The sequence below is a fragment of the Zingiber officinale genome, chromosome 1B (genome assembly GCF_018446385.1).
Source record: "Zingiber officinale cultivar Zhangliang chromosome 1B, Zo_v1.1, whole genome shotgun sequence".
NCBI classification, from domain to species: domain Eukaryota; kingdom Viridiplantae; phylum Streptophyta; class Magnoliopsida; order Zingiberales; family Zingiberaceae; genus Zingiber; species Zingiber officinale.
In genome coordinates this window covers 89,820,856-89,892,944 of record NC_055986.1, presented here as the reverse complement: position 1 = coordinate 89,892,944, position 72,089 = coordinate 89,820,856, and the positions used below count along the sequence as shown (strand labels likewise).

The following is a 72,089-nucleotide window of genomic DNA, read 5'->3' as shown; positions in this document are numbered from 1 at the left end:
AGTTTAATCAATTCAAATTTAAAAACTAATAAAAACTTAAACATTAATAATAATCTATTAAAGAAAGACAATTCAATTAACTTAATAAAATTAAAATTGAAAGAAAATTTAAATATTAAATACACTCCTTTAAAGAAGGAAAATTTGACTAATTTAATTAATTCAAAATTAAAAACTTAAATTTAAATTACAAATTACAAATCTTAAAAGGAAAATCAATAATTTAGGGGAGGCTCCAAAATAGCTGATACCTCCAAAAATAACCTACCCAACAAGGTAATTAGGATTAGAGTAAAAAGGGACAAAGTATAATTTGACCTACAGTACTGGTGAAGTTCTGGATGATAGTACGTTAGGAAAACTCTGTTTATGGATGTCTAGGAAGATATGACTTCGATCTGGTGCATTTGGCTTAGTGGAACTAACCGAAGCTACCCCTTACGGATCATAACTAGTTAGACCATGGTTTTATAATAAGTCCAGTGGATAGTACTATTTGAAAAATCTCAAAGGCATGGTTACTCTAATGATGTCCAAGTGACTCACTATAGCCAGAAGTTTATCTAAAGAAAGTCTGTTTGCTAAGCCCAAAGCTAAACCTGAATCTAACATAAAGTTAAATCAAACCCTGTAACTGAATCTAACTCATCTAATAAAAATATAGGATTCCCAGATTGAAAATTTAGATCAGGTGAGATGACTAAGGACAAAAAGTAATTAAATAAAATTCAATTCAATTCAATTCAATTGAATTTAATCGAATCAAATCAACTCAAATCAAATCAAATTAAACTAAATGTAAATTAAATTAAACTAAAATAAAAAATTAATTAATTAAATAAAATAAATTAAAATTATATTAAATTTAAATTAGATTAAATAAATTAAATTAAATCAAAGATAAAATAAATTAAATTAAAATTATACTAAATTTAAATTAGATTAAATAAATTAAATTAAAATTATATTAAATTTAAATATTATTAAATAAATTAAATTCATTTCAATTCAATTAAATTTCTATTTAAATTAAATTAATAAAATTAAATTAAATTAATTAAATTTAATCAATTAAATTAAAATTATATTAATTTTAAATTATATTAAAAAAATTAAATTAAATTAAACTAGAACTAAAATTAAATTAATTAAATTAAAATAAAAATTAAAATAAAATTAAATTCAAATTAAATAAAATAAATTAAATTAAATTAAAATTATAAAAAAATTAAATTAAATAAAAATAAATATTAAATTTTAATTAAATTGAATAAATTAAATTAGCATTATATTAAATAAATTAAAATAAAACTAAATTAAATTAAATTAAATTAAAATTAAAATTAAAATTAAAATTAAATTAAAGAAAAATTAAAATTAAAATAAATTTAAATTAAATCAATTAAATTAAATATAAAATTAAATTAGATTAAACTAAACAAAATAAAATAAATGTAAAACTAAATTAAAAAATTCAATTTCAAATTATTTTAAAAATTATTTTTTAAAAAAATAATTTAATTTAAAACTTATTTTAAAAATTAATTTCACCTAAAAATTACTTTAAAAATTAATTTAATTTTAAAAAGTATTGCGACCAAAAAATTATTTTAACAATTTTTTTAACCTAAAAATTAGTTTAGCCAAAAAATTATTTTAAAAATTATTTAGACTTAAAATTTTTTAAACCGAAACATTATTATTTTAACCTAAAAATTATTTTAAAATTTAACTATTTTAGCCTAAAATATATTTTTAAAATTATTTTAACTTAAAAGTTATATTAAAAAATTATGTTAGCATAAAAATTTATTGTAAAAATTATTTTAACATAAAAATTATTTTAACATAAAAAATTATGTTAACATAAAAATTAATTTAAATATTATTTAACTTAAATATTATTCTAAAAATTATGTTAGCAAAAAAAATTATTTTTAAAATTATTTTAACATAAAAATTATTTTAAAAATTATTTTAACTTACCAATTATTCTAAAAATTATGTTAGCATAAAATTTTAATTTAAAAATTGTTTAAGAATTAAATTTATTTTAAAAATTACTTTAAATTAAAACATTATTTTAAAAATTATTTTAACTCAAAAATCTAGTTTTAACATTATTTTTAATTTAACAATCTATTTTAAAAATTATTTTTAACTTAAAAATCTATTTTAAAAATTATTTCAAAATTAACTTAAAAAATCTATTTTAAAAATTATTTTAAAATTAATTAAAAATATTTTATTTCAATTATTTTAAAATAAACTTAAAAATCACTTTTAAAAATTATTCAAAATTATCTTAAAAATCTATTTTTAAAATTATTTTAAATTTGACTTAAAAATCTATCTTAAAACATATTTTAAACCCAAAGATTATTTTAAAATAAAAAATAATATTTTATGTTAAATAAATTATTTTAACTTAAAAATTATTTTAAAAAAACAATATCCTAAAATTATTTTAAATTGAATAATATTTTAAAATTTCTTAATTTAAAAATTATTTTAAAATTATTTTAACTTAAAAATTTATTTTAAAATTAACATAAAAATATTTTTTTAAAATTATTTTAAAAATTTTATTTTAACTTATGAATAATTTTAAAACTTTTTTTAACTTAAAAAATTATTATAAAAATTAATTTAACTTTAAATTTATTTTAAAAATTTATTTAACTTAAGAATTAAAATATTAGGGTTAAAAATATTAACATTAAAATTTAACTTTAAAATATAACTTTAAATTTAAAATTAAAAATTTAAACTTGAAACTAAAGCTTGAATTAAAACTTAAACTTAAAATTAAAGATTAAATTAAAACTTAAACTTAAAACTTAAAACTTAAAACTTAAACTTAAAACTTAAAACTTAAAACTTAAAACTTAAAACTTAAAAATTAAAAATTAAGCTTAAAATTAAATTTAAACTTAAACTTAAATTTAACTTAAAATTTAAATTAAAATTAAATTAATTTAAATTTGGTAAACTTAGATTAAAATAAATTAAATTATCTTAAATTAACTTAAAATTGAAATTAAACTACAAATTAAATTAAACTTAAAACTTAATTTAAAACTAAACTTATATTAAAATTAAAATTAAAATTAAATTATTTCTAATCTATGTTACTTAACTTAAATTTCAACTTAATTTAATAATCTGAAATTAACATCTTATTTAATTTACTTAATTTATAATCTTAATCTTAACCTAACCTACTTATCTCCTATTTAAAATATCTTCCCACTTCCATTCTGGGATCTGGATAGGCTGTAGAACTCCTCCTGGTCTCTGATGTTCTGCCTTGACTCTCTGGCAAGTCAGACAGGTACTAACATATCTAGCGATATCTCTTTTCATCCCGGGCCACCAAAAACATTTCTTTAGATCTTGGTACATCTTGGTGGAACCCGGATGCATCGCATAAGGAGTCCTGTGAGCCTCGTGTAAGATCTTCCTCCGTAGTTCCTCCTGATCTGGAACACAGAGTCTGTCACCAAGATACAACACCCCACTATCGGACACTCTGAATTCTCTACTTTCTGATTCTGCTAACCCTTGCTTGATTTTCTGAATTTCAGGATCCTGCTCTTGAGCTGTCTGAATGTCACCAAGCAGGTTAGATGCTAATGTCATAGTAGAGAGCTGTCCCACTATAAGTTCGAGACCAAAATCTGTAATCTCTTTCTGTAGGGGCGGTGACATGGCTGCTAGGGATAGTAAGGTAGCATCGGACTTTCTGCTAAGTGCGTCTGCTACCTTATTAGCTTTTCCTGGGTGGTAGAGGATGTCTATGTCGTAGTCTTTAACCAGCTCTAGTCATCTATGCTGTCGCATATTCAGATCCTTCTGAGTGAAGAAGTACTTCAGACTCTGATGATCTGTATACACTCTGCACTGAGCTCCATACAAGTAATGTCTCCAAATTTTGAGAGCAAAACTACTGCTGCAAGCTCAAGGTCATGAGTAGGGTAATTCTTCTCATATTCCTTGAGTTGTCTGGAGGCATAGGCAATCACCTTACCTTCTTGCATCAGTACTGCTCCTAGTCCCAATTTAGAGGCATCACTGTAAATGTCAAAGCTATCTGTGTTTTCTGGTAGAGTCAAAATAGGTGCACTGGTCAATCTCCTTTTTAACTCGCTGAAGCTGTTCTCACAGTCCTCTGACCACTGAAATTTTTTGTTCTTTCTGGTAAGAGCTGTCAGTGGGGAGGCTATTCTGGAGAAGTCCTCTACAAACTTTCTGTAATAACCTGCTAGTCCCAAAAAGCTCCTGATCTCACTAGCGTTCTTGGGTCTTTTCCATTTACTCACAGCTTCTATTTTACTGGGGTCTACCATGATATCATCCTTTGAGATGATGTGACCCAGGAAGGACACCTGATCTAACCAAAATTCATATTTCGTGAACTTGCCGTACAACTGGTTCTGCTGCAGGGTCTGCAATACTATTCTCAGGTGCTCTGCGTGTTCTTCCTGAGTTCCTGAATAGATAAGGATGTCATCGATAAACATGATCACAAATCTATCTAGGTAGTCCCTGAATACTCTATTCATGAGGTCCATGAAAGTAGCTGGAGCATTTGTCACGCCAAAGGGCATGACTACGAACTCGTAGTGTCCGTATCTAATCCTGAATGCTGTCTTAGGTATATCTCCTTCTTTAACTTTCACCTGATGATAACCTGATCTGAGGTCTATCTTAGAGAACACTGCTACTCCCTTTAGCTTATCGAACAGGTCATCTATTTTGGGAAAAGGATACCTGTTCTTGATGGTGACTTGATTCAATGCTCGGCAATCTATACGCAGGCGCATGCTCCCGTCCTTCTTCTTCACAAACAATACAGGCGCTCCCCATGGTGAGTGACTAGGACGTATGAAGCTCTTGTCAAGCAGCTCCTGTAGTTGCTCACGAAGTTCCTTTAGTTCTGCTGGAGTCATGCGGTAAGGCGCTTTGGAGATAGGATTCGTACCGGGAATGAGTTCTATCTCAAATTCAATCTCCATGTCTGGTGTTAGGCCTGGTAACTCTTCAGGGAAGACTGCTGGGAAGTCACATACGACTCGGACCTCTGTTAGCTGTTGGTCCTTGTCCTGACTGGCATTGACTACATGTGCTAAAAATCCCGTACATCCTGAATCTAACAATTTCTGTGCCTTCAGAGCTGAGAGAAATTTCTTCGCTTTTCTCTTTGGTTCTCCACTATACTCAAATTGTACTCTTGCTTCGGGTTGGAATATGATATTATGTTTACGGCACTCGATAGAGGCACCGTATCTGATTAAGAAGTCCATTCCAAATATGACATCATAATCAGTCATATCTAGCACTATCAGATCACAAAAGAGTTCTCTGTCTGCTACAATGACTGGCACTGCTCTGAGCCAGTGCGTGGATGCCATAATTTCTCCTGAAGGTAGTGTTGTCAAAAACTGACCACGGAGTACCTCTGGAGGTATTGCTAACTTTTCGGAAAATGCCCTAGATACATAAGAATGGGTTGCCCCAGTATCGAATAAGACAGTTGCACTTTGCTGTAAAATACTAATCTGACCTGTAACAACTGTCGAGGCATTCGCTACGTCCTCTCTGGTTAAGGAGTAGATCCTTGCATTTGTCATAGAGGGAGGGGCTTCTAGTCTGCCCTGGCTGATATGTGGACCATCTAAAACGGCCTGCATCTGATGTAGCTGTGCTGGCCAGCCTCCATACTATATCGACTGTGGTTGAGGAAGACTTGTCTTGTTCGGGCATTGCTTAGCCATATGCCGTTCCTGTCCACATTCAAAGCATCCTCATGTGCCCTTACGACAAACTCCTGGGTGAAATTTCCCACAAGTAGCACATTTGGGATAACTAGGCTGTTTGTTGGTTGGTCCTCCATTTGGGTAACTCCCTGGTTTGCGTTTGTTGCTGGAGTTCCCTTTCCAATTAGAGCCGTGGGAGCTGTGGCCCTGGTGTTTCTGAGTACCTGAGCCTCCCTGACCCTTGGACTCTGAGAGGACTTGCTTCTACTGTCTGATATTGTTCTGGTAGTGCTCGGTGGTCAGAGCACTGCTGACTAGTTCTTCGGTGGTTTGCGGCCTATGAACGCCGCCAGCCACGTTCATTGTTATTTCCGGCCTCAGCATCTTGAGCATCAACCGGACTCGTTCTTTTTCTGTGTTGACTAGTTCGGGGCATAGACGAGCCAGTCTATTGAATTTCTTCATGGCTTCCTCAACTGATAGGTTGCCCTGACGAAACTCAGTGAACTCGTCATAGTGACGGTTTGTGACCCGCATGTGAAAGAACTCCTCGAAGAATTCTTTCTCGAAGTCAGCCCATGTCATCTGGTTCACTGGGCGCTTCGCTCTAATTCTCTCCCACAACATACGTGTATCTCCTGTCAAGCAGAAGGAGGTGCACTTCACCTTTTCGTACTCTAGCCAGTCCAGAAGCTCCATCGTACTCTCCAGTGTTTTGAACCAGGCTTAAGCATCCCATGGTTCACTGGTGCCTGAGAAGTTCTCGGGCTTGACTGTCTGCCACTGGATCAGATAGGCTTCTCTCTTTGCCTCTGCTGCTGGGGCTACTGGTGCTGTAGGCTAGACTGCTGGGGCTCAGTAGCTGGTGCCCTTCTAGCTGGGCGTCCTCGTGCCATTTCTAAAGGAACAAGGGACATACATAACTAAAGCATCATGTGTATATAACTACTATCACTATCATGTTAGTTACTATCACAACTAAGCATACTTTAGTGATCTTCAAACATGAAAGCAAAAAACATAACAAAGTGAGAGGTATTCTTACTTGGAAGCTGCAGGTTCAATGCTAATGTGTGTGTGTGGAAGTATGGAATTTTGCTCTGATACCACTCTGTAACGACCCGCCTTCTACTGGCTAGGCTGTAAGGCCGGACCGTCACATTATACTATGCTAAGCTATCTCCATGACCATCACTAAGTCTAGGTGCGGAAAACTGGATTAATTTAAAACTTTACTAAACTAATACTATTTCTTTATTCTACATGTGCTAAGGGATGCAATCTAAGGTATACATGGCATATCCTGCATCCCCTATGGTCAAGGAGCTGAACTACAAGGTCTCTTGGTCGAAACCCAGCTTCCCAATCGATCCAGATTGAACTCAATCGATTGCAAGCTGTTGAATCGATCCGTGGATCGATTCCGATGTCTACTGTGCTCGGGTTAATATTCTGGATCGATCGGCTGATCGATCCAGACTGGCCAATCGATCCATTGATCGATTCCAGAGCTCTCTGTTCGAGAGAGCGATTTCCCCAATCGATCGAACGATCGATCCCCAAACTCCCTGTTCGCAACAAAATGCGACTGGATCGATCGACTGATCGATCCAGGAGCTTACTGTTCGCGACAGAATGCGATTGGATCGATCGGCTGATCGATCCAGAGGCTTACTGTTCGCGGAACCAGGCTCCCAATCGATCCACTGATCGATTGAGGGCCCCCAATCGATCCCCTGATCGATTGGGGTTTCTGATTTTGCAACAAACTCTAATTTCAGCACTGTTTCACGCCAAACTCACATACACAAGTTCTAAAATAACTGGAAAACATTCTAATAGCAAACAACTAGCATTCTAAACATGGTTGCTAACAAGCTAAGTAGATTTTCTATAGTTGCATGCATTTAGATAACCAAATAGGCAAAGGGTAACATAATAAGAAGCACTAAGTTCTTGAATATTCTAGTTCTTCCAAGGTCTTTATTCCAGGTTCCACCCACACACATCTTCATTGCATTGACCTCCAGCCTCCGCTAATCCATCTTTCCTTTACCTTTATCTGCAGTATAAGGAAAGAAGTATCTGTAAGCTTTACGCTTAGTAATAAGAAACCATCTACCTCACTAAAACATGCATACGATGCAATTTATGTTTTTAAAACATGCTATTTGAAATATATGTTGAACAGGTAAAAGCATAGCATGGCATACAAACAAACTGGTCATGACAACAAGTGCTAACATAAGCTATCATATTGTATCAATAGAAAACTAAACCGATACAAAAACTGAGCTAAAACTAAAACTACATTAGAACTGAATTTAAACTGTATACACAACTGATTTGTGAGTTTTGAAAACTATTTACCATAAATAGATTAAAATAATAATCATGTTGCTGATGGGCCCGGCATCTGTACGTGCTATGCGCGCATCCCTAACTAGACCCGGGTTTGCAAGTCCCGAATTTAGTAAGGTTACTAGGTTATCTGAACCTAGGGACGACTGTGGGAGCCCAACCCAATGGATATCTAATCCAGTACGGTGCCACTGCTAAAATAAAATACTGATTATAGCTGAGTTCTTCTTATATTGTTATTTCTAGGTTATCTGAACCTAGAGCTAGATTATCTGAACCTAGAGGCGACTGTGGGAGGCCACCCATTGGACCGTAGTCCCATATAAGCTATACTAAAGCTAAACATACTGAATGAATGCTTCTATCGCATTTAGCTAAGCTAGTAAAATGCTTAAGTTGCATTTTAACCGTGCTAGTAATTTAATCGAACACTTGGTATGCGCTAATTCGCATCCTTTGTGCCGAAAATCTACATACTACTAAACTGAAGCATAAAATTCACACGGAAGCTACTTATACTGTAGGTGAGGGGTTTCTTACATCCTGCGCTAGATTTCCTTACGATCTGATCGCTAGATTTCCGGTGGAGACGATCTTCTAGACGATTTTCTCGCGTCCACGCGTTCTTCTTGCGGAGAGAAACGTCCTCGTGTCGGAGTCGTCGCCGAAAGGTGCTCCTGGAACCCTTGAGACGGAACCCTAGCCCTTGGGGCTTGGTGCGCCGAGAGAAAGAAGAGGAGAAGGGGGTGGCGTGACTAGGGTGAGGAGAAGAGGTAAGTCACGGTAAAATTAAAACTCCTCACTTAATTCCCTATTTATATTAAGGAGTTAATTCACCCAACTCTAACTTAAATAAAATTGTTCCCCTTTCCTTTCAGCACGGCCCTATTGAGTTCACTTGGTTACTAGAGTTCACTACAAGGCGTTGGACCCAATAGGTCTCGGGTTCAATTCCCATGTAGGTTATTTTACGATTCTATTTATTTTTGCTACTTCTGCTACTCTAAAAATTCTGTAAAAATATCCTAAAAATCCAAAAAAAATACTAGGATATTTATAAAAGTATTTCGAGAATTTTCGGGCGTTACAATCCCCCATACCTTATAAAAAGTTCATCCTCGAACTTAGGATAACTCTGGGTACTTCTGTCTCATACTAGCTTCTGTCTCCCAAGTTTCCTCTTCTGCTGTGTGATTTTGTCAAATAACTTTTACTAATGGTACCTCCTTGTTCTGTAATTTCTTAACTGCTCGGTCTATTATCTGAATAAACCGACTGTCATAGTTGAGGTCTTCGCGGACTGGTACCGACTGGGGCTCAATCACCTAGGTGGCATCTGGGATATGCTTCTTCAGCATGGAGACATGAAATACATTATGGATGCCTGACATCTCCTGTGGTAGCTCTAGCTCATATGCTACCTTGCCAACTCTTCTAGTGATAAGGTATGGTCCCACATATCTGGGACTTAGTTTGCCCTTCTTCCCAAAACGCATTACTCCCGTCATGGGAGCCACTCGGAGAAATACTGTATCTCCAACTGAAAACTCTAAGGGTCTGCGCCGTGTATCAGCATAGCTTTTCTGGCGGCTCTGCGCTGTCTCTATCCTCTGGCGGATCTGCTGTATAGCTGCTGTGGTATCTGCTACTAGATCTGTCTGACGTTCTAGTTCTTTCTGTTCACCACTCTCATACCAGCTGATTGGAGATCTACACCTCCGCCCATAGAGAGCCTCGTAAGGTGTCATACCGATAGTGGCCTGATAGCTGTTGTTGTATGCAAATTATGCAAAACTCAGATATTTGCACCAACTTCCCTTGAAGTATAGGGCACATGCTCGGAGCATATCTTCGAGTACCTGATTTACTCGCTCCGTTTGACCATCTGTCTGAGGATGGAAAGTTGTGCTAAATTTCAACTTAGTGCCCAATGCTGACTGTACACACTCCCAAAAGTGTGATGTGAATCTACTGTCTCTGTCTGAAATAATGGTTCGTGGGACTCCATGTAGTCTAACGATCTCCTTGAGATACAACTGAGCTAGCTGTTCCATAGAGTAGGTTATCCTGATAGCTAAGAAGTTGGCTGATTTATTCAATCTGTCGATTATTACCCAGATGGTATCAAAACCATTCGTAGTTCTAGGTAGTCCCACTATGAAATCCATAGAAATGTCTTCCCACTTCCACTCTGGGATATGGATAGGCTGTAGAACTCCTCCTGGTCTCTGATGTTCTACCTTGACTCTCTGGCAAGTCAGACAGGTACTAACATATCTAGCGATGTCTCTTTTCATTCCGGGCCACCAAAAACGTTTCTTTAGATCTTGGTACATCTTGGTGGAACCTGGATACATCGCATAAGGAGTCCTGTGAGCCTCGTCTAAGATCTTCCTCCGTAGTTCCTCCTGATCTGGAACACAGAGTCTGTCACCAAAATACAACACCCTACTATCGGACACTCTGAATTCTCTTATTTCTGATTCTGCTAACCCTTGCTTGATTTTCTGAATTTCAGGATCCTGCTCCTGAGCTGTCTGAATGTCACCAAGCAGGTTAGATGCTAATGTCATAGTAGAGAGCTGTCCCACTATAAGTTCGAGACCAAAATCTGTAATCTCTTTCTGTAGGGGCGGTGACATGGCTGCTAGGGATAGTAAGGTAGCATCGGACTTTCTGCTAAGTGCGTCTACTACCTTATTAGCTTTTCCTGGGTGATAGAGGATGTCTATGTCGTAGTCTTTAACCAGTTCTAGCCATCTACGCTGTCGCATATTCAGATCCTTCTGAGTGAAAAAGTACTTCAGACTCTGATGATCTGTATACACTCTGCACTGAGCTCCATACAAGTAATGTCTCCAAATTTTGAGAGCGAACACTACTGCTGCAAGCTCAAGGTCATGAGTAGGGTAATTCTTCTCATATTCCTTGAGTTGTCTGGAGGCATAGGCAATCACCTTACCTTCTTGCATCAGTACTGCTCCTAGTCCCAATTTAGAGGCATCACTGTAAATGTCAAAGCTATCTGTGTTTTTTGGTAGAGTCAAAATAGGTGCACTGGTCAATCTCCTTTTTAACTCGCTGAAGCTGTTCTCACAGTCCTCTGACCACTGAAATTTTTTGATCTTTCTGGTAAGAGCTGTCAGTGGGGAGGCTATTCTGGAGAAGTCCTCTACAAACTTTCTGTAATAACCTGCTAGTCCCAAAAAGCTCCTGATCTCACTAGCGTTCTTGGGTCTTTTCCATTTACTCACAGCTTCTATTTTACTGGGGTCTACCATGATACCATCCATTGAGATGATGTGACCCAGGAAGGACACCTGATCTAACCAAAATTCACATTTCGTGAACTTGGCGTACAGCTGGTTCTGCTGCAGGGTCTGCAATACTATTCTCAGGTGCTCTGCGTGTTCTTCCTGAGTTCCTGAATAGATAAGGATGTCATCGATAAACATGATCACAAATCTATCTAGGTAGTCCCTGAATACTCTGTTCATGAGGTCCATGAAAGTAGCTGGAGCATTTGTCACGCCAAAGGGCATGACTACGAACTCGTAGTGTCCGTATCTAGTCCTGAATGTTGTCTTGGGTATATCTCCTTCTTTAACTTTCACCTGATGATAACCTGATCTGAGGTCTATCTTAGAGAGCACTGCTACTCCCTTTAGCTTATGGAACAGGTCATCTATTCTGGGAAAAGGATACCTGTTCTTGATGGTGACTTGGTTCAATGCTCGGTAATCTATACGCAGACGCATGCTCCCGTCCTTCTTCTTCACAAACAATACAGGTGCTCCCCATGGTGAGTGACTAGGACGTATGAAGCCCTTGTCAAGCAGCTCCTGTAGTTGCTCACGAAGTTCCTTTAGTTCTGCTGGAGCCATGCGGTAAGGCGCTTTGGAGATAAGATTCATACCGAGAATGAGTTCTATCTCAAATTCAATCTCCCTGTCTGGTGTTAGGCCTGGTAACTCTTCAGGGAAGACTGCTGGGTAGTCACATACGACTCGGACCTCTGCTAGCTGTTGGTCCTTGTCCTGACTGGCATTGACTACATGCGCTAAAAATCTCGTACATCCTGAATCTAACAATTTCTGTGCCTTCAGAGCTGAGAGAAATTTCTTCGCTTTTCTCTTTGGTTCTCCACTATACTAAAATTGTACTCTTGCTTCGGGTTAGAATATGACATTATGTTTACGGCACTCGATAGAGGCACCGTATCTGATTAGGAAGTCCATTCCAAATATGACATCATAATCAGTCATATCTAGCACTATCAGATCACAAAAGAGTTCTCTGTCTGCTACAATGACTGGCACTGCTCTGAGCCAGTGTGAAGATGCCATAATTTCTCGTGAAGGTAGTGTTGTCAAAAACTGACCACGGAGTACCTCTGGAGGTATTTCTAACTTTTCAGAAAATGCCCTAGATACATAAGAATGGGTTGCCCCAGTATCGAATAAGACAGTTGCACTTTGCTGTAAAATACTAATCTGACCTGTAACAACTATCGAGGCTTTCGCTACGTCCTCTCTGGTTAAGGAGTAGATCCTTGAATTCGTCATAGCGGGAGGGGCTTCTAGTCTGCCCTGGCTGATATGTGGACCATCTAAAACGGCCTGCATCTGATGCAGCTGTGCTGGCTGGCCTCCATACTGTATCGGCTGTGGTTGAGGAAGACTTGTCTTGTTCGGGCATTGCTTAGCCATATGCCCTTCCTGTCCACATTCAAAGCATCCTCGTGTGCCCTTACGACAAACTCCTGGGTGAAATTTCCCACAAGTAGCACATTTGGGATAACTAGAATTTGTTTGTTGGTGGTCCTCCTTTGGGTAACTCCACGGTTTGCGTTTGTTCCGGAGTTCCCTTTCAATTAGAGCCGTTGGGTGTGGCCTGGTGTTTACAGTACAGTCTCACGACCCTTGGACTGCAGGAGGACTTGCTTCTCTTGTCGATATTGTTGGTAGTGCTCGGTGGTGAGAGCACTAGTTCTTCGGTGGTTTGCGGCCTATGAACGCCAGCCACGTTCATTGCTATTTCCGGCCTCGGCATCTTGAGTATCAACGGACTCGTTCTTTTGTCTTGACTAGTTCGGGCATAGGCGAGCGATCTATTGAATTTCTTCACGGCTTCCTCAACTGATAGGTTGCCATGACGAACTCGGTGAACTCGTCATAGTAACGGTTTGTCACCCGCATGTGAAAGAACTCCTTGAAGAATTCTTTCTCAAGTCATGTGCATCTCCTCGTCGGGGCGCACTTCACCTTTCATGCTCGGCCCGAGTTCCATCGTACTCTCGATGTTTTGAACCGGCTTGAGCATCCCATGGTTCCTTGGTGCATGAGAAGTTCTCGAGCTTGACTCTTGGATCAGATAGGCTTCTCTCTTTACCTCTGCTGCTGGGGCTGCTGGAAGACTTCTGGAGTTGCTATATTTGGTTCCGGGGTGACGGTGGGAGTATTCTATTGATTAGCCTTTAAGGTGGCTATCTCTTGTTGCTGTACTGAGCCATTACTGCTGTAAGGTCTGGGGGAGGCACTAAACTGCCTGCCTCATGCTGGGGCTCAGTAGCTGGTGCCCTTCTAGCTGGGCGTCCTCGTGCCATTTCTAAAGGAACAAGGGACATACATAACTAAAGCATCATGTGTATATAACTACTATCACTATCATGTTAGTTACTATCACAACTAAGCATACTTTAGTGATCCTTAAACATGAAAGCAATAAACATAACAAAGTGAGAGGTATTCTTACTTGGAAGCTGCAAGTTCAATGCTGATGTGTGTGTGTGGAAGTATGGAACTTTGCTCTGATACCACTCTGTAACGACCCGCCTTCTACTGGCTAGGCTGTAAGGACGGACCGTCATATTATGCTGTGCTAAGCTATCTCCATGACCATCACTAAGTCTAGGTGCGAAAAACTAGATTAATTTAAAATTTTGCTAAACTAATACCATTTCTTTATTCTACATGTGCTAAGGGATGCAATCTAAGGTATACATGGCATATCCTGCATCTCCTATTGTCAAGGAGCTAAACTACAAGGTCTCTTGGTCGAAACCCAGCTTCCCAATCGATCCAGATTGAACTCAATCGATTGCAAGCTGTTGAATCGATCTGTGGATCGATTCCGATGGCTACTGTGCATGGGTTAATATTCTGGATCGATCGGCTGATCGATCCAGACTGGCCAATCGATCCATTGATCGATTCCAGAGCTCTCTGTTCGGGGGAGCGATTTTCCCGATCGATCGAACGATCGATCCCCAAACTCCCTGTTCGCAACAGAATGCGACTGGATCGATCGGCTGATCGATCCAGAGGCTTACTGTTCGCGGAACCAGGCTCCCAATCGATCCACTGATCGATTGAGGGCCCCCAATCGATCCCCTAATCGATTGGGGTTTCTGATTTCAGCACTGTTTCATGCCAAACTCACATACACAAGTTCTAAAATAACTGGAAAACATTCTAATAGCAAACAACTAACATTCTAAACATGGTTGCTAACAAGCTAAGCAGATTTTCTATAGTTTCATGCATTTAGATAACCAAATAGGCAAAGGGTAACATAATAAGAAGCACTAAGTTCTTGAATATTCTAGTTCTTCCAAGGTCTTTATTCCAGGTTCCACCCACACACATCTTCATTGCATTGACCTCCAGCCTCCACTAATCCATCTTTCCTTTACCTTTATCTGCAGTATAAGGAAAGAAGTATCTGTAAGCTTTACGCTTAGTAATAAGAAACCATCTACCTCACTAAAACATGCATACGATGCAATTTATGTTTTTAAAACATGCTATTTGAAATATATGTTGAACAGGTAAAAGCATAGCTTGGCATACAAACAAACTGGTCATGACAACAAGTGCTAACATAAGCTATCATATTGTATCAATAGAAAACTAAACCGATACAAAAACTGAGCTAAAACTAAAACTACATTAGAACTGAATTTAAACTGTATACACAACTGATTTGTGAGTTTTGAAAATTATTTACCATAAATAGATTAAAATAATAATCATGTTGCTGATGGGCCCGGCATCTGTACGTGCTATGCGCGCATCCCTAACTAGACCCGGGTTTGCAAGTCCCGAATTTAGTAAGGTTACTAGGTTATCTGAACCTAGGGACGACTGTGGGAGCCCAACCCAATGGATATCTAATCCAGTACAGTGCCACTGCTAAAATAAAATACTGATTATAGCTGAGTTCTTCTTATATTGTTATTTCTAGGTTATCTGAACCTAGAGCTAGGTTATCTGAACCTAGAGGCGACTGTGGGAGCCCACCCATTGGACCGTAGTCCCATATAAGCTGTACTAAAGCTAAACATACTGAATGAATGCTTCTATCGCATTTGCTAAGCTAGTAAAATGCTTAAGTTGCATTTTAACCGTGCTAGTAATTTAATCGAACACTTGGTATGCGCTAATTCGCATCCTTTGTGCCGAAAATCTACATACTACTAAACTGAAGCATAAAATTCACACGGAAGCTACTTATACTGTAGGTGAGGGGTTTCTTACATCCTGCGCTAGATTTCCTTACGATCTGATCGCTAGATTTCCGGTGGAGACGATCTTCTCGACTATTTTCTCGCGTCCACGCGTTCTTCTTGCGGAGAGAAACGTCCTCGTGTCGGAGTCATCGCCGGAAGGTGCTCCTGGAACCCTTGAGACGGAACCCTAGCCCTTGGGGCTTGGTGCGCCGAGAGAAAGAAGAGGAGAAGGGGGCGGCGTGACTAGGGTGAGGAGAAGAGGTAAGTCACGGTAAAATTAAAACTCCTCACTTAATTCCCTTTTTATATTAAGGAGTTAATTCACCCAACTCTAACTTAAATAAAACTGTTCCCCTTTCCTTTCAGCACGGCCCTGCTGGGTTCACTTGGTTACTAGAGTTCACCACAAGGCGTAGGACCCAATAGGTCTCGGGTTCAATTCCCGTGTAGGTTATTTTACGATTCTATTTATTTTTGCTACTTTTGCTACTCTAAAAATTCTGTAAAAATATCTTAAAATTCCAAAAAAATACTAGGATATTTATAAAAGTATTTCGAGAATTTTCGAGCGTTACAAGTTAAGGGGTAGTAAGGACCTTAAAAATATGTTGCACATTTTAACATACTCAAATCCTACTATAAATTAATGGGGAGTGATAAATTAAGGGGGAGTAATAAATTAAAGGGGAGTAATAAGTTCAGGGGAGTATCAATTTTTTTATTAACTTAGAAAATTATTTCCTTAAGTTTTCTTTTGGAATTTTTTTTATTCCTTATCAAATTTCTTTTTGGAATTTTTTTGAAAATCCTACCTCACTTTTGACAAAAAATACTTTGAAAATCTTATTTTAATTTTTTTTGGCAAATATTTTTAGAAGCCTTATTTCAAAAATAATGCCAGGTTCAAATGGAGGATTAATTCAAATTATTTTCATACTTTGTAAAACTATTTGTAACAAAATTATTTTCTCTTTTGAAAATTATTTTTGAAAAGTGTTTGTCGTTTCCTAAAAAATTCTTTAAATCTGCTTTAATTTCATAAACTTATTTTTTTAAATGTTAGGTTCGGGGGAGGATTAATTGTTTTTATACTTATTATTTTCTCTTCTTTGAAAATATTTTTGCAAAATTACTTTTGATAAGTATTTTTCATTTCCTTAAAAATACTTTAGCAAAATTGTTTTGAAAATTGACTTTCAAAAACTTATTTTTGAAAATGACTTTCATAAACTTATTTTTGAAAATTGGCTTTTATAAGCTTATGTTTGAAATTTTGTTTAATTTTTCAAAACTTGTTTTTGAAAGGTACTCTGAAAATTACCTTAATTTTGCAAACTTATTTAAATTTACAAAGTTAGTAGGTTTTTATTTCTAATAAAAAGTTAGCTATTTTCAAAAATCTAGTTATTTTGAAAAAGTTAAAGGATGTTGAAAACTATTTCTGATCTCAAAGATCATATTTTTTAAACAACTTTTTTAAAATTTTCCTTTAACTTATTTTTCTAAGTTAACTCCCCTCGGTCAACCTAAAAATTTTATATTATCAGAATTCTCTATTATTAATTTTATTTTCGAATTTATTTTCTATTATCAACCTGAAAACTATCTATGCTTACCATTTTTAAATGAATGTCAAAGGGGGAGGGTTAGGTGGTTTAAGTTAGTTAGTAACAAAATATCAAACATAAAACAAGGCTAACTTAAAAACCATGTCTTATACTTGCTTGTGTTTTTTGTATAATTTTTTCACTAACTTAACCCAAGTTGTCATTGTATCAAAAAGGGGGAGATTGTTGGTGTGGTTAGCACTAACGGTCTAAATCAGGTTTTGATGAATGACAAAGTAAGGTTAAGTTAGTTTCAATGTGATCTAACACTTTGACAAAGTGTGCAGGAGAAGTCCAGCTAGGTTGACGGGCTGACCTAATAGTTGGCACGAAGTCCAAACTGGTCGACGGGCTGAACGGATGTCTGGCACGAAGCTCAGCTAGGTCGACAGGCTGACCTGATAGCTGGCACAAAGTCTAGACTGGTCGATGGGCTGACCGAATGTCTGGCACAAATTCCAGCTAGATCAATGGGTCGACCGGGTAGCTGGCATGAAGTCCAGACGGGTCGACGGGCTGATCGGACGTCTGATAGGTAAGTTAAGGTAAGTCACTAGAGAGGAGTGACTTGGTGAGGATGCGTTCCCAGTTCGAGGGAACGATAGGCGTCGATCCAACTTAGAACCTGTCACGCCCCAGAGGAGTCCTTGTCAGAGAAAAATCTGACAGCATCTCCCCTGTAGAAGTGACAATCTGAATCATATATACATCAACAAACAAAATACATCAGCCCACACGGCTGAAATATACACAATCACGTAGTTATAAATATTAAACAGCTCACACTACTGTACTAAAAATATAATCACACAGTTATATATACTAAACAACCCACACGATTGCGCTAAAAACAAACGGGAAACCCATACAACCAAAACAACACAATGCATGGCGGCACGGCTTAAACACCAATACAACACCAAAACAATGAAATAGTCATATGGCTAAACAACAATACAATGCTAATCAATAAAGAATATATAAAAAGAAATCAAGAGTGAGGTAAACCGTCTTCTGAGGTGACGTGGGACCGGCAGTCAGGATACTCCAAGTGACACGACATATCTATGTGTTAACCTTTATGTTGGAGCAATCTGGGTATCCTAAGTTTTGATGTTTGGGTAAAGATTTAAGTTAGGTTTATTATTGTATTTGATATACATTGTGAGTGTGCAGGATACAGGTACAACAAGGAAAATCCAAGTGTGATCTTGGCAAAGGAGGAAAGCCCAAGGATGAGTCTTGGCGGTGTAAGTCCAAGCATGTAGTTTTGGCAACGTAAGTCCAAGTGTGACTTGGCAATGGATGAAGTCCCAGAGGCGCGACCTCTTAGCAAAGGAAGACCCGACAATAATGACAAGGCCGATGGAAGCTCCAGAAGGTAAGACGTGAAGGATGGGGAGACATTCGAGAGACGCAAGGTTGATGGAGGAGGTTAGAAGGCTAGGTCTAGGTTGGTCGGGCGAGGACGAGTGCTGAGTGAATGTACTCGGGGGTTAAATCCTAGGATTAAGGTTTACTGTAGCAGTATTGTAGAGTTACAGTAGCGTTACTATAGCGTACTGTAGCAATCGACTGGTGGTTTCATCAGTCGACTGGTGCAGTCGACTGGGAGCAAACAGAGGGCCGGTATCGAGTCGTTGGATTGTAACGGTCAAATTTCCACAAAGGGCAGTCGACTGATGGTTTTGGCAGTCAACTGGTAGGTGGGATTTTCCAACCCATGGCCTATATAACTAAGACTTGGGAGCTTGGTTGAGGTTGATGAAATAGAGGTGGTAAACCCCTATTAGTAGTCTACCTGTGCCCTAGCGTCTCAAATGTTCTTGTGAGAGTTGTGGTGAGATTTTTCCACCCACAAGGAGCTACGTGAGCTAGTCGGAGTTTGCCGGGGACTCATCCACCGACGGATCGGGATCGTCCACCTTAAGGGCAGTCATGGAGTAGGAGGCCTAATCTCCAAACCACGTTAAATGATCGTGTAGCTTGGTTTGCATTTCTTGTTTGTATTTAGATTAGCTTTCTACGTGTTTGTTTGTATTTCCGCTGCGTAACTAACAAGTGTAGGAAGAAGCGACGATTTGGGTGAGACGCTATTCACCCCCCCCCCCTTCTAGCGGACACGAAGGTCCCAACACTTTATACGTAGATCATGTCAAACCAATCCCATGTCGAGACGCTTGCCTCGAATCAAAGTCAAAGATACATTGTTATCACTAGTGGCTCATAGCTAGATACAGTGCATGATCAGAGAAGATGGTCGGAGCTCTAGATCACTGGTGAACAGTACCGCCAGAACCAATTCTGATGTGGTCGCTAGTGGCTCACAATCGGTGCTATGGTGACTAGAACAGTTCCCGACATGGCTCAGCTAGCAATGGTGGTAGCAGGCTAGTAGAGGTGGCTGCAATGGCCGGAGCAAAGGTGACAACTACTGGTCAAGCTCAACCCAGCTGATGGGCATCGATGCACATGGGAACACAACCTTTGTTGCGTCGTCGATCTGCCCTCACGAAAAAGGAAGTGGCACCAAGTGATTAGGACGGCGGCACCAGTGATCAGTGGCACAGTGAGATTGCGAGAGATTAGTGACAGATCTGAAGAGAAAGAGGGGATCAACAGCGGGTAGGAAGAGAGGGCACAGACGGGTGGAGAAGTTACTAGGTGATGGTCGACTACTGGACTGGTCCGACGAAGGAATAGTGGCATTGGTGTTCAGAGTCAAAACTCGGCGAAACAGTGGTGGCGTGAGCAAGTCGTGGACAGCTGGCCACCACTCCTATCGCGGTTGCTTCCCATGCCGATTGTCATGGGGGCTGCGGCGGAGGGGGGGTCTAGCCCTAGTGGTCATCGGCGTCGTCGCCCAGCGATCGACGATCGAGTGGCGGCAGTGGAGACACGAGATGGAAGCGGCAGCATTTAAGGGTGGCTAGGGCGCGGGTGAGGATGAGAAGAAGAGGAATCGGGAGGAGAGGAAGAGTTTAGGTCTCGGCCAGGAGAAGATGAATCGGGGGAAAAAAGAGAAGTTGGCATGAGGGAGAGAAGAAGATAAAAACAAATAAATAAATAAAGCTTTTATAATCCTAACTTAGGTTTAATTAATTAAACCCTAAGTTGACTCCTCAATTAACTCCTACTAAATGGATATTCCAAACAGACTTTTCCCGAGCCTATAAATTCATCCCCTTAAACTCGTCATACGAGCTCCGAAAAATTCTTGGAAAATTTTTAAAAATTTTTAAAAAGTTATTTGTCTATTAAACCTTATTATTTTATTGTCATATTTTACAGAACTATTTCAGGAATCTAAGTTGAGATCATGACTAGATTCCGGTCTTGGTGAGACGAAATTTAATTACTACTCTTTTACGATAATTATGCTAACTTTTATTTTGCAAGGTAGTTTAGCTTTTATTTTGCCTCGAACTAATGCTCTCTTGCAGGAAAAGGACTTTCTGGAGAAAGGTGATCTAGCGCTCGGAAGGGATCCGAGCGCCCGGAAGGCAAAATCTATCTCATCACAGATTTTGAGCTCGCTGATTGGCCGGGCCTACGTCATGGTCCGGGCACCCGGAAGGGATCCGAGCACCCGGAGCATGCCTATAAAAGAAGGTCTCCACGGAGTATAAAAAAACAATGTCTTCCAATGACTGCTCTACTGCGTTGTGCTCCTGCGACGCTGCGAAGCCTCTCCGACAACTTGCGGCTCAAGTCTCCTTTTTCAATTATTGTCGGTATTTTATTTTAAGAATTCTTGTACTTACATCTGTAATCACTTTTTCGAACTGCATGTGAATTGCCCAACGAAAACACTCGACGAGTGCGGGCCTTGGAGTAGGAGTCGACGAAGGCTCCGAACCAAGTAAAAATAATCTGTGTTAGCGTTGTGTTTTGTTTTTATTTTTACACTGCTTACTCTAACTCGACAATGAATTTTAAACCACTACTCACCCCTCCCCCCTCTAGCGAGCTCTACAATCTAACAAGTCAGACTCATCTTCAGGTTCAAGTTTGGTTCTTGACTTGTCTTTGGAGGAACCTGCAAAAAGGGCAATTCCTTTCTCGAACTATTTTAAGTTAGTATATTTATGGAGTTCGAGTTCACAAAATAGTTCATCTAGCTTTAATTTTGAAAGATTCTTTGAAATCTTGTAAGCATCCATGATGGATGCCCACAGTGCATTTCGAGGAAACGCATTAAGGGCATACTTTATCAGGTCACGGTTCTCCGTCTGGTAGCTAATGTTGTGAAGTCCGTTGAGGATGTCCTTTATCCTCGCGTGGAGTTGATTCACAGTTTGTCCTTCCTGCATTTTTATATTAAATAGTTTATTCAGATAGAGGTCTCTTTTGGTTACCTTCGCATCACTGGTTCCCTCGTTCAATTCAATGAGCTTGTCCCACAGTTCCTTCGCATTTTCATGTGGGTCGGCATGGTTCAGTTCTTCTTTCATTAGCCCGCACTGGAGGGTGTTGAGAGCCTTGAAATCTATTTGAGCTTTCTTCTTCCGAATTCCATTATTTCGGGTCCATCGGAATTCTCGCATTATCAACTAGAGCCTTGTAGCCTCTGGTAATGCTGAACCACTTATCAAAGTTGGTCTTCAGATAAACCTCCATTCACTTCTTCTAGTACGGGAAGTCGTCACCATTGAAGAGGGGAGGAAGGGCAGTGTTTTATCCCTCGTTTTGGGTCATTGCTCTTGCACACAATAAAGAAAAACAAAGATGGTCCCAAGACTTTTGATCTTGGATTAGTAGTGTCGGATAAAAATCAAAATATTAAGACTGAATCGGTGTTGCACCAATTTAGATTGGTTTGCTATGAGAAAATGTTTCTAAAGTGGTAATTGTACCAATTTAGATTTTGTCAAAAAACTTAAAACCGAAAATAAGAAAACAAAAAATTTTCACCTCCATTGCCTGATTGGTGGTTGCACAAAATTAGAGTGGTACCTGCTCTGATATCACTTGTTGGATCGAAAAGAGCGCTAGAGGGGGGATGAATAGCGATCGTTGAAAAAATTGTTATCGAGTCAAAGTACACAGCGGAAAATAATAACGAAAACTACGTTAACACACCAACTTTTACTTAGTTCAGAGCCTTCGTCGACTCCTACTCCAAGGCCCGCACGTGAGCATGCTTTCATTGGGTAATCCACTAATAGTTCGCAAAAGAGTTGCAAAATAAGTACAAGAACTATAGAATAAAGTTACCGATGACAAGGAAAATAAAAACTGAGTCACAGGTTGTCGGAGAAGCTTCCCAGCATCGCAGGAGCGTCTTTGGAGTAGTGCGCAAGAAAGTAGTTGTAGAGAGAAGTTGTGTATTGTGCTCCTGGTGGAAGGCTACTTATATAGGCAGTTCCGGGTGCTTGGATCTCTTCCGAGTGCCTGGACTATGACGTCAGCCATCCAATCAACGTGCTCCAAGCTGGCGACAAGATAAGCTTCGAGCATTCCGAGCACCCGGACCAGTTCCAGGCGTCCGAACCACTCCGAGCACCCGGAAGGGATCCGAGCTCCCGGACCTCCTTTTCCGCAAACTGTTTTCATGCAAGAAAAGGTTAGTCTGAGGCAAACACAAATTATAGTACCCTACAAAACAGAGTTAGCACAACAACAAGTAGAGTAATAATTAGATTCTATCTCCTTGAGACTAGAATCTAATCAAGATCTCAACTTAGATTTCCAAAATAGATCTAAGTTGGATTGACGCTTACTGTTCCCTCAAACGGGAAACGCGTCCTCACCAAGTCACTCTCCTCTAGTGACTTACCTTAACTTACCACTTTGTCAGGCATCTAGTCAGCCCATCGACCTATCTGGACTTCATGCCAGCTATCCAGTCGGCCCGTTGACCAAGCTGAATTTCATGCCAGATATCCGGTCAGCCCGTCGACCTATCTAAACTTCATACCAGCTATCCAGTCAGCCCGTCGATCTAACTGAATTTCTTGCTAGATATCCGGTCAGCCCGTCGACCTATCTGGACTTCTCCTACACACTTAGTTAAATCATTAAATCATATTAAATCTAACTTAACTTACTTTATCATTCATCAAAACCTGAGTTAAACCGTTAGTGCACCCTGCACCAACAAGATAGACTTACAAATATAGGCTAGGTTGCTTATTTGTATTTGTATGGTTGTTTTGTAGGAACCTGGAGCCGAAAGTAAAACAGAGAGTAAATAAACGCAAATGGGTGAACCGGACTTGACTCAGGTCGAACCAGACCCAAACTAGTTTAGTAAACCAAACTAGTGGTTTGGTAAACTGACTTGGATCGGTCCAAATTACTGAGTTGTGAAATGTTGACATAGAAGATAATGCGATAAAAAATCTTATTCATATTTGTAATTTGGATGAGGATAAGGATAAGCCAGATGATGTGGATAGGGATAAGACTTGATTCATATATGAGTTCATCCAGCTATGGCTTCATCCAAATAAGAGTTGATCCAGATAAGGATGTGATCAAACTCTATATAAGGAGACAAGGGCTCTACATTCAAGATAACTTCTTCAATTCTACTCTCCATCTCTAAGCTCAGAAAGTTACGTTGCGAAGCTCTGTGACCGGGGAAGCTCCAAGGGGGTGCGCTACGCTCAGGACTTCTGGATTGACCGCCATCTTTTGTTTGGTTTGTTTATTACAAGTTGTACTTAATTTATTATTATTTATACTTGTATCACAAACTGTAAGACGGGTTTCTTCACCTCAAAAAATTTCGGTAAGGAGACCACTAGTGTACGGACGCCTCCCGTGATTAGGCCTTGGATTTACTGACCCTGGGTGGTTATGAACCCAGGGTGGATGTAAATCTCGTGAGTATTCTTTTCTTTAAGTTTTTATTATATTTCGTTGCAACTAACACTTTGATAGAAAGAACGAATGAAATTAAAGTGAAAAGCAACAAGTCGATATTCACCCCCCCCCCCCCTCTCTATCGACGCTACCGATCCTACAGTCAGGCAACAGGAATCATCTCATTCAACCACGCAATAGTCCAATCAGTCAGACTCCTACCTCCTTCGACTAGACTTGAAGGGGAGACTGATGATATGGGAGGTAATCAAAGGTGGCCACATGGCACCAAAGGTCAATAGTTCTGCGGAGGTGATGGTCAAAGTCAATAAAGAGTCATTTCCTGATTCAGCAATGCCCTGACTCCAAGAGGGGTCCCTTGCTTCACACAGTCTCGACTTCGAAGGGACCCCCAACTCTAAAGGGACCCCCAACCCCAAAGGAACCCCTATTTTGAAGGGGTCCCCCCTGTTAGGATCGATGGATGCGGCTAGAGAGGGGGGGTGTGAATAGTCGCCCCAAATCGTTCGTTTCTTTCTACAAATCAAGGTTAGCGCAGCGAAAATAAACAATAGAAACGACAACGGAGAATAGCAAACCTCAAACTCATCGATGTAACGAGGTTCGGAGATGAAACTCCTACTCCTCGGCGTGTCCGTAAGGTGGACGAAGCCTATCAATCCGTCGGTGGATGAGTCCCCGGAAAACCGGCTAATAAGAACACTCCTTCTGGGTGGAGAAACCTCGCCACAGAAACTTCTTGCAACAGCAAGAAAGGTGTACAAAAATACAGCACAAAACAGAAGACAATATGAATGTACAAAACAAAGCTTGCCTACTGTTCTTGTTGACTGGAATCCGAAGCAGCAACTTCAGGAAACTCACAGCAGCAGCTGATCAGTCGAGGAAAGCTCACCCGAAGCTTCAAGAAGGAGAGAGCTCAGCAAAGCTCAAATCACAGCAGTGAAGAAGAAGAAGCAGAAGCTTCGGAGAGAAGTAAGACTGTAGAAAGCCCTCGACCTGATCAGAAGACAGAAGACTAGCCGTTGTGAGCCAATGGCTAGGGCTAGACCGATCAGAACATCTCCTGATCAGTCCAGGAAGACCCTGATCGGTCCTGGGGACCGATCAGAGGTTCCTCTGATCGGTCCAGGGACCGATCAGCATGCATGTCCCTTCCTTTTCTCCCGAACTTCTTGCCTTCTGATCGTTGTTTCCTGATCGGTCTGGAGACCGATCAGATAACACTCAGCAGGCTACTGTTTGGTTACTGATCGGTCACCAGACCGATCCAGATACCCAGTGTATCACTGGATCGATCCACTGATCGATCTAGAGCTTGGTTTTTGCCCAAACCAAGTCTCAAACCTTCCAAACCAACATCCGGTCAACCTTGACCTGTTGGTACATCATGCTTAGCATCCGGTCACTCCCTTGACCTGCTAAGACTCCCCAACAAGTGTCCGGTCAATCCTTTTGATCCACTTGGTCTTTCCAACACCAGATGTCCGATCACCCTTGATCCATCTGGATTTTTCCCTTGCCCGGCTTCACTCACCAGGACTTTCACCTAGCTTCACTCACTAGGACTTTACTTCTTCCTCAGGGTTTTTTCCATCTGGCTTCACTCACGGGACTTCAATCGCCTAGCTTCACTCACTAGGACTTTTACGGCTTCACTCACCAAGGTTTCCTTCCAGCTTCACCAGGGTTTTCCCTTTCACCTAGCTTCACTCACTAGGATTTTCACCGGCTTCACTCACCAGGATTTTCCTGGCTTCACTCACGGGACTTTCACTTGGCTTCACTCACGGGACTTTCACTTCGGTCCGAGAGAGCTAGAGCCCTCTCGACTTAGTCAGGAACGAGCTCTGAGCCCTCTCCGACTTCCACTTGCCAAGTTCCCATACTTGGACTTCTCCGTGCCAAGTCTCCATACTTGGACTTTCTCCCGTGCCAAGCTCCCTGCTTGGACTTTTCACCATGCCAAACTCCCTGCTTGGACTTTTCCCATGCCAAGCTCCCTGCTTGGACTTTTCCCGTGCCAAGCTCCCTGCTTAGACTTTTCCGAGTCAGGTCAACTCACCTTGGGTCAACCAGGTCAACCTTGACCACGGGTTGCACCCACAATCTTCCAAGCTTGTATCCTTGTAAAACATCAAGATACAACTTTTCTGTTCACGTCAAACATTGTCAAACATAACTCGTCAAACATCAAAACACAACTCGAGTCAAGTCAACTCGAGTCTGGTCAACCAGGTCAACCTTGACCTAAGGTTGCACCAACACCCCCGACTTCGAAGAGACCCTCGACTAGGTCCCAGACTCCTTGAAAGATTCCCTGCTTCCAATGAGAACCCACTCGAAGGCGAACGTTAGCCATCGCTCACGGAAGATGCGAGTAATGTCATTGTTTAACATGAAAGTTGTGGGTAACAACTTCATTTATTTTAGAAGACGTGGGTAACCTTAGAGGGAATCCTGGAACATATGGAGAACATGGGAATACTGTCATCACTCTATAAAAGGTAGTCCACTCCTGTGGGCAAAGGTACGCGCACATACACATCCAAACCCTAACTACTATTCTTCATTCATCTCTCTCCACCACCGAAAACTAACTTGAGCATAGAAGTGGCTACGCTGGGGAACCCCTCAGCCGTCATTCTAACCTCCTCTCGCTAGGATTATCTATCCAGGCTCTGACAGATATCTCCATAAGTCCTCATCATTGGTTGGCGCAAGACGACCCAGTCAACATTGACGCCTATTCACTAGTGGCTTGTTTGTCGGCGTTCTCATGCATGATCAACTGTATATATTTTAAAAACTAATAACATCCATATTTAAAGTGTGAAATCAAAGTTAGAAATTATTGTTTAATTTAGGAGGTTCTCATAAGTACTTTGATCCTACTTTATATTGATTATGATGTGGCTAAAGTTATCACTAAGATTATCAATGAGTTTTAATCAAAACTCACATTTTAAAATTTTGAACATATTAGAGTCAAGAGAATCTCATAAATACTTTATTATTATTCTTATTATTATTATTATTATTATTATTATTAAGTGAATATAATATATCTAAATCCAACATCAAATTTATTCAAAATTGTATAAATTTTATAAACTCACAACATTTTATCTAAGGTGTGAAACTAAAATTGGAGGGCTTGATGAGACTCAAAAGGTTTCAAAAAAAAAATGTATTGGTCCTCATTTGAGTTGATTTAAATATAGTTAAGGTCGTTAGTTTAAATTAAGACCATTATATTCTTGAGGTTTTTTAAATATAATTATGTACTCTAATCTTGATTTTACCATATATTTAATTTGTTATGAGATTTTAAAAAAAAAGAAATAAATATTACTTTTAAAACTCTACGAAATTAAGGGTTTGGGGTTTAAAAAAATCACAATTCTAATAATTAAGAGTAACCTTTTTAATTTTTTTCCTTACCGTGTCTTTTTTATAAGCAGTGCAGTAGTGGTTCCCTGAATAATAATAATAATAATAACTATTATTATTATTATTATTATTTGTCACAAATATACATATAAATTTTTATAATAACTGTGGTACATATATCACTCCCTAAACTCTCACCAAAAATTATGGGTTAAACCCTTATTATACCAGAATATCCACTTTATTTTAGGACTCAATTTTCTCATAGCACCAGACAGAGCGTTTTTGCTTACTAAAAGATTATGCTCTATTTTTCTCCACCCCAATCGTATAGGCCAAGGAAAAATCACCTTACAACCTCATATTTCAACTAAAATTCTTGCCTTTCCAGACAAAATGGAAAATACGAAGACATTAAGAGCATTTCTAGGTCTTCTAAATTATGCAAGACCCTACCTAAAAGATATAGGAAAGATTAGTGGACCTTTATACAATAAGACATCTTTGACTGGACAAAAACATTTCAACCAACAAGATATTGTTTTAGTTCAGCAAATTAAACAATTAGTTAAAACTATTCCTAAATTAACTTTACCTCTTGACTCAGATTATTTAATTATTGAAACAAATGGTTGTGAGACTGGCTGGGGCGCTATCTTATATCGTAAAACATCCAAATATGAACCTAAGTCAACAAAAGCCTTATGCCAATATACCTCTAGAAAATACCACGAAAAAGTGCACTTGACATCCTTAGATTATGAAATCTTAGCTATTTTTTACTGCTTAGAAGCGTTTAGATTATTTATTTGTAACAAACTAAAAATTCTTATTAGAATAGATTGTGAAGCCATAGTTAAATATGGTCAATAAACGAAAACAGTTAGAAAAGGCCTCAGTACAAAACGTTAGTTAAAATTATAGATACCATAATCAACAAGAGACTTAAGATATAGTGGGCACATATAAAAGGGGTTAATAATTCCTTAGCAAATACATTATCACGACTACTGCATTAACTTTTTACTTTTTGAGCTTACAGGATGGACAGACCAAGGAAAGTTTGTACTTTTTCCACCAAGATCATGCATTTTGGTACTCAGGATTTACAGCTATTCACACAATTAGAAGATCATTTTCGATTTGATGGAAGAGACAGACTTGATCACATCCAAAATTATCTTATTGATAATATTTGGCATATCCCTACACTTCCAGGGAGCTCTAGACATAAAATTGTTGTGATTAATGCTCTTTCTAACTATTTCCTTACTACTGTCCAAAAACCAGTAGGAAAGAAATTCTTCAGTTACGTGGTCTTTTCAGGACCTCAGGCAGGGGTATACTCTACATGGGAAGAAACCAACTTAGTCATTCAAAACTTAGAACATCCATACTTTAAGGGCTCTATTCGCTTGAAGAGGCTTTTACAACAACCAAAGCTCATCTAGGGCCACATTTCTTTATTAGTACAACTCTGCAAATGACACCAATACAAGCTACTAGCCTAGATACAAATACTTTCACTTATGCTCAAATTGTACAACATACTCCTGAGAACAGCCTGGCAGAGACTTCGTCAACAGAACACAACACTACTCCTATCAGACCAGAGTACTTAACTTTAGCTCAACTTAAAGAAAAAAATAAGACTACAGCTTTACAAAGAGCATCTGAGATGCGCTTGGCAGGATTATCGAATACTATTCCAGAAGACATTCATACTTATGTTCGCAGTTTGGCTGAAAAATCTACTTTACAAACTTTTATCGAATTATGTGAAGCCTTAAAAGCTTTTCACAAAACACCTCCTGAAGGAATGACCATTGTATATGAAGCTGAATTCAGTCCAAAACTTAAATGCCAAAAGAAAGAACCACCTTGTCTGGAATGAGATAAATACGGATGTCAATGCCAGCTTCTCTATGCTTTCAGAAGAGCTAACATGGATTATGAATCCTACATCACTACAGCTTACAAAGGGAGACAAATTACCCCTTTTACTCTTCTTGACTATGGACTCCTACATAAATTATGGGTTCATGACCCAGATTCAGTAAAAGATTTCCCAAAAAAACTTGGTACTGTTATTTCTACTGCTTTGGAAGAAGAAGAAACGTTTGTAGTATACACATTTGACAGTACTCCTACAGAATGGCTGGACCTCAAAATCGAGCGAGCCCGACATTTAGTTAAAATTGGCGTAAATGAAGTTGGAGGTTACCAAGCCGAGCTAGAAGACTATCGTACAGACCCGGACTATGATTGGGAAGCTCCTCCGTCCTTTTCTGACCAACTTAAACACTGGAGAGCTTCAGTCCAAGGGACGCATTGGGGTTGGGACCGACTTGAAGATCCAGATACTTATCTCCTGGTTGGGGAATTGTTTACTGAAAAAATTTATTGGCCGAAGGATATGAGCACCAGGTTCTTTCCTTTTCACTTTACTACTCAGCATACTACTCTATTTCAACACTATCAGAAGAAGATAGAAAGAATGAGTAACAAGAGGTTAGCAAGCTCCGCCCTTTCAACCAGAGCCTACAGAGCTGCCTTAGCCAGACGCAGAGCACCAATCCAAGCCTCCAACTTATAAGCACCATTGTTGGACTCAACAGGAGAAGATAGCATTGATAATATGGTTGACAGCTAAGACTACTGCAATAATACTCAACAGTGTCACCACTAAGATAGTACTACTCTCCACCTGTCTCACTTTTCTAGATGCCTTCCTTCACCCTCAAACAAATCTTACTTTCCACCTGTCTCACTTTTCTAGATGCTTTTCTTCATCTCCAAGTAAGTGCTTCCTTCCTCCTGAAGTCATCTCTCCCCTCTGGCCTATAAAAGGCCCTTCTATTCTGCCTCCAAAGGCATCCACCAGTAACTCTCTTTCCCTCTCTCTCTCTTTGCCTCCTCACACTCTCTTATTCTCAAGCTCTCTCTGAATGCCCTTTCTCTCTTTCTGTAAGTATGTAAGATATGCTTATTTTAGTATGTAATGTCTAAATATTTTTGTTTCAGTATGTAATTTTCTGTCTGCTTACATGTTTGTAAGATAGTTTTCTTCCTAAATATGTTTTCTTCCTGAATGTATATGTTGGATGTACATGTAAAATATCAGCTAAATAAAAAAATAATATTACTTCTCTTCTAGATCTTCTTCAGTCCTTATCTAAGTAACTCAAAGGTGAACAGTAACGGTAAAAGAATAAGTAAACCAAAATAAGAACTGTGCTGGCTCAGAAAGGTCATTGAGTAGTCATCATCCTACATAGCCAGGGCATTTGGTTTTCTTGTAGCTCTTTTGTAGGTGAGGCTCACTAGAAGACCAAGGTAAAAAAAAAAAAAAAGGTTTGGTATCAGAGCCTTAAGACCCTATTCGAACCTTTTATGAATAAACTACAATTTTCCCATTCCCACTACGAGGCAGCTTTAGATTATTCCCAACCATTTGCAAAATCGAAAGACATTGGCTATAGCAATTCTGCCTTAGTCAGCCAAGGAGATCAAATTCTAGTACAACAGAACAATATAATTCTAGCACTACTTACTTCTCTACATTATAAACTTACAGTCTTAGAAAACCAAATTCTTACTTTGAAAAATCACATACATAAAAATACCCAGACACAAGATCTAAAGCAAACATTAGAAAATATAAATAAAAATCTTGGTAAACTTTCTCTAGGAAAAATTATTACGAAACACCCACCTACCACTTATAAGTTTCTAAAAATACAAGATTCACCTTTTAATGGCTCTATAAACAAAAACACAAGTTGAAAGTTTTTCTGGATCATCACATACACTAAGACCTCCTAAGAATCTCTCTATGATATCTCGAAAATCTACAAGTACTCAGGCTACCTATCAATTAGAAGAACTTATAGATATCGACCAAAACTTAGACACCTTCTCTAATGAACAATTAAATACACTAAACCCAAAACGCTTATATCATCAAGGGTTGTTATCCTTTTCTACTCCACTTTATAAACATCATATAACCCAACCATTACACTTACCAGATTGGGGAGAAGAAAGATTTACCCTTATAAATAGGGGTGGGCATTCGGTTAATTTGATATTAATTTTGTATAAATTCTTTTTATTATTATTTTAAACAAATTTAGTTAATTCGGTTAATTCAGTTTTAGTAAAACTTTGATTTGATTCGGTTAGCCAACACTAAATTAGTTTTCGGTTAATTTATGGACCGAATTAATCGAATGTTCACCCCTACTTATAAATGAAGAATCAGCTAGAGCACTCCTACAAAGAAAACATAATTATATCCACCTAGGACTTATTGTGTTTGGCCTAAGAGGACTTACTAGAAAAAGCATAGGAGCTAATGTCTTTTTAGTACTATATGACTCAAGGTTCTCTGAAAATAACAAAGTGGTTATTAGACTTATAGAAGTAGATATGAATAGTAATCTAGGAATCATGTATTTTTGTCTCAATTTTAATATGACTATTCCAGACTTTATTACCATATTAAAATTTCTGTTCAAGCCAACGGATATAGAGATTTTCAAAAACATAATATCCAAATAGACATAATTTTTCTAGAAAAGATAATAATTAGCATCAACAACAATTTCAAAATACAAATTAATAACATAATAGAAATCCTTAAAAAAGGGGAGTATTTTACAAGTTTTTGTTTTTATTTTTCAAACGAAAATCATTTTCAATCAGTGCATTTAAAGTCGTAGAATTCTAAAAGGGCATCTAATTTTAGATTTTTCACATATTTATTACTCATTCTATGTCTCTCGTCAATTATTGTAGCAAAGAACAGCATCATTATAATATTAGATTTTAAAAAGTAAAAGCACTATGTACTATATTTAAACAATCAATATCGTGGTAAGAATGAAAGATGGAAGAATTATTTTTTCCATATGATTGTTAATTTAAATTTTCTGATTTACTCCTTAAATGGTATAGGATATTAAATTTCACCTTTGTAAAATATTTTAAAAATTAATATTATTAGGATGTTGATTTTTAAAAATATATCATAATGATATTGATCTTATGATTTAAAATATAATATCAATATAGTACTAATTTTAAAAAATTAATATTATAATGATACTAATTTTATAATTATGTGGCATCAAAATCAAAATTATTTTCAAATACAATGATATTATTTTTTAAAAAAACTAACATCTTACCGGTATTTTTTTAAATTTGGTATCCCTGGACCAATCCTGGACCCTTGCATGTTCATTGGATGGGTGGACTGTACCCACCTGTTAAATAGATGGGGTCCAGTTCATTCCACCAATGAACATGCCGGGTCTCCTCTGATCCAGAAGATTCTGGACCAAGAGGATCTGACCTCCAAAAAAAAATGGATAAGAAAGATAAAATAAAAAACAAGGCATCATTAAAAAAAAAAAAAAATCTAAGATGGCATTTAGTCCTTCTCTAATAATGAGAATGAGAATTAAAATGATAATATTATGAAATGAAAATAGGTATGGGTATGATATAAATATCACTTTTAAAAATAATACTTCATTAGTTGAATATTTTCTATCAAAATGAACAAAAAAAATTACCATTTGAGGAAAATAAAAGAAAAAAATTAGATTTAAAAAAAAATTGAATATGAGAAAAAAAATATGAGAGAGATAAAGATAGAGAACGTATGATAAGAGAGAATGAGAAGAAAAAAAGTGTGGTTTAAGAGAATGAGGAAAGAGAAAATAAGTATATGGGAGAGATTAAGGAAAGTGAAAGTGTGATGAAAGGAAATTAAGAGAGAGTGTGTGATGGGAGATATTGAGGAGAGAGAATGTATGATGAAAAAGAAAGTGTAATGAAAGAGAAAATGTGATGAAAGAAAATAAGGAGAGTATGTGATGTGAGAGATTGAGGAGAATGAAAGTATGATAAGAGAGGATGAGGAGAGAGAAAGTGTGTTAAGAGAGAAAATGTGATGGGAGAGAATGAAAAGAAAAAATGTAATGAGAGAAAATAAGGAGAATGTATGATGAGAGAGATGTGTGATGAGAGAGAAAAAGGTAAAAAAAGTATGATGAGAGAGAAAGTATAATAAGAGAGAAAGTGTTATGAGAGAACGATGAGAGAGAATGTATGATGAGAGAAAACAAGAAGAAAAAAATAATAGGAAAGAAAAATTAAACAAGTATATTAAGGGTATTTTCGTTTACAATAATTTAGATCTATTCAAAATTTTGGATATGGTGAAACCCAAGGAAGAGGAGACCAGATCTCCTGGTCCACAAAAATGTAGACTAGGGGATGGTCCACTCCTAATTACGGTCGGATCGTAATTGAGATCTGGCTGTAATTGGTTGTGATCCCTTTATGGGTTTACCGTTTCCAACAGGTTATAGTTTGGGTCGGAGCTGGCGGCCGGAGACAACTCCTTACTTAGCGCCCAGCAACCTGGACACTTGCCCACTCCCAGCGGCCTCCGACCGCCCACTCTGACCCAAACTATAACCTGATGGGACGGTAAACCCATGAAGGGATCACAACCAATTACGACCGGATCGCAATTACGATCCGACCGCAATTGGAAATGGATCATCCTCTGATCTATTTTTTTATAAACTAAGAGATCTACAGTAGATTATTCACTACCTAAATTTTTAAATTTCATTCTAAAATTTTAATTTTCTTAAAACCAACAAAATATAAAATTTAGACATAAATTCAATTTCTGGTTCCCATACTCGTATTTCAGAATTCCATAATTTAAAATGCCTACTTTTGTCAGTTGCTGCATTTTCAAAAAAAAAAAACAGAATCATTTTGATTACTTTAATACAAATAATAATAATATCGAAATGAGAAATTTAACCCGTATGCTTCAAATTTATTCGTATAATTTATCTATTATTAAAAAATTAATAATTTAATTTAATGAACCCACTATCAAGTCAACTAACTCGATTAATCACCCGGCACAACATTTTCCCTTGAGTTGCCCACGCCGCACGGCACTTCTCGATTTATTTAATAGATAAAATATAGAATCGGACAGTCTATCGGATTGTAAAATCTAGATATCTAATTTTTTTTTTAAAAAAAAAAACTCTACTTGATTAATCAACCTGATGAACTCAATTGTTTAACGGACCCATGAACCCGATTGTGCCAATGGCAACAACAGAAGGAAAAAAAATTACATGAGCAATTTACAAAATCCATGAACTACTCCATTCCCAACTTAATTAAGCCAAAAAAAAAAAAGAGATTAGAACATAAATATTAGGGTTAAGATCTTGAAATTAAAGTAACCCCCTACATAATCCTGCTAATTATACAACATACACAGGGAAACTTGGAGGGACAAAGAGAGTAACCACTTTGAACCCTGAGAACGTTTTTCAACGAAAAAACCAAATATCCGGAACATCATCACAGTCGCTGCTATAGAGCTGGAGTTGTTTGAATTTTGCGGGGTAAAGAAACTTCCTGTGTTCCAGCACTCTTGTTCAAGAGCCGGCGCTTGTAACGCTTCAAAACAGATGCCAAGTTCTCCTTCCCCTTTGGAAAAGCAATGTCGCCGGCAGCAGTGCCGGTCCGACCCTTTCGACCCGAGACTGAAATTTCAACTTCCTTTATGATATCAAGTATCATAGCTGCTGTTGTGAAGGATTGATTTATCGGTTTTGACCACATAGGAGAGTTGGAAGGTTCAGTAATTTCCACTGGTACATCGAGACATGAGCAAGAGTGGAGAGGAGCGCGGTGCTTAGAAAATGCAAGATCAAGAATCCCCTGAATTCAACAGAAGAAAAATTAATCAATGCACGAATAAAATGTCTAAGGAATAATAAACAAAGACGTTGGTACATGACTAAAAGAGCTATTCAATAGATTGGTTAAAGCAACAACAGTAAAGATGTTGATGAATTAATCAAAAGTTCATGAAAACTATGAGTGAGAGACAACACAAGGCACCAACAACCAGTCCAACTAGGTATCCTTCAATATTTGCGAGGTTTGCCTTTGCAAGAAAGCTAAAGTGAAGACACGTTTAAGCTTCGTTGAAGTCGAAGGTTTGCCTTTTGAGACTCAACTAATAACTGGCTCAAAATATTCTGTTTTGGATTATCCACTCAATCATAGCAGAATTACCAGAGATAACTGGTGCATCGATGAGGACCAAATTGTTTGGGAACACCAATGTAAAAGTAGAAGGTATATTATACTTGTGAGATTTTTTATTGTTTGGATTTGGTGATAATATTTTACGCTTGAATTTATTCGTTAAAGGAACACTGCAGGTAGTGATTTAAGTGTTTACCTGAAGACGATTGAGGACATAAGTGTATTTGCCCCACAACTCTGGACGGCTTTCCACGAGGGAGAGATCCAATATCCGATGAATACACCAAACTCCAAAACTTACAACAAGCGACGCACACCATATACAACCATCTCGACAATTAGGCAACCACAAAGTGCAAGCGATATCTGCCTCCTCATTCCTCTGAACTGAACTAAGCTTTCGTTCAGGAGATAAGTGAAGTTCACCATAATCTAATTGATTCATCTCAACCACTTTGCACATATTCTTCTCCGTTGTAGCAACTTGATAAATTAGCTCCTCATCGCATCCATCATTTGGTCTAAAAAGCCAATCTGAGTTTTCCAATTTCAGAAGCTTCATAATACAAGAACGAAGGGACTGTAACAATCTGCATTCTACCTCAGCATAAGGAAAAACATCTTGGAAAGTGTGTCCAGGTTTGTCAGGGACCACTCGTCTGCCTATATCGTATTCTCTGGTTGGCACAGTAAATAATTGTTCAAATGGTTGCATAGCCCAAAGAGATTTGGTGTCTGAACTCAAATTCGGTTGAGGTGGGAGAGCATCTCTCTGGAGATTGGGTGAGTAGAGTTCATTGAATGGTGATGAAACTGCAGTCCTGGAGATAGGATTCAAATATTGGTGTTGGTTAGTCATCATCCTACCAACAGATGGTCTGAAACCAATAGGACCACCCAACTTTGACTCGTTCAAGTAATAGTTCCTGCTAGCAGCGATAAGGGCAGAAATGTCTGGAGAACTATGATATTTCTTTTCATAGGCAAAAGAGCCAGCATTTTCTATCGGTTCAACCAAAGAAGGATTGAAAAAATTTCCTTCAGCCTGCATTCTGCTAACTCGAGATGCTGGACTTTGCAAACTAGACGCTGCAAATGAACTCAGTCCATTTTGTCTATCACTGTATGGAACTGAATCCCCAAATCCCGGAGGAACTTTAAGAGATGATTTAGTAACTCTTGGAGATTCAGGAGCCACATTTGAGGAACAAGGATTTCTTGCTGCAGCAATTTCCTTTAGATAAGATGCTAATTGATATCCATGGATTGTAGCTGGCTGATAATCATGGTTGTCAGAATATTGCGGCAGATACAAACTAGAATAACGTCTTTCATTTGTCTCGGGTAGGCTGCCAGCTGAGTTTAGAAAATGTGTTTTTGCGTGCATGTTTTGAGACCAAGTTGAAGAGCCCATCTGAAATCCATAAGATAAATCTCCACTAGTCAAGTTTTTCAGCTTACGAGAGTTGTATTCCATTGGGTTTGGTGGGAAAATTGTTCCCCTATCAGTGTCTTTATGTAAACTAACAGATGACTCTGCTCCAATATCACCTTTTACAGAACTAACACTTTTCAAGTCTAATCCCAATAAAGAATCATACTTTTGTCCAACAGCTTCTTGTGATGGTTTCCCATGGAAATCAAAAAGTTGACCCCAGAACTCATCCAATATGGCAGCAAATTGTCGTCTAGTTGTGCGACCTAGTCCAGATAATTTTGGTAAGTTTCCACTGACATCTGAATTTTTTACAGGAACAGTATTACCACATTCAGAATCTTCAGATCTTGAATGTGGCATTGGCTCACTGACCGGAGGAACTAACAACTCACCCACAGAATCATTAGTCTCTAATGTCTTGTCTTTGTCCATCACAGAGGCAATAGCTGCTTCTAATGCCAAATCTTTCTTCTCTGCTTCAAATTGATGCCTTTCTTTAACAGTAGTATCTAACAAGATACTGGTGGATGTGTCACTCACAGTTTCTAAGTCAGCTACATCAATAGACTTTGATAATTCAGGTTCAAATATTGGAGTAATAAAAATGTCAGGTGAGCTGGAGCCAGGAAAAGGTTGTTGGCAATCATGATCAGAATCAAAAGTCATATCAGAAGCACCAGCACTGTCAATAGTTTGACGCCAATCATTATCAGAATCTATAGCAGTATCAGATCGTTCAGGTATAGATTCCGAAAGTGATCGATCAGTATGGTACACAGTATTCTCCACGATAGGTTCCAGAGAAAGCTGATGCTCAATAGGTTGACATTCATCTTTGGTAGTAGTAGTAGTAGCCTTATCTCGAATGTCATCTTTTGTTTCCTCGTGCAGTTCATCCTTCAGCGAAAACATGGTTCCTTCCTCTGGAAAATAACTTGCAGATTTCAGAGGTGTAACTGCCAAGTATAGTGTAAAAAGTATCAAAGCACAAGCAGCAAGGAGAATGACAGCATATGTGACTGTTCCACCAAATCTTTGATTTTCCTTAAGGTTGTTTATCCAGCTACTATTTCCAAATAACATTTCATTGATGAAGATTATATTTGAAGCGAGAATCAGAAGGAATGCCAACAAAGACATTATATCCAGATACCAGGCCATTTTGTATTCCCCCATTACTGATCTTGAAGATGCTACTCTAAAAAGCGGAATTACAGAAGACGGAAGAAGCATAGCCTGTATAACTTGACACAAAATAAGAAATTGATATATCCCTTCAGCACCTACAATTTTTGCACAGCAAAGTGCTGGAATCACAGAGAAAGCTTTAGCTAACAGAAAATGATTCCAAACAGAAACATTTGCACCAAAAGAATTATGCAAAAGTTGTGGCCCGTCTGAATTCCAAGACAAAGCTCCAATCTGACTACAGAATATGAGAAGCAAAACAGCGATAGGTGCTATAGGAATCCTAAAAATCTGCAAAAATTTATGTATACAGAAGTTACATTTCTGGTGAACATCCATGAATCTAAGATTCATCGAACCAATAAAATAAGGATGTAAAAGAAAACTGTTTGTTGAAACTATATCCCGAGATAAATATTGTATCAAGTATCAACTATAAATACAATAAAATTATCAATTTAAGTGAAACAATAAAACTTATTTACTAGATTACTCCGACTATCATTTGTGAAACTATGAATCATGGTAGCCAAAATGAAATTAATAATTACATCATTTAACAAAAAAAGGGGAAAAAAAAAAGCATGGGACTATGGAGCTTTACATAGCTAGAGAAATTTTATCCACTAAACCTAACTCAAAGAAAACTAAAGTGAACTTGTACAGAAGCCTAGATTTACTGAATCACTTGAAGGTGAATTTCGTTGTCCTTATTAAATACCTAACAAACATGCTTACTTGTTCCTATGCTAAAAAACTTGCATTGCCGCATGCACTATTTGATTCAAAAGTGTCTGCACATCTTAAACCTAAAGCAGTGATCCACTGATGATATCCTAGCTGACTGTGAGATGAGTTCATCCATGGTCAAGTTTTCTGATACGTAGAGTTTTGAAAAAAAAGGTTTATTAGGATCAAATAAAATCAAACAAATAAGACTGTGTGCCTGAATATTGTGAAGCATAAATTGGCCAGAAAATACACTCCATAATCGGGAACTGATAAAAAAGGACATTAAGTTAATGACACGCAAAATTGTACTAAATGTCATCAACTTGTCAAGGAATTTTAGTATACAAAATGTCACGTGAAATTTATCTACATAAGTTATTCCATAATTTTTGCCAAATATAGTCAAATCTTACTTGTTCACTAATGTTTTTTTTAGCTAGCACCAAGTATCCAGCCCTTCAAGCTGATCTTAGATAACTGGCCTTACACCACAGAAGTTTTCCATCGGCCATCAGGGCAAATTCGGAAATGCTTGTAGTGGGCGGCCCAGCAACCCAACATCCTAAGTTTGTCATCCCCCCAGGAAAATGTCTTGTAGTGCGTCGTATCCCAGAATCGAACCATGGGTGCTTGGGAGACTGCATGGGTGACCTACTGCTGCACCATAGCCCGGGGGGCACTTGTTCACTAATGTTGATGATTCAACTACTTGACATCGTGCTTCTATATTCTGTCCATTTGTTTTGATAAGGTTGTAAAGATAATTACTTAAAAATATCTTTGTTGGAACTCAATATTATTAGGATTAAAGAAAACTATATCACATTTACCTCTAGAATCAATCCATATTCTAGATGACTACTTGTTGAAGCTTGTGTCTGTTTTACCCACATCAGATTATGTTGCAGGATGGAAAGAGCCAAGAAAAGAAATTAACTTCTTAAATTTACTTCAGATTTAGGTATTAGGCTTAGATGTTAATCGTGTTAAACTTGCTCAAACTTAGGCATTAGAGTTAGTTAATATACTCTCAGTGACTATTAAATATAATCAATGAAAATTAGGAATGCATACAGCCTGAAATCATTATAAAACATCTATCGGAGAAGAAATCAATCATCAATGGAAAGATTTTCCGATTGATGAAAAAGGAGACCAATGGGGAAGAAAGGCATAAACCTGATCCATCAGCAGAGACACATCACGGAAGTTGAGATCCATGTCAGTGCTTCCAAAAACAGATGCAGCTGAGTTCATCAGCACATAATTAACCAGAGATATGCCAGTGAAGATGAACATTATTGCAAAAAAATGGTCATGAAGTAAAGCACCTACGGGAACATTCAAGGGTCTCTTCTGCTGCTGCTGCTGTATATAGACAAATGCCATGAGAACTAGAAAGAACCATCTAATACATAATACATTCTAAAATAAATCCATAATGATAATTAAAACCTGGTTTTGATATGTTAAAAGAGAACTTCAAAAAAGGATACTTAGAAACATCCTGGTTGCTCTACCAGGCAATTACTAAACTTGGGCTGATAAAAGATGACTATTTCTCATTACAGTATTAGAAGGGATGAAAATATCATTTGTGGCTATTTGTTAAAATACGCATACAACATCAAAATGGCAGTTCCCTCCTACCTCAAATTGAATAGCAGATGATGATGAAATATTGGAAGCGAAGATATACAAATATCCAAACAGATCAAGATTGATTGATTCCTTTTCTATGATACACATCTTGAACTTTGAGAGTCCATATAAATTTTTTATAGTTATAGAAAGGTAGAAAGGAAATGAACTGCACTATAGAATTCCTCCTTTTGAATAATTAGGAATTAAAGATATTAGCATAATCCTTATACACAGCAGTGAAACATTTGAAACTTCATCAATTTAGGAATGGGATGTAAGAAAAAGAAATGGTGAACTGTACCTGAACAATTGAAGAGTGAACATAAAAATTATGCACCATGATATTCGCACCGAGAAGGGCCATAAGTGAGTATGCACTCTCTCCACTCAGCTTGGGAAACATAATATTCTTTGCAAGAGGAATTTCAGGTTGACTGATTAGTACCCCGAGGACATAGAACACCAAAGCCATACCAGATATGGTTTCGCACACAAGTCCAACCCTCCGATCATTCTGCACCTTGAGCAGAATAGGCATGCAACAAAGATATGTATCATTTCCAACTGTGAGATACTGAGATAGACAATAAAAAGGTTAAATATCAAATTTTACCCAGAGATGCATCAAAAAGGACAAAATAGTAGAACCAGCTGCAGCTAAACAGACACATGCAAATAGGTCGACACCGAGCAGAAGATTGAAACCATGTGCCACTCCCAGAATCTAGGAAATGCAAAGAAATTATAAATAAGACTTTCCAATCTGTGGTTTATAAATAATGAACAGTCAGTTTTTATTACATAAACATGAAGTGAATTGCGAGAATCAACATGACTCTTTAAATAAACAAAAAACAAATACCATAGTTAAGTTTGAAATGATCAGGGAGAGCTCAGCTTGACCTCCCAAAATCATACAGGTTGTTCCTGAATATTCATCCCTGCAAATCTGGCATGAAAGCAGCAAAAAATGGAATTTAGTGCATTTGACTAGTATGGTAGGCACTGCATAAGTTTTAACAGAAACCAATAAAATCTCAGAAAAAAAATATAAAAATGAAGAAAAGCTAATCAACATATTCATGGGCATGATTCTTTAAAAACAAATATGAGTATGCATAATTAATAGAAAGGAAAATTTATAGGCAGTGACTCCCACATTTTGGATCAGTACACCTAAAGACTATTATGGAAGCTTAAAGCACAATGATGAAAACACTCATATTCATTTGACACGGAAAATCCATAAAGATATATACATCATAGGAAAGCCATTGTGATATGTTTCTTGTCCCATACATGGGCAGCAAATTCCAATTAGTATCTTTGCCATAATGTAGAACTAGGTATGCTAGCATATCATGATGACCAGGTACAATAAACCTAATAAAATGGATAACACCCATGTGCCTAAAAATGATTCAGCATACGTAATTAGTAGTACGTAGATCATACCATATACTTGTAGCCTACTTAAACATAAATAAAAATCATTTACCTATTCTAGATACTACTAGTAGCATTCTCTTGCATGTAGCTTAATGATTCATGTACGAAATCCCATCTGGCTGGAATACATGACTTGCACAGTGCTATTGCTACAAGCACATGTTCATTTTGGTGGGCCAAGCTTTTTTTTTTTTGTCATATCTTTTAATCTGCATCCTATAAGTGTTATTGCCAAGTTTCTAAAGTGTTAGCATTTACTTAAGGCATCTCATTTTTTAACTGGATTTTATAGTTTTTACCTGCCTGCATGTGCAGGAAATGAGTTTTGTAAACAAATAAAGGACAAACTATACAACAAAAGAGATTGGAAACTAGTACCTCTGCTAGATTTTTTTCAGTGACAATACTAACACAAGTTGCAAGATACTGGCACAGAATGGCAGTTAAGTTGAATAATAGAACTAATAGCATCAGATCATTCCCAAATTGGGCTCCTCCATCAACAGCTGCCAACCATTTTCCAAGGTCAACATATCCCATAGAAATGGCGAAAGCAGGACCAATAGCAGGGAAGGATGCCATGGGCATAATGCAAAATAATAACTTTCCTGGAAAAACCTTTTGCAGTGCAGATGGATAGTCAAGCAAAAACCTTCCAAAAAAGTGCAAATTCAATATGTCAAATAATGTAGGTAAAAATATATTGTTGATTAAAGCTAATGAAAGCTAGTATGCACAAACAAAACTTCATGTAGTAATCATGCAAAATCTTGGAAGCAGCAAAGAATGTAAACACATGACAGCCAAATTTATTGCAGATCTGAAAGATTTCTAGTGAAACAGTAAACCTGTTTAACTGTAAATGCCAATGGCATCAATCTTGAAATAGAGGCAGATTGGAAATGAAATCCAACAATGCAGCTTCAACAGGCAAACTTTCTGTCTATGGACAGGTAAGTTGTTAGGGAATACTGTACACGTCCAAAATAGAAAATACTAGGTATGAACTGATCAGAAAGCTTCTGTCAAGATGGAATCCAAAATGTTTACGGACATCTCTCCAACAAGATAGCATTCTCAGAGTTTAGTCTTCTTCTACAGGTATCTGAGTATCTCATCCCTAGTCCTCTTCACCTGCATTTAAATATATAACTTTTTAAGCAAACAACTCAGCATCATAGGATCGATCTGAGCATTGAATAGAACAATCTTGACAAGGGAGTTACAAGCTAAAAATTTGGAAGCTTAGCTATCGGAAAACTGGCTGAAAAACATGATAAATAGTACATCCAAAATCATCACTGATGAAGCAAAGATGGCGAAAGCGAGTGAAATACTTGAGTTTTGGTACCAATCCATAACAAATCCGATAACCACAAAAGAGTTATAGATGCCCAATTAATCAATCTTCTTCCTGATCTACCATTTGATTAATTGCTCCAAACTCAGAAAGTGAATCATTTCAAAATTTTATCAGATGAAGCACCACTAAACAAATTTTATGTAAAGCATCTTTGTCAACTAAGCCGTACAACAACAATATAAGGAATAGCAAACTTGGGAAAATCGAAACGAAGATGATTATATAAAAACTTTATCAATAAAATGGATATGCCAACGAAAAGGTTGCCCTAAAAGACTGGAATAAAATCGCTATTTTCTCCCATCGAAAGCAAGAAACCGAAGATGGAGAGAGAGAGAGGAGGATTAGGTCAAGATGGGACCGAAGTAGAGCGACTGTGAGGTCAAAGCGAATCCTCTTTAGTTCATCCGGCACAAATTCCTCCCACTCCCCGAAGAGCAATTTCAAAATCCGCATAAATCGACTAAAACGCCAGGACGAGCACAACAATTGACTGCAAAAAAACTCAACCTTTTCTCCGTCCCAAGGCCCAAAAATGCCCATCCCCGCAACAGCAACCCAAGATAACGCACAACCACACCACCACCGCGTCCCTCGCCGGAAACCTCGACAGCCGGCGCCGGCGGAAGCATAAAAAAAACGTCTTGGGATTTAATTCGGCCAAAAAGAATCACAAGGAGAATGGAAGAGAAGCTCCGAGGGGAGAGCAGAAACCACTCGATTGCTCTCTTTTATTAATATTTATTAGTATTATTATTGCTAATTTTTTATTCGTTTAACTGTTTTCATTTAAGGCTATTAATACCAAATATTAATCTCACGCCTCTAAATTATGAAATAGGATGTATATCATATATAATTTTGGCTGATAATTTTTTAGCAAATCATGTATTTTCAAAAATAATAAACGTATTACATGTAATAACAATTTCCTCCCAATCTAACTAGAATAGAGTATGAAAGGATTTTTTTTAATCCGATTAAAAATAATTGGTATAAATATTTAGGTTATCATATATACAGACACATCTAGTATAATCTTATTCATATTCGATCTAAATATCCAAATTAATTAGAGGATTATTCTACTAATCATTATTGTGTCAACACCACAACTGTTGGTGCTTATTTTTTTAAGAAAACACATGTACAATTAATTTTGATGTTATTTTTAAAAATTAATAAATTTTTATTATTCAATCGAATTAAAAATTTAAAAATTGAAATAGAACCAAATTATCTAAAACAATCGATTCTTTTGAAAATGAAATTTCAAAATAACTAAATTTGATTAGTTTTCGGATTGATAGTCAGATAGATATATGAATAAAGATGAATATAATAAGTAAAGATAGAGATGAAGAATATAGAATTCTATCAAATATAATTTTTTAGTTTGGATTTAATTTATTGAGATGGGTCTAAATCGATATGCGTGCAGTCAGGTTGTTTTCTCCTTAACATCAAATTTTTTTTTTTTTTAAGGAATGTCGGCGACTCTTCCTTAAATTTACTAAAAAAAATTAAAATGTTTTAACTTATTTATCGATTTAAATGGTTTAAAACGAGATAAATAGGAAAAATGATATAGAAGAGAAAATGATATACTTATAAAAAATAAAAATAATGAATTATAACTTTGTATGTGTATCCCTAAATTTTTTTTTAGATTTTTTTATTCTATCGATTGCTCTTTATTTTGAATTGAACTATTTAAACATGGTAAAACATATTAAAACATTAATTAAAAGGTATAATTTAATAAGGCATCGTGCCAGGTGTGTTAGGCTTTTGTATAATTTACTAATTTTAGGTTTGTGTTGGCATTTTATAGTGTTCGTCACCTATAATTAAAAAAAATTTGTCAAACAAAAAACCAAGATAGAATTTTTAAAAAATAATAGTTAAATGAGAGAAGCTTCTATGTGAGTAAAAATAATAAAAAACATAAAGTGTGAAAATTAAAAGGGCATCTCAAATTACGTAAACCATCAAAAGAACCCTTTAAAAAAAACAAAAGGATGTCACATCTATATTTTATCCCTATATATCTCTAATATATTGTTGTTATAATATTTATTGGTAGCTGTTGTAACATTGTTCCTTAATTTCAACATTATTATAGTAATTATGATTAACTATTATAATGTGTAAAATTTATTTGGTAGTGGTTACAATTTTAAAATATTTTATTAATTTAAAATAATTTTGATGAAGTTTAAATAATTTTAAGTAAATTGGTAAAGAATATTTTGATATAACAATATTTTTAAGATTATTTAAGGTTTTAATGTTTATGATTTGTATAAGCTATTCAGTATATATGCTACTTAGTAGCTATTAAAATGTGAAAAATCAACTATTTCAACTAAATTCTAAATTTTAAATTTTAAATTTTAAATTTTAAATCTTAAATCTTAAATCATAAACTCTAGACATTATTATATCAAAATATTCATTACCAACTTAACCAAAATTATTTAAATTTCACCTAAATCATTTTTAAGTTATTAAAATCACTTGAAAAAAAATTGTAACAACTACTAACTAGCTGCTACTAGAGATGAGCATAAATTTAGTTAAATTAAACAAATCGACCGAGCCTACTAAATTTTAAAATTGGGTTCAATTAATTTGTTAATATGATTTGCCCCTCCAAAAATATCAATTAATTCGATTTGATTTTAAAATTCTTTTTTCGGTTAAATCAAATAAATTAAAATTAAAAAAATTAAACCGATAAATCTTCCTTGTAATATAAAATTTTGATTTGGTTTTGATTAATCTCCTATTATTAAAAAAATCAGTTAAATTTTAGATTAAATTAATCAATATTTTATTAGTTCAATTTATTTGATTTTTACTAAAATTTGATCAGTTCCATTTATTTAAAAAAATTTAGTTAATTTAGTTTTCGATTAATTCAATTTTTAATTAATTCGGTATGATCTCATTTTAATCGAATACTCACTCCTAACTACTACAATACTATACCAATATTATATTAAGTGTCACATATTTTATATATATATATATATATATATATATATATATTTTGTATGAATAGAATTTTTTTATGCAGCAGTAATTTGTCAAAGTTTTACATAAGTTTTTATAAATATGTAAATAAATTTTCTCCTTTTTATAATGCCACCTGAAATATTAATAACTCGGCAATGCTCCTAAGTTCTATATTTCAGATATCATTTCTCCCAGGGCTATGGTACTACAGTAAAATATTTAAATTATCTCTTAGATACCTATAATTCGATTCCTAGTTAGGACATATTTGTAAGAATTTTTCTTTTAAATAGGACGTGCAACTAAAGGATGACAGACTTCTAGGTTGTCGACTGTGCACGCTTCCCAATTTAACACGGTGGTCGGTGAAAATTTTTTGTCAGACCAGGTCAGTCACCTTAGGGATAATCAATGAGAGTAACTGGGATTATCATATATTTCAGATATTCGTTGTCTCCTCAGGGTGATGCAGTGATTTAGGCATTGAGTGTTGCCACATGAAATCTTATGGTTGAAACTCGATGCGTCCGAGTATGTTTTTCCTCATATCTTGATCATTTGTACTAATGACTAGTAGACACTAATGTTTACCTCCTCCGTGTTGACTTAAGGGCAGCTTAGCGGGGGCATTGGGATGAGTGAATCACATTTTTTTGGCACATATTTCAGACATCCGTCTCCTCTGGGCGATACAATGGTTAAGACAGATGGTCCAAGTATATTTTACCCATGCCTTGATTAATTATACTTATTACTAGTAGCCGTATGATTTATTTCTCACCTTGTTTTACCACATATTTTAGGTATCCATTTTACAAAGTGCAAAGGAGTTAAATTTCACTAAAAATATCTACCCAGGGGCAAATTTATATATAATTAACTATAATTAACATCATAAATGGCTCATGTATGAGCCTTTACCTTCCCAAGTGAGGGATTGTTGATATTTTTAATTAAAGGATATAATTATTTGTTTTTTTTTATTTGAGACTGGTTGAAAATTTAATTAATTATCTCAACCGAAAATTTAATTAATTATCTCAATCCATTTAATTATTATTAATAAAAGTTTTTAATTCAATCAGAATGTTTTTTTACAGTTGGATTGGATTGACTTTATTTTATATGTATTTAAGGTGGATTAGGTGTTAAACTATTTTTTTTAATTAATAAAATATACTTTTTGAAAATTTGCCATGAATAACCTAATATAATATATGGAATCGTTACATCAACAGCCTCTAGAGTCGATCTCACGGAGAGATAAATATAGATATATAACTAAAAGTACATGACTGAAACGTTAACCTCAGATAATAACATTTCGAGAATCAAACTTGAATTTTTCGACGATGAAATTATTTTATTTATTAATATTACATGGTGATAAAAGGCGAATACGTTCGCCGTCAGCGTCAATCCATCCCAAGGTTAACACGGAGGTAAATCACGGTCGGTTACTAGTCTTTGGAATAGTGACTAGCATATAAGGGAGGTATTTACCCCGACTTTGTCGAGATTTGAATTTTAGATCTTATGATGATAACACCTTATGCGCTAGTCACTAGATCGTTCTAAGAGGACGCTAATGATTGTCGTGACAAAAGGAAGAATAATTTCAAAGTAATTATTAATGGTTCTAACTTGGATTCAAAATTAGTTAGAGCTGATGTCGACTACTTGAGACTGACTACTTGGGAATGATGAAGGGAGTCATAATGAAACTAGAAGAAAAAGTACAAAATTATATCTAATCTGCCCCTAAATTCAAAGCTTATCACAACGAACGATTTGGAGTTTACAATAGATGATATTGGTAATACACTTCACAACTTCTCGAGATGAAGACAACTTGTGTTCAATTAAATTTCGTGGCTTCTAGCTGGGTTAAAAAATGAAAAAAAAATATGGATTGATTTTGTAGGTCTCCAATCGGTCAGTAAGAAGGAAGTGAATTATCTAAAATAAAACGAATACTCTTTTCAATTTTTGGATTAAGTTAGGCAAATATTTATTTAAAATAGAAAATAAATGTATAAAATAAAGATAGAGATAAGTATATTTACTTGGTTTGTAATCATAGCATTGCTAATCCAAGACAAATGTAACTCACTAAGATCTCTTTTTTTCAAAGGTGGAGTAGTCTCTTATAATATTGAAAGCTTAGAACAGTGAAGAGCAGAATTAGAATTTGAAGTACAGGAGTTAGTTTACAAGTGTTCTTCTAAACTACTGAGACCAAGACTCTATTTATAGCCTACTGGTCGGATCTGACCATTTACTGACGTGATAGCTCCGGGTGCCTGGAAGGGGTTCGGGCGCCTGGGTGTGGATACAACTTTACTCACGTTGCAACAGCTTGGTGAAGATAGATTTTTCTCTGTCTGAACGCCTGGACTAGCTTCGAGCGCCCAGGCAATGTTAATGTGGCTCTGAACAAGGGCACGTCAAGGAGGTATCTTGGACTACCCAAGGCGGTCCGATCGCCCGAACAATCAACTTCTTGTTGACGGTTCGATTTCTCCTTCATTACGGCTCCATTCGCTTGGGTAATTTTGGTCATCCATAATAGGGCTCACCCAAACCTATTTTTCGGCCTTCTCCTCGAGCAAGCTTCCGCTCTGACTTTTCGTCCTTCATAAATGTCGTGCACTTCCTTCTCATCCGCCAGGGTACTCTTCCTCAACACCTCATCCCTCAAACACACCAAGCCCGTCGACTCTCTCCCGTCTTGTCCTTCTTGTTAGTTGCGTCTTTCGCTCGACTTCCTGTGCTCCTAAGTTCTACACACTTAGACACAAAGGATAAAACATAATAAGACAGAACTTGACTTGGTTGATCATACTAAGATCACAACGGGGTACTTACAATCTCCCCTTTTTAATGTGGATCAATCTAAGTTAAGTTTGGATAGCACAAAATATTAAAATAAATAAATATGCAATTAAAGCATTAAATATGCAAATTAAAATGCAGCTCCCTTAGACTTAATCTATAATTCTTCCCTTTTGATTACATTAAAAACAAGGGTTAAAAAAAAACTAAGGGTTCCACAATTGTAATATATAAAGCAATTTCAAACAAAATTATTTTTATTTGTTGAAAAATTTTAAATTTTTTTATAACCATTAAGCAGACATATCCAAACTAGTGATAAAATTTTCATGAAAAAATAAAATAAATTTAAACGAAAATAAATTATTTTCTTTGATAGAGAACATGCTATTTTATCACATAAAAATAAAATTTTCAAGAAATAAATTTGTAAAATAATTTTGAATTAAAAATATGTTTTTTTTAAATAATAAAAATTAATACAACGGTTAAATTTTTTAAAAATTTTTCCTACAACCATCTTTCTCAAAAAAAAAATTAAGATCCAATTAATTTCGACCATAAATTATACAAAACAATTTATTTGAAAATGTTACATAATTTAAAAAATATTAAATTAAATTAAAATTAGAAATATGTGTAAAGAATTTAATCTAAACATAATTTTAGAACTCAATATAGGTCATTCCTACTTAATTAATCAAGTACTTTTTGGGAATATATTTTTTTTGTTACTCTTCTGATTTACCCTTATGAAATCTATAATACCAATTTAGTCCTTAATAATTTCTAATATTTGAAGCAGTAAAATTTGAACCTGTAAAATTCTTTATGTTTTCTATTTATTCTTTCAATTTAGCATTTTCAATTTTTAATTTATTAAAATCTTTTATTAAACATGATTTTGCTAAGATTATTTTTATTTCTAAATTCTCCTTTTTCAATTTTTAATTTTTCATTTTTATTTTTCAATTTACACATTAACTTAGTCATGGATATACCAAAATACAGTTGATCAGTAGATAAGAGACATACCTCACTTACCATATTGGATTTGAAGCTAGATTCTCCCCCTGCATCGTTGTATTCATTTGATGTCGCTCCCCTTTTATCGATGTTAACTTCTGAATTGCTTTGTTCTTCTTGACTAGCTATCAGTGCTAGTCCAACATATGCTTCTATTTTTAAGTCTGATGATGAACTCTCGTCCCAAGTGGCCTTGAGATTTTTGTGCTTATTTCGCTTTGGCCTTTTTTGTTTCTACTTCTTGAGATTTGGAAGTCTTCATTTATATATCCTTTTTGGCAATAATAACATCAAACTTTTCTCCTATTTTTTGAATTTTTTTGGTCTACATTTCTTTAAATTTGTTAGATTTTTTAAAAAATTTAAATTTCCTTACCATATAAGCTTCTTGGTATGCATCAATATCTGAGTCTGACTTAGGTACGTCCTTCTAGGTGGCTCTCATTACCAGGTTCTAGCTTGACTCTTTACTTGTCCATGTACATCTGGATTCATGTAATTCTAAAGTCAAAAATATTTCTTCTAAGGTACTTACCTCCAAATCCTTTGAGATGTAGTAGGCTTCTATAATCGAAGTCTATTCTGGGTTCTGGGAAAGACGTTGAGCGCGTAGCGTATCGAGTCCCAGTTGGTTACCTTTTCGCTGAGGTTGACCACTACCAGTTCAGTGATCAGCTCCTTGATCTTCATGTGTTGTTGGGCTATCTTCTCACCTTTTTCTAAATGAACGTTTGTTAGTTGATTTCAAAGGAGGTCTCATCGTGCGAACTTTGCTTTGGAAGTTCCTTCATGGAGCTCTAGGAATTTTTCCCATAGTTCTTTGGCTGATGAGTAATTTTCGATACGGTTGACTTCTTGAGACGGTAATACACTCAGCAAGTGGTATTTCACTCTGATGTTTACTACGAAATCACTTTATTCCTTTTTTGTCCATTATCTTTTTTCTTTCTCTTTTCCTTGATGATCCTTAGGAACTATAAAATCATATTTTATAATTAAAAGAATTTCGAAATCAGTTCATAGGAATACCTCCATTCGATGTTTCTAGTACGCAAACTCCCCCTCGAACTTTGGCGAGTAGAGGCTTGGTCTGGCCATTGATTTCTTTGCTTTGATCGGCAGTTAGTCCTTCAAAAGCGTTCTCTCTTTGATACCAATTGTAGGTCATCGGTCGACCGACAAGAGGGGGTGAATTGTTTGAAATGAAACGAATACCCTTTCTCGATTTTTAGACTAAGTTAGGCAAACACTTGTTTAAAAGGAGAAAGTAAATTTTAAAATAAAGATAGAGACAAAAATATTTACTTAGCTTACAATCATAGAATTATTAAACTAAGACAAATGTAGCTCACTAAGATCTCCTTTTTTCAAAGGCGGAGTAACCTCTTACAATGTTGAAAGTTTAGAACAGTGAAGAACAGAACTAGAATTTGAAGTATAAAAGTCGTTTACAAGTGTTCTTCTGAACTACTAAGACCAGAGATCTATTTATAGCCTACTGGTCGGATTTGACCGTTTACTAACGTGGCAGTTCTGGGCACCTAGAAGGGGTTCGAGTGGTTAGGCGTGGATAAAACTTTATCCACATCGCAACGACTCGATAAAGATAGAGTTTTCTTGATCCGGGTGCTTAGACCAGCTCCGGACTCTCAGACCGTGCTGAAGGGTGGTCTGGGCATCTGGACTTGGTCCATTCACCCAGACAGTCAACTTCTTGTTGACTGTTTAGTTTTTCTTCCATTTTGGCTTTATTTACTTGGGTGATTTCGGCCATCCAGAATAGGGCTCACCCGAACTCATCTTCCAGCCTTCTCCTCGAGCAAGCTTCCGCTACGGCTTCTCATCCCTCGAAAACGCAGTGTACTTCCTTCTCATCTGTCAGCGTACTCTTCCGCAGCACCTCGTCCCTCAGACGCACCGAGCCTGTCGACTCTCTCTCATATCATCTTTCTCGCTCGTTGCATCTTTCGCTCGACTTCTAAATATTTATACATTTAAACACTAGACATTAAATATACGTAGAATTTAACTTGATTTGATTAATCATAACAGAGATGTTGACTGTTGCTTTATACTAAATCATTTTTTATCTGTTTGATTTTAATTTTGATTCAACTAAAATTATGTAATGTGAAATCGTTTAGATAAAAATTATAAAAAAAAATAAGGGAAGTTTTTTATGAAAGTTCCAATTTCCATTCACTCAGTAAAAATCCTCTTTTTTTAGTCCAAGTCACAATTTTCTTTTTGTTTTTTTATCACTCAATTATTAGATATCACGTTCATTCATTCCACAAAGTTAAAAGGACCAATTTGTAAGATGATCATCAAGATCCTTTTCCGTACGTAATTTCATCATCATATTTTTAGATTTGTTTAAACAAAGTCATAGTCAACAAAATTATACATTTGTTTAATTAATCCACTTAAACCGATGCTCTCACAATGATTTTTTTATAGTTCAATCTAAAATCTTCTATTAATTAATTTGACTTCGTTGACCTTCATTTTTCAACCAATTGGTTGAGATAATTAATTAACTGCCCATTAACGGTTTTAAGGTGTTAAATTTATACTTAATGATAAGTTAATTTTACGTGATATATATAATTTTTATATTATCTACATCTTACCATCCGAATAATTTTGAGATAGAAGTCTAACTATATATTCTACCATCAAATAAATTCATGAAGCATGATGCCCTAATTTTATTAGTAATTCAATCACATATGTCATACATGCGAATTGAATCATGATTATTTATAGATGCGTTAATATGCCAATTTATATAATTAGGAAAAATAATGCGACTTGAAGTCTCGCAGCTTTTAAGTTGGATGTTTTAAAAATTAATATGAAAATTCTCTTTAAAACACTTTATCTTCGTTAACAAATAAAAATTTTAAATGATAATTGAAAATATAAATATGCATTCTGATAATAAAAGAATTTTTTTGTTATTTGCATATTGGAGAATTTTAATAAATAGTAAATATCAGGGTCATTTTTAATAATTTCCTTTCAAAATTAAATTAAATAATAAATAGTAAATATTTTTGAATCATTTTATATTCATGCCAAACATGTGATAAAAAGTCATGGCCCCTCCACCCCGTCCAAGGAATTTGGAAAGTATGTAAATATATCCAAATAAATTAAGATATTTTATAATGTATGATATTATTTATGTTAATCTAAATTTTTATAGTTTTATTTTTAAATTTTATCAAAAAAAAATCTCATACTAATAAAAATAATATCTTTTCTTTATAAATTCATAATTTTTCTATATATTTTTTTAGTATGTGACTTTATTTATAATTATTATAATCCAATAATTCTCCTTGAATGAATGACCATCTCTTAAGCCTATCCGATTAATATCATCTAATCTTTGATCTATCAAAATTTTCCTTACTTTTGGTCCAATCGATCTATTAGGACCTCTTTATCCTTTAGTCCATCTGAACTATTAGGACTTCCTTACCCTTCAGTCCAATTGAGTTACTAAATCTTCCCTGCCTAGTCGTAATTATGACTTCTATGTCTGGTATTTGATTTTTTTATCTAGATATGGGAGCCTCATTTTTTTCGTTAGAGGTCAATATTTCACTCACATGATTCAATTTAATCATGACTCTTATGCACTGTTAGTGTTTAGTATTTCTAGTAGTCCAAATTTTTATACCAATTATTATAATAAAAAATTAAGATATCTTTATAATTGTATAATATTGTCCATTTTAAGCCTAAGCTCTTATGATTTTATTTTATTCCTGGTGCTATGGTGCTGCAGTAGAACATCCAGGTTGTCTAGCCTTCTGAGCTGGTCGCCGTGTACGCTTCCCGATTTACTCTGATGATCAATGAAAAACTTCTATTGACTGGATTGATCATTTTCAAGATAGTCAATGAGACTAATTTAGATTATTATCAATGGCGTAGCTAGGTTGAACAACTGCCCTGGGCTAAAAATGCTGAGCCCAGTAAAGCCCAGTCCAACATAGCAAGGTTAACACTTAAAATCATTGAGCTGCTTGTTGGGTGAGGCTTAAAATTTACTGGCCATTGCTAGGCTGCACTGGGCTAGAGCCCAGCAAAGCCCAGCCCTGGCTACGCCCTTGATTATTATTATTTTTATCTTATGATTTTATTTTTAAATTATATCAAAAAAAAACTTTATATTAAAAAAAATATCTTATTCTTACGAGTTGATTATCACTTTCGTATATTTTCAACATGAAACTTTATTTACCACTATTGCAATCCAGCATGTCTATGCTCTTTATCAGACGAGACCAAGTTGCTAAAAATTTGACCCGATAAACATCTTCGTACAAAAAAAAAATTTGTTAATTTCTTATGATAAACTATGTACATATTATCGTCACATGATAAACAATATTATCTTTTTTTATGAGTGGGTTAACAAATAACAAGTAAATCTAGCTAGAATCTAATTATATGATAAACAATATTAACGCAATAAATAGTGCATATTGGACCACAATTTGGCACAAAATCTAAGCTACAGTCTATTCACATTATGAAGATGCAAGTTAAGTCAATAGGGCCTTGATTAGGTGGATTTGGCTTTTTATACTTTATATGCTCATTATATTTAAAGAAAATATTAATTGAACAAATCAATCAACAAGACCTTATCTATCAAATAAATATGATTTTAATAATAGGAGATTATTTATTTTATCATGGACGAAGTCGGTAGATACCTCTCTCCATAGGAGGTGTCTCTAATAAATGAAAGTATCTACCATATAGAAACGTATTTATGCACGTCTTTCGGAATATCAAAGTCGTATATATACAATATGTGTATGATGATACTTATACATTTACTATAGATATATTTATTCTGTGGTGTGGGGACTCATGAGATGTTATCATCATATGATATGAGGACCTAGTTGAGAGGAGACCAAAGCAAATTAAGAGTAACTAAATTCTTATAATAGATTAAGAATGATTGGATACTTCAGCAAATCAAATAATGATCATCTTTTATTAGAGGGAGAATAGTTGGGAATTAAAGTTAGGGTAATCTAATTTAATTTTTATTTATTCTCTAACATTCATAACAAAATGAAGACGTACGGTTGGACAGACAATTCTTACTGATGCTCTTACCGGTCACCGGTTCGAACCTCTCCTCAACTGAGGTGAAGATTGAAATTTAATAGAAAGGTCTTTCAAGCAAACTGACTTCCTCAGATACAGATTATACAAATAATATGTTGACAAAATTAATAATGATACATAATTAATTAAAAATATTTAACTATGTAATATGAATTTAGCAGTAGTTAAATAACATATAATAGTTATATAAAGAGGTGAGACTCTTTTAACTTAACATTTACTTTATTATTATGAGCATCAGTTGATACGATGCTAATTGACTGTTGATTAGGGATGTGCCCAATAAACTAAGTTTATGTCATAATTTAAAAGTTAAATACTATTACCTATTCATGGAATAAATTAAATAGCTATCAAAATTTAATGTAAGTAAATCGATAAATGGCAATAAGGCAGTGAGAGGATAGGGTAAAGTTTACGGGATACTTGATAATGTCGCAAGTCTAATGCGGTGTTGGCATAAGATGAGAAAAGTCCAGTAGATCATGGTTGACCGGACACTTGGTGATCGAAAAACTAACAGGAAGTTAATATGAAGACGAAAAGTTCAAGTGAGTCACGGTTGACCGGTCTAACAAGGAGTTAGCATGACAAGGGAAATCCAAAAGAATCACTGAGGACCAGATACTTAGTATGAGAAGTAAAGTTCAAGTGAGTAATGAAATATCAGACACTTGCACTAGAAACGAAGTCCAAGTGATTCATGAAGTACTAGCCTTTGGTGATGATGAAATCGGGACAGATCAAGGTTAATTGTATGTCAGGTAATAACGAAGTCTCGACAAGTTAGGATTGATTAGATGCTAGACAATGAGAAGTTTAGGTAGGTCAAAGGTTAATTGTATGTCAGGTAATAACGAAGTCTCGACAAGTTAGGATTGATCGGATGCTAGACAACGAGAGGTTTAGGTAGGTCAAAGTTGATTGGATGTTGAGCAAATAAAGTCCTAATAAATTAAGGTCAACCAGATACTAAGTAAAATGAGAATTTAATTTGATAAGATTAAAATAGGAGTATTAATATATTAATAGAGTATATCTATCGATTGATGAATTATAAACCCTGAAACTAAGATGGACTGTAAATCCTGAAACTAAGATTTTGAAGTATTTTTACAGTTTAGTACGATAGCTAGAGTTTCCGCTACAATAACTCGAGTTGCTATAGTGCCAGAGTTTACGGTAAACATTAAGCCTCGAAATTTAGACCAGCTATAGTTATTTTGAGGTTGCTAGAATCACTTTAAGATTTGCTACCGTCACTAGATTTAGGTTTCTGCTGCAGTACTTTTGCTACTTTTGTTTTAGTCACTATATATATATATATATATATATATATATATATATATATATATATATATATATATATATATATATATATATATATATATATATAGTATTAATAAAATGAGAGAATTGTTATGCAACCGTAATATGTCAAAGTTTCAGGTAAGTTTTTAGAAATATGTTGATAGATTTTTCTGTCTGAAATATTAATAATTCGGCAGGCTCCGTAAGTTTAATATTTCAAATATCCATTTTACAAGGTACAAAGGGCTAGGACTCGTATGTGTTAAAAGGGATGAATAGCTTTTTATATATATATATATATATATATATATATATATTTGTCATTCCTTTGTGCTCGTTGAATGTACAATAAAAATTTTACTTCAAACTTGATTCTATATGTACAACACCTTGATTTACTTGATATTTACCTCTTTAAGGTGATTAATCAAGGGTCCACACTAATGATCTTGATCCATTATGAACTCTTTCATTCTAAAAAATTTTCTGACAGTGGAGAAATCTCTACAAACTTTTCTTACAAGAATATAATAAGAAATAAGAAAATAAACACAAATACAATTGAAAATGACTTTACAATCAAAACCTTGCTTGCTTGATCTCTTGTTGCTTGGAAATACTTCTTGTTGACTCAGAAATGCGCCTACACTCCGCGTTAGAATCTCTAAAAATCGTTACTTTCAAACCTCTTTGAAATCACCTTTTTAAAGGCTACTGCTACGGCTAATTTCTGTCTATCAATCAAATGATTTTATCAGTTAGTCAAATGATTTTACCAATCAGTCGACTAATTCGATGAATTTCACTATTGAAATACGTAGAACGACTCTTTTTTGACCTATTTGACCATATCAATCGATTAATTTCCCAAATCAGTTGAATCAATTTATTTCTGGATTAAATCGATTCAACTGATTTTATCAATCAGTTGAATCGATTTCCTAATCAGTTGAATCGATTTACTGTAAGATCGTTGCGTTAGAGGTGGGAGTGAATAACACTCGTGGTTAATTTGTTTAAAACAATCGAGTAAAAACGCAGCGGAAATAAGAAAGAAAAGAAAAATAAACAATGCTAACACGACCAAGATTTACTTGGTTCGGAGTCTGTGGCGACTCCTACTCCAAGACCCGCACGTGAGAGTGCTTTCGATGGACAATCACTAATCAATTGAAATAGTACAAGTATGCAATTACAAGATTCAGACAATTGTAAATTAAAGAATACCGATAACTATAGATTTGAAAGAGTAAGCCTTCGATCGTCGGAGTAGCTTTTGGGCTTCGAGGATGTGTTTCTAGAGCAACGTGCAAGAGCAGAAGTTGTTTTGAATGTCATTTTTAAGCTCCCGATTGAATTCTGCTTATATAGGCTATTCTGGGCACCTGAAACCCCTCTGGGCACCTGAACCACGTGCCCCGGCCAATCGACGCACTTCACGTAAGCTTGTAGATGACTTTTCGGGTCCGAGCACCTGGACCGAGTCCGAGCGCCTGGACTGCCTTGACGCCCCATACCCGCCCTGGGCGAGGCTGGTCCGAGCGCCCGGACCAACTTTTCTAGTAACCTTATTGTTTATGCAAAACAAATTTAGTTTAGGCAATAAACAATATATATAATATAAATTTGATAGTCTCTGACTGTTCGATTCTGACTTTGAGTTTCATTGAAACTCTAGGTCGAATCGACGCTTGCTGTTCCCTCTTAGAGGGAACACTCCTCACCTACTCCTCTTAGGAGAGTTTACCTTTTGCCAGATCAGTCCTCCACGACTGATTGGACTTTTGCTCAATGCCCGAGACTTTAGGTCTTCATGCTAAATGTCCACTCCACGACTTGTCCAGACTTCCACCTGGTTCGCGACCATCAGGATTTTCACCTAGAGTCCCCGACTCTAGGATTTCGCCTAAAGTACTCGACCCACCAAGACTTCGCCTTGCCTAACCGCAGTTAGGCCTTTCCACCACCTAGGGTTACCTCCCCCTAGGACCTAGGGTTACCTCCCCCTAAGGTTTTCTACCTGCCTAGAATCCACTAGGACCTTTGCCTAAGAACACTTAGGACTTTCCTACAAGCTCATTCAGACTTGTTAAGTAACAAGACATCTTAACTTTGGATCCTTTTCCATAATCAAAACTTAGGTTCGATCGTCTGGTGCTCACTGCACCAACATTTACTTCTGGATCATTACCACCCTTGCATATGATCCAACGATTAGTTCGGGCTTTCCTTGTCTTACATCTAGCCTTGCGACTTGTAAGGATTTTCTCTTGTCTAGTATTCGGTTGACTTTAACCTACCAGGACTTCCTTTGCTCAGCATCCTGTCTATCATGACCTGTCGAGACTTCCGTCATCACCAAGTGTCTAGTTCTCCATGACCCACATGGACTTTCCATCTCATGCCAAGTGTCTGGTTCTTCATGACCTAACACTTTGATTTACTTGGTATCTACCTGCTTGAGGTGACTAATTCAAGATCCACATCAATAAACACAACTTTCACTATGAACTCTCCTTCTCGGAACAACATCAAATGTGGAGAAATCTCTTACAATCATATTAGGGTTTGCAACTCTCACTCAAGGAAAAACACAGCACAAAGAAGAAGTAGAAGAGATTACAGATGAAGCACAATTCTCCTTCTTTGAGTTGCTTGGGAGAGTGTTGCAGATGAGAGCTTGATCTTAAGCACAAAGAGCGCAATAGAACAATAAAACAATGTCTTGTTTTCTGCCCTAAGTCCTCCTTTTAAACTCCTCTAAATCGAACTGTTTCTCTACTTTTTTAGCCACCAATCGATTAGAAGAAACCCCAAATCAATTAATGACCATTTGACTATCTGTTGAACGATCACTGACTCTAGATTGACGACTAAGATTGATCCATTTTTAATCTCAATCAATTGGTGTTAAGCACCAATCGATTTGCCACCTTAATCGATCAGTTAATCGATTTGAGAGCTTTCTATTTTCGCAAAGAAAGCCTCACCAATTGATTGGTAGTGCCACAATCGACCAGTAAATCAATTTAAAAACTTTATGGTCTCATGAAGAAGACCTCCCAAACGATTGGCAATGTCTGAATTGATTAGTGAATTGATTTGGGAGCTTTCTGTTCTCACGAAGAAAGCCTCTTAATTGATTGCACTAATCGATTAGTGTGGCCTAATCAATTAGTGAATTAATTTGGGAGCTTTTTGTGTGCTTGAATTTGATTACCAATCAATTGACAATCTGTGCTAATCGATTAATACATCATTTGGCTAAACTTGGAATTTCAGGTTTACACTAATCAACTGGTAATGACAACCTCTAAAACTTAGGTTTATGGTTTTGCGTTTTAGCTCACCAATCAGTTGGTGAACCCTAAAATAGAGTTTTTTATCCCTAAACCTTTGAGCGCACACTCCCCTTGAATATCTCAATCTATCTCAATTACTTCATGCCAGATGAACCTTCTATTTCTTGGACTTTGTGTCTGGAGCTTCCTCATCCCTGAGTCTTCATCAACCCTTGCATCTGATCTGACGATCTACTCAGGTTTCCACCTTTTGTTAAGAATCCGGTCATCGACCTTCTTGGACTTCTCTTGCCTTGCATTTGGTTTTCCAACTTACATGGACTTCTTCTTGCCAAGAATTGGCTCTCGACCTTCTTGGGCTTCTCTTATCCTACAAACTCGTAGCTCATGTTAGATCCAATGTATTAACCTAAACTTAAATTATTATCAATCATTAAAACTTCTCATTCAGGACATGATTGCATGATTAATCTTCCCTTTTTTGATATTTGATAATCTATTTAAGTTTAGACTAATTTTCCACATATCATAATATTACTTTAAACAACAAGATGATATTAATGTAATAAGCATAAAATTTGTAAAATCATGTCATAAATAACAAACATGAACTTAAATACAATATTTCTCCCCGTTGCCAAATATTAAAATAAAGTGAACACTAAGGGAGGAAAGACATGATAATGAAGGGAAGCTCTCCCTTAATATAAGGTACACCCTATATTTCATAAAAATAAATACATAATCAAGGAAGGGGCACTTCCCCTAAACCTATGTAACAATAGGGTACACTCTTATGTGTCACATAAGTAAACAATCAACAGCAGGGTACTCCCCCTTAATATATGCAACAATAGGGTACACCCTTACATCACATAAAACAATCAAGCAAACAATGATGAAACACACCCCCATCATAATATAAACTCACAAGAATAATAAACATAATGTGTTAGGACCCTTGGAGGCCGGCTAGAGGGGGGGGGGGGGGGGGTAAATAGCCCCTGCACAAATAAAAATAAAAATATCTTTCTCGGACAATTAACTTAATTAAGAACATTTGCATAAGAAATGATAAAGAAATAAAAAAGATAGAGGCACATAAGTTTTTACTTAGTTACAATCGGGGAGGTTGTTAATCCAAGGAAGTAGAGCGCACTAATTTCTCCTTCAGGCGGAGAAGCCTCTTTACAACAATGATCGCACAAAAAGATGAAGCTAAACGAAAACTAGAAGCGTACAAGTGTCATTTCTCAAGATGCTTGTTATTTTGAGCTTCTTGGACCAAGGCTGTATTTATAGTATTGGTCGGGGTGCGTGGAAGGGTTCCAGGCACCTAGAGGGGGATAAAATTTTATCCCCTTCGTAACGGATCACGGTCAAATGTGATCCGGATAAACTTCAATTTCGGGTGCCCAGACCTGGAAAGTTAACCATGTTGACTTTTTTAGTCCGAGCCTTCCACTCCGATTTCGCTCGCCTCGGTTCGGTCTTTCACTCCGGTTCCTCTTGCTTGGGTGATCTCGACCATCCGGAATAGGGCTCACCCGAACCCAACTTCCGACCTTCTCAAGCAAGCTTCCGCTCCTGGCTTCTCGTCCCTTGGAAATGCTATGCGCCTCCTTCTCGTCCGCCCGTATACTCTTCCACAGCTACTTGTCCCTCAGACGCATCGAGCCCGTCGACTCTCTCCCATGCCGTCCTTCTCGTTAGCTACGTCTCTTGCTCGATGCCCTGTGCTCCTAAGTTCCTGTACACTTAGACACAAAGTTAACACACAACAAGACCTAACTTAACTTGTTTGATCACGTCAAAACAACCTTGGAGTACCAACAATCTCCTCATTTTTGATGTGAGCAATCCAAGTTAAGTTAGGGTAAAATAACATAAAGTAAAAGTAATAAATTTATAATTAAACTACCTCCCCCTAGACTTAATCTTCCCTTCTCCCCCCTTTGATCACATAAAAATGAGGTACTAAAAAAAAATCTAAGGGTTAAATTTTTCAAAAAAATAGGAAAGTTTTTAGTTAAAAAAAAAAAAATTGATTTTCAACATTTTGAAGAACTTATCAAGTTTTTTGAAAAATTTTGAAACTTTTGAAAATTATTTTGATAGCACTTAAAATAATTTTAGAAAAATTTTCTAAGTAATTTTTTTTTGATATCACAAAAAATATCAATAATTTCCTAAGTTAAACAAATTTGCAAAAACTAATTTTGTAAAAATAATTAAAAAAAAACTTTAAGTAAAAATATTCTAAGTTAAAAAGACCAAAAAATTGAGTAACTATTTAAAGTATTATTTAATTATAATTAAATACTTTATTAGTTAGTCAATTAAATATTTTATTTCATTAATAGACTTCCAAGCTGTGGTGAGGCGCTAGACCTTCTTGGTTATTGGAGCAACAATAACTTTCTAGACAAAGCCTCTTAAGAAAATTCAAACATTTAATTTTCTCACTGAAAGTACTAAGTCTAATTAAAATTCATGTTAGACAAGACTTTTGACCCCAATATAGGTTCCAGCCAACTGAATTAATTAATAATTTTTTAGGAACATATTTCTTTGAATTTTTTTTAAGTTTTCCCTTATGAAATCTAAATGGCAGCTTAGTCTATTATAATTTTGAGTTCTAACATTCAAGCATGCATCTTTATTTCATTTTGTAAATTGTCATTTTCTAATTTTATTTTATCAAATTCTTCTAATGGATAAAATTTTGCCAGAATTAATTTTAACACTGTAATTTCTTTTTCTAGCTTGCAATAATTCTTTGATAAATATTTTATAAACTTAAAAGACTTATCAAGAGGAAGAGATCGTACCTAACTTATCTTGTTGATCCCGTTATCCGTAGCTCCCCCTGAAGTGCTGCTTTCTTCCGATGTCGCTCCCCCTTCATCGATGCTCTCGATGCTCATTTTGGACGAGCTTGCTTCATTTTCGTCGTCTTGATAGCTTGCCATTAATGCGAGTCCGGAGAAAGCCTCAATCTCTGATTCAGACGATGTTTAATCCCTCGTTGCCTTCAGGTGTTTATGTTTGTTTGTTTGGATGAGATTCTTGTTCTTACCTTTGTCCTTATTCTTCAAATTAGGGTAGTTGTCTTTAACGTGCCATTCTTCATTGCAATGGTAGCATCTGATTTTTCTTCTCTTTCTACCCTGTAGATGGTTAGTTTTTCTAGATTTAAATAACTTTTTAAATTGATTTACCATCATTGTCGTTTCCTAGTCATCAAAAGAAGATTCTGACTCTTGTTTATCCATTTTCGCCTTAAGGGCAATATTGTGCTTCAGCTCCTTCTTTAACTCTACACATCTCGATTCATGGACTTCAAATGTGAAAATAACTCTTCTAAGGTAGCAGATTCTATGTCCTTAGAGATATAGTAGACATCTACTAATGATGCCCATTTCCTATTTCTAGGGAAAGCATTAAGAGTGTACCTTAGCGAATCTCGATTGCTTACCTTTTCTCCAAGATTTGAAAGTTCGGTGATGAGCTCCTTAATCCTCGAGTGAAGGTGTGTAATGGATTCGTCTTCTTCAAATCGAAGGTTGGTGAGCTGGTTGCGAAGTAAGTCCCGTCTCACGAGTTTGGCTTCGGACGTCCCTTCATGTAGCTCAAGAAATTTCTCCCAAAGCTCCTTTGTTGAGTTGTAGGTGCTAATCCGGTTGATTTTTGTGGCGGTAGGACGCTCAGCAGATGGAACTCTGCTTTGCCGTTTGCCACGTAGTCAGCCTGCTCCTTCTTCGTCCACTGGTATTCTTCCTTTCCTTCGGGTGTTACAAAACCAAACTTCATTATTAAAAGTAATTCAAAATCAGTTTTAAAGAATACTTGTATTCTCTTTTTCTAGCTCGCGAACTCCCCCTCGAATATCGAGGGATATATGCTCGATCTGGCCATCGATTCGGTGCTTCGATCGGTGGTTAGTCCTCCTGAAGCATCCTTGCTTTGATTCCACTTGTTAGGGCCCTTGGAGGCTAGCTAGAGGAGAGGAGGGGGGGGGGGGGGGGGTGAATAGCCCCTGCACAAATAAAAACAAAAATACCTTTCTCGGACAACTAACTTAATTAAAGAACACTTGCATAAGAAATGATATAGAAATAAAAAAGACAGAGGCATATAAGTTTTTACTTGGTTACAATCGGGGAGGTTGTTAATCCAAGGAAGTAGAGCACACTAATATTTCCTTCAGGCGAAGAAGTCTCTTTACAGCAATGATCGCACAAAAAGATAAAGCTAAACGAAAACTAGAAGCGTGCAAGTGTTGTTTCTCAAGATGCTTGTTATTTTTAGTTTCTTGGACCAAGGCTTTATTTATAACCTTGGTCGGGGGTGCCTGGAAGGGTTCCAAGCGTCTGGAGGGGGATAAAATTTTATCCCCTTCGTAGCAGATCGTGGTCAAACATGATTCGGATAAACTTTATTTCCGAGCGCCCAAACCTGGAAAGTCAACCATGTTGACTTTTTTAGTCCGGGCCTTCCGCTCTAGTTTTGCTCGCCTCGGTCTAGGTATTTCACTCCGGTTTCTCTTGCTTGGGTGATCTCGGCCATCCGGAATAGGGCTCACCCGAACCTAACTTCCGGTCTTCTTGAGCAAGCTTCCACTCCTAGCTTATCATCCCTCGAAAACGCCGCGCGCCTCCTTCTCATCCACCCGCGTACTCTTCCACAGTTCCTTATCCCTCAGATGCACCGAGCCTGTCGACTCTCTCCCATGCTATCCTTCTCACTAGCTGTGTCTTTTGCTCGACTCCCTATGCTCCTAAGTTCCTATTATTGGAATCCCAAGGTTGTTTTGATGTGATCAAACAAGTTAAGTTAGGTCCTGTTAGTTTTTAATCCCTGTATCACACATGGTTCTTCTTCTTTTGACCCAGAAGTAAAAGCTTCTTCTTACACTGATGTCAGTGATTGATGCTCCCTCTCAATCCTTAAGGTGGATACTTTGTGAAATTTTTCTTTGGATGCTGAACATCTTTCAACTTCCGAATCCTATTCCTATTGATCCAATGATTCTCCCTCTTTGGATTTGTCTTGATTCGGCAAAGTGGAGGGATCTTCATGGAGCTTGGCCAATTTCCTCCATAACTCATTGGCATCTTGATACCCTCTAATTTTGCAGAAGATGGCACTCGGCAATAGATTAATCAACACTTTGGTTACTTTTTCATTTGCCTCCCATCTTTTGATTTACTTCTAGGTCGATTTCTTCTTCTTGAGGAGCTTCCCGTTTTCATCAATTGGAGTTTGAAATCTCTCCATTAGAGCAAAGCAGCGCTGTAATTCCATCATAAAAAAATTTTCAACCTTTAATTTCAGAAGGTTGAAACTCCCAATTCCGTAGAGTGGAGGTGCTTGGATATTATATTCAAATCTATCTCGAAAATCCATTTGAAGATGAGCTCCTTGATTATGAATCATTGGCCGTTGAAATTAGGGATTCACTTCAAAACTTCTTCTTCCTCCTCTTGCTTGTTGTTCTCTTGGCAATTAGTCCAATGAAGAGTGACCTCACTTTGATATCACATATTAGGAGACTCTAGGAGCTAGAGGGGGTGATTAGCTCTAATCACTTCATCTTGTTGATTTGTTGAAGCGAAAAAACTTGAAGCAATGCTAATACCCAGATTTACTTGGTATCCACCTCCTTGAGGTGACTAATCCAAGGATCCACACAGTGCACATACTCCACTATGAAAAACACTCATTCTCAAAAAATAATCTGGAGCTGGTGAAACCTCGTACAAGCTTATAGCAAGAAAAATACAACAAGAACAAAGAAAAGAATACACAAATATAATGAGAACCTTGTTTGCTTTCTTCTTACTTGGAAATGCCTCTTGTAGACTCGAAAGTGCAGCAACACTTCACCCTGAATCATCCAAGAACTGGCGGTGAAGAGTGAAGAAGAAAAGTTATTTGAATCCTTTGAAGAAATACCTTTTATCTCACATATTAGGGCTCCCAATCAATTGGCCTTGCCCCTAATCAAATGCCACGTCAGATCCGAACAAATTCAGCCATTCAAATATCGTAACAACTCTTTTCTGCTTCTCCCAATCGATTAACTAGCTTCAATCGATCACTAATCAATTACAAAGTCCATTGTGCGTTCATAAATTTCTCCCAATAGATTCACAAGCTTTAATCAATTACCTGATCGATTACACAACTCACTATTCGTTGTGAAGAAACCCCTTCAATCAATTGATCAATCGATTGAGGATACTCTAAATCGATTGCCCAATCAATCAAACTCCTTGCGATAAAATCAACTCCCCAATCAATTGCCTAATCGATTGGAGGGATGAATAGATTGACTAATCGATAGGCATCTCTTTGTGCTCGTGATTTAAGCCCTCAATATATTAGCCAATCGATTGGTGAAGACTTAATTGATTGGCTAATCGATTCATCCTTCTCCTCTGTAACGCCCTAAAATTCTCAAAACTATTTTAGAATTATTCTATGATTTTTCAAGAATTTTTAGATATTTTTCCAGAAAAATCCGAGTATCGGAAGGAGCAAAAATAATTAGAACCGTAAAATAGCTTAGGCGGGAATCGAACCCGAGACCTATGGTTTACGGATAAGATTAGTAACCGGTGAACCCAGCAGGGCCGTGCTGAAAGAAAGGAGAACCAAATATATTTATATTAGAGTTGAGTTCATTAAACCACTTAATATAAATAATAAACTTAAGTTGGAGTTGGGTTATTTTTATTTTGGTTCGGCACCTTCTCCTCTCAAAACTCTCACGCCGGCGCCCCTCTTCTTCTCCTCTTCCTCACGCACGGCACACCAAGCCCAAGGTCCATCGGTTCACCTTCCGGCGACGACTCCAACACGAAAGAGGTTCTTCTCCGCGAGAGGAACGCGAAGACGTGATCGGATCGTCGAGAGGATCACCTCCACCGGAACTCTAGCGAATAGAATCGTAAGAAATTATGATCAAGAGGTAAGAAACCCCTCACCTGCAGTATAATAGCTCCGTTTGGATTTTCTATGCATTAGATTAGTAATATGCAAATTTTGTAGACATGTAGGGTGTTTTAACCCTCCTCTCATATTTAGGGATTTAGTTGAGCACCTTTAGATGGGCCGGACACGTTTACCCTCTTCAGTTGGGGTTGTAGACGTGTCGGGTGCCTAAAGGTGATCTCCCTAATGAAGAGGAGAGTTGGGGCACACTAAGTGTTCGACAAAATAACTAGATCAGTAAAAATACAGCTTAGGCATTTTGATAGTACAGCTAAATGCATTAGAAGCGTTTAAAGCAGTAAATCAGTTTATTTTAGCTATATGGGACTACGGTCCAATGGGTGGGCTCCCACAGTCGTCTCTAGGTTTAGACAACCTAGCTCTAGGTTCAGATAACCTAGAATCAGTAAGTTACACAGTAATTAGCTACATTCAGTATTTTATTTTCAGTAGGCACTGTACAGGATCAGATATCCGTTGGGTTGGACTCCCACACTCGTCCCTAGGTTCAGACAACCTAGTAAACCCTACTAGATTCGGAACTTGCAATCCCGGGTCTAGTTAGGGATGCGCGCACAGCAAGTACAGTTGCCGGGCCCAAAACAGTATGATTATGTATTTTCACTTATTACGAATTAGTTTTCAAAACTTAAAATTTGGTCTTGTTAGTTGAGTTTGAACTCAGTATCAGTTTAGCTCCAGTTAGCTTTTATATGCTTAGTTCAGTTATCTCCATTGATTTCATGTACAGCTTTGGATATGCCATGATTGTATGCTTATGTGCCATGCCATGCTTAGTTTATTCAGTACATTCAGCATATGTTTTAAACAGCATGATTTAAAATCATATTTGCATCGTCGCATGTTTTGTGAGGTAGATGGTTTCTTACTAAGCTTTAAGCTTACAGATTCTACTTTTCCTTATACTGCAGATAAAGGTAAAGGAAAGATGGACTAACAGAGGAAGCTGGAGGGCAATGCAAAGATGGTGTGTGTGGCAGGAACCGGAATCAAAGGTCCTTAGGGGACTTAGCAAGTTTAACCAATTAGAACTCTAGCAATTTTACTTTCATACACTTTCAATTGTTAAATGTGTTTAGTGACTTAAAATGCCATGAACCAGTGAACCTTACTCTAGCTTAAGTCTAAAATTGTTATTATATGTTGTTAGAATAGTTATCATGCATGGGATAGTTGATAGGTGGAGTCTTGGCACAACCCAGGGGCTGAAATCAGAGTTCAGATTCGAAATCAGAACTCTGATCGGTCTCCAGACCGATCAGGGCCTGGCTGTGTCACTGGATCGGTCAGCCGACCGATCCAGACAGATACAGTATGCTACTGTATCCTCATGGATCGGTCAGCCGACCGATCCAGAGGCGAACAGAGACATGGGAGGTGAATTGATCGGTCTACCGACAGATCAGGGTGCTCCTGGATCGGCCGGTAGACCGATCCAGCTGCGCCCAACGCAGCAGGCGCACGGAGGCTCACTGATCGGTCAGTCCGACCGATCAGTGAGGTCCTGGATCGGTCGGCAGACTGATCCAGGTGCGTACAGAAGAGAAAGGAGAACAGAAAGCTTTTGGATCGGTCCGCCGACCGATCCAGAGACTCCTACCGTGCCAGTATCAAGCTGGATCGATCCCGTGATCGATTCGACAGCCCAATCGATCTGTGGATCGATTGAAATGCCTGATTACAGCTAGCAGGTCATCCGGGAGGCATAGGTTGTCTCCCCTAGCAAGTGTACAACTCTTAGGTACACCCAGAGCATTAAGTTTTGATCAGTTTAGTAGAAAAATTTTAATTAGCCTAGCTTTCCGCACAGTATAGTTTAACAATAACTGTAGCGATTCGCCTTACAGCCTAGTAGTAGAAGGCGGGTCGTTACATCCTCTCTCATGACATAATCAATTCCCAATCGATCAATTGGCTTTGTCCAAATTGATTACTCAATCGATTATCCAACCCTAACTCACTTAACCCGAGTCTAGGGTTTCCTTGCCCAACCTCTGGTCAATCGTGACATGTTGGAATTTTTTCACCAAGTGTTCGGTCAACCTTTTGATCTACTTGGACTTTCCTCTTGCCCAACCTCAGTTAGGTCTTTTCTTTGCCAACATGCGGTCCTCTTTGACCTACTTAGATTTTCCTTTGCGAGCAATTAGACCTTTCCTTTGCCAACTTGCAGTCCTCCTTGACACACTTGGACTTTCCTTTGCCTAACCCTCGAGTTAGGACTTTTACCTTCCCTAACCTCCAGTTAGGATTTTTCAGTCAAGTATCCAGTCCTCCATGACCTACTTAACTACCATCTCATATATTGTCAAATATCCGGTCAACCTTGACCTATTTGATCTCTTCTTACATATTGTCAAAATATTGAAACTCAAGCTTGAACCCACTCGAGCTTAGTCAAACTGGTTAATCTTGACCTAAGAATGATTGTACTAATAATCTCCCAACAAGCTCAACTTTGGAGGGTCAGAACATCACCTATGTGAGCGGAATGAAGAATGGTCAATGCTGAAATTGACCATTCAAATGAACAGTGCTCGAGCGCCTCAGATGAACAGTATTGGAGGTGCCTCAGTTATGACTAGAGGTGCCTCCGATGAACAGTAGCCAAGACACCTTAGATCACATTGAAGGCATTTCCAACGCGACAGAGCTATTGAAGAGTCATTGTCTGTGTGGATAAAACTTTATCCATTAAGGGCACCCTGGATGACATTGGAGATGCCTCCAAGCCATGTTAGCATAATGATAACTTCATTCAGAATGTTATAAATAGCACCCTAGAACTAGGAGTTCAACAATAAAAATAGTATTCACTTTTGTGTTTTTTCTTGAACTTCTAATAACTGTAAGGAGCTTCTCTGCCTCCGATCTTGATTAAAGAAGGAGATTTTCATAGTGAGTTTTTTCTGCCTTAGATTAATAACCACTTAGGTTGTATCCAAACAATTTCTAGAGTCCCTATTTTTTATGTCATTTATTTTAATTAATTAAATTATGTTTCCTTTCTATAATAGAAAGCAAGAGAATTATTTTAACTTATTTTGTAGGCTATTCATCCCTCTCTAGCCAACCCACGACGGACCAACAGTTACCTTATCATCACTAGATGGTGACTCACTTGATGACTCCACACTCTCTTCATGGCTTTCTTCTTCACTTGCATTGCTCTCAACTTCATTCAATGTCATTAGTACCAAGTGCCTTGAAGTCTTTCCTTCATCTTCTTCTTCTAATGAGCTTGAAGAGAAATCATCCCATGTAGCTTTCAATGTCTTCTTATTTGTCTTTTTTTTTCTTATTTTTGTAATTAAGGGCATTCATATTTATAGTGACACTTCTTATTACACTCAAAACAAACAACATCATATTTGAATTTTGATTTTGTTGGAGACTTACCTCTCTTCTTACTTTTTTTGAAGATTTTCTTCACATCTTTATTATTGTATTTTCGGCTCTGTCACATCATATTCCTGACGAAGTTTGCAATCTCACTTAAAGAGAACTCCTCTTTGCTGTTTGTTTCCAATTCAAATTCTAAGGAATCCTCCATTTTCTTTTCCTTCTTCTTATTTCCTATATCACTTGCAACTAAAGTTATACCTTTCTCTTTATGGCTTGCATTAGCTTCTTCATTCAATTCCAATTCGCAAAACATTTCCTCTAATTTAAAACTAGATAAATCACTTGAAATCTTATAGGCATCAACGATTGATGATAATAGTGAGTTTATTGGGGAGGATTTAAGTACATACTTGATGAGGTCTCGGTTCTCCCCACTTTCTCCAACTAAATGGAGACCATTGAGGAGTTACTTGAAACTCTCATGTAGTTGAGTTACTATTTCTTCTTCTTTCATGATAAAATTATGCATTTGATTTATGAGGAGGTTCCTCTTTGTGATTCTTGAGTCCTTTCTACCTTCATTTAGCTTAATGAGCTTTTCCCATAGCTCCTTGGCACTTTAGAATGGATTGATCTTTTCAATTGCTCAGAAGTCAGTCTGCATTGTAGAATTACTATCGCTTTTGCATTTTCTTATGCCTTTCATCTTCGTTTACACAAACCATCTTTCGAATTCCAAAGTTTTTCCACCTTCTGAGGTTAGCGTAGTGAAACCCTTGATCATAGAGAACCACATGCCAATTTAGGTCATAAGATAGTGCTTCAGGTGGCTCTTCTAGTAGGTGAAGTTATTTCCTTCAAAGTAAGGTGGTTAAGTAGTATTGTGGCCCTCTTTCAAAGATATCTTTACTATTTGAAACTTTGCTCCTTTGGATGTGAGTCCTTTGAGGAGAACTTGCTCTAATACCACTTATTATGACTTTCCAAACTAAAGGGGGTGAATAGATCTAATCTCTTCATCGTTGAGAATGGAGTGAAAACCTTGAAGTGAAACTAACATAACATACAAGACAATGCTAACAAGTTGGTTTTACATATTTCACAGCCTCCCCAAGGTGACTACGTCCAATGCTAACCTAGTGTTCTACCACCTCTATTAATTTTCTCCTTCTCAGACGAAATCCGAAGGCGGAGAAACCTTCTACAACAAGATTACAACACATAACACAAAAATGAAGCAACAAGAAGTTATAATAAGTTACTTGAGAGATTTGGCTTCTTCTTCTTCTTCAAATGCTTGCACCAAGGATGAAGGTTGAGCTCAAAGAATTCTCACTAAGAATTTAGAATGAAAACTTTGGTTTGATATGGGAGCTCTACCTACAAATTATTCCCTTTTTGGTTTTATATAAATGCTTAACTCGAACTGAACTACAGGCTTCATTTCATACTTTAATCGACTGATGCATATTAGAGAAGCTCGACGCGAATGCGTGCATTTGACATGTTTCAAAAACATGCACAACAAAAATGAAACATAATAAATTCTAATTTATTATAACACACACATCCACATATGCAAGACACAACATGTACGGACATAATTGTGAATTAAAATGTTATGGAAACTAAATTAAACCATTTAAACTAGTTATACCTGACAGATGACGTAAAGTAGAAAG

The 72,089-nt window shown here is 36.7% G+C and overlaps 1 protein-coding gene across 4 annotated transcripts; it reads right to left on the bottom strand.

Annotated features, from left to right (window-relative positions):
* Positions 1 to 34,710: 34,710 nt before the first annotated feature.
* LOC121969419 (protein ETHYLENE-INSENSITIVE 2-like) lies at positions 34,711 to 44,105 on the bottom strand. Of its 4 annotated transcripts, none has more exons than XM_042519521.1 (9): positions 43,895 to 44,105; positions 42,870 to 43,155; positions 42,400 to 42,673; positions 41,435 to 41,521; positions 41,186 to 41,296; positions 40,874 to 41,092; positions 40,108 to 40,296; positions 35,767 to 38,487; positions 34,711 to 35,237 (listed from the first exon to the last, which is right to left on the bottom strand). In XM_042519521.1, exons 3-9 carry the CDS (start codon positions 42,607 to 42,609, stop codon positions 34,887 to 34,889), a joined length of 3,888 nt encoding a protein of 1,295 aa, XP_042375455.1. In that variant the 5' UTR covers positions 42,610 to 42,673; positions 42,870 to 43,155; positions 43,895 to 44,105; the 3' UTR covers positions 34,711 to 34,886. The 4 variants fall into 4 exon arrangements, with proteins under 4 accessions (XP_042375455.1, XP_042375463.1, XP_042375470.1 ...); XM_042519529.1 differs by having other exon boundaries at positions 40,108 to 40,293; XM_042519536.1 differs by having other exon boundaries at positions 40,874 to 41,086.
* Positions 44,106 to 72,089: the final 27,984 nt, after the last annotated feature.

What these genes read in the sequence shown, in the direction of transcription:
- LOC121969419 (XM_042519521.1), bottom strand. Translation starts at nt 42,609, where the DNA reads ATGCCCATGGCATCCTTCCCTGCTATTGGTCCTGCTTTCGCCATTTCT. An exon ending in CCTTTTTGATGCATCTCTGG is followed by an intron (nt 41,093 to 41,185) that starts GTAAAATTTGAT and finishes ATTCTGCTCAAG; the next exon opens with GTGCAGAATGATCGGAGGGT. An exon ending in TGTCTCTGCTGATGGATCAG is followed by an intron (nt 38,488 to 40,107) that starts GTTTATGCCTTT and finishes AAATTTTTGCAG; the next exon opens with ATTTTTAGGATTCCTATAGC.